Source organism: Sinohyriopsis cumingii, chromosome 19 (genome assembly GCF_028554795.1).
Source record: "Sinohyriopsis cumingii isolate HCF-2022 chromosome 19, ASM2855479v2, whole genome shotgun sequence".
In the NCBI taxonomy this organism is placed as follows: Eukaryota; Metazoa; Mollusca; class Bivalvia; order Unionida; family Unionidae; genus Sinohyriopsis; species Sinohyriopsis cumingii.
The window spans coordinates 46,970,209-47,042,297 of NC_142979.1; the positions used below are offsets into that span (position 1 = coordinate 46,970,209).

The 72,089-nt window shown below is 35.4% G+C and overlaps 1 protein-coding gene across 1 annotated transcript; it reads left to right on the top strand.

Annotated features, from left to right (window-relative positions):
• The first annotated feature begins 11,921 nt into the window (after positions 1 to 11,921).
• On the top strand, positions 11,922 to 47,761 carry LOC149775645 (uncharacterized). The gene is made up of 18 exons (XM_089943114.1): positions 11,922 to 11,950; positions 15,439 to 15,485; positions 17,898 to 17,918; positions 23,762 to 23,779; positions 26,143 to 26,166; positions 27,862 to 27,882; positions 30,091 to 30,108; positions 30,543 to 30,563; positions 30,912 to 30,941; positions 31,265 to 31,285; positions 33,018 to 33,035; positions 33,365 to 33,385; positions 35,016 to 35,042; positions 35,688 to 35,711; positions 37,135 to 37,447; positions 39,136 to 39,315; positions 39,853 to 40,134; positions 40,900 to 47,761. The coding sequence occupies exons 2-18, from the start codon at positions 15,442 to 15,444 to the stop codon at positions 41,377 to 41,379; spliced, it is 1,563 nt and encodes a 520-aa protein (XP_089799240.1). The 5' UTR covers positions 11,922 to 11,950; positions 15,439 to 15,441; the 3' UTR covers positions 41,380 to 47,761.
• The last annotated feature ends 24,328 nt before the right edge of the window (positions 47,762 to 72,089 follow it).

The following is a 72,089-nucleotide window of genomic DNA, read 5'->3' on the forward strand; positions in this document are numbered from 1 at the left end:
CTGTCTTTGGTTTTGGTGTTGATGGTTCGTTAAACAACTCCGTTAACACGTCCTTCTCTTCCCTTTCTTTTTCTTTTACTTTTTCCATAAATTTAAAATATTCGTCATCACGTTTGTAAGGTGGTTTTTTACTAGCAAAATATATCCAGTCGATATATTTGCTTTTTTCAAGAGATTTTCCACGAACACTGGGGTTAAAATATTTATCCCTATCATCATAATCCGCGGCGATATCTACTAAATTTTCCCCCCTTGCGATTTGTTCATGCACATCACGGGTAAAAACAATTCCGATAGCTTTATGAAGATTTTCATAGTCGGACTTCGCAGTTTCTTTCTCTTGTTGAGTTGATTTTTGCGATATCCCCGAAAATTTTTTTTCCTCCTTCCTTGCATTTGCGTGGTCCAGAAAATCACTGTAAAAAAAGCTTGTTTTCTTCGCCTCAGGTAAATTATATTTGGCTCGAAATAAATTATTATACCAAACATCCCGCGATTTAATTTTTTTCAATCCGTCTTCCGTTAAAAACATCTTTCTATTGTCAAAGGAATCTTCGGCAAATATAGCAAATATTTTAATATCTTTGCCAAAAAGGTCAAATTGTTCTTGCAATGTTTTCCAACCATTCTCGGTAAATTTTTTTTTTATTATATCTCGAGGTTGAATATCTTTATCTTCCTCTTTTTTTTCTTCTTCTTCTTCCTCTTGCTCTTGTTCTTCTTCTTGCGCTTGTTCTCGCCGTAATTTTTGATCTTCATCTAATTCTTCAGGAATTTGCCCCGTCCTCAATTCTGCTTGTGCTCGTGCTTGTGCTTGTGCTTGTTCTTGTTGTGCTTGTGCTTGTGCTCGTGCTCGTGCTTGTGCTTGTGCTTGTGCTCGTGTTTGTGTTTGTACTATTCGCTCCGGCAATAATCGAGTGTGTTGCTCGATATTCTGTGTCATAGGAATAAGCCCGCGCTTCCTAAGTTCCTTATCTTCCTTTTTGTCACCGTATGCGACTTGTTCGATTGCTCCAGTGACCGGACTCAACAACTTTGACGATATCTCAGTAATTCCATATTGAGAATCTTCGTAATCACGAACTTTTTTCTTAAATAATTGCTTTGCCGGAATAAGCTTCCTTACTGCCGCTAATTCTTCTCGCGCTAATCTGGCAGAGTGAGGCTCTCCAACTCTACTAGCTTTCCGACTCATATTATTTTCAACTATATTGTTTTAATGCGAGGTAAAATTAGGATCAGCAGCCAAACTTTGCAAACTTCGTCGACACCAGAATAAATTCCCCCCCCCTTTTTTTACTTGTCTAGAATCATCGATTTTGTACACAAAAAATTGCAGTCGGGAGTGAATTTACGCAAATTAATTTTCGTGGGAAGGCTTATTTTTGAAATCTGAGGCTTCTACGGAGAAAGTTCTCGTAGGAGGCTTTATTTGGTCTGGAACGTCTGGTCTGTAGACCTTCCCTGCTGCTTTTGACAGTCAGGCGAGGTCGTTGCACGGAGATAGGGCCGACGGGTAATGAGGTATGTTGACTGTAGAACCATGTTCGGTAGGTGTCGACAATGCAAACAACCATTCTTAGGAAGAAACCGTTTTTATCAGAACCAATTATTATTTGAAAAACAACCCACTTATTATTATTGCCAAATTCTTCATTTTGTTTTGTTTATGTGTGTTTATATATACGAGTGTGTCTCTATGTTTGTTAAAAATCTTCCCTCCTTGTTCACGTCCTGTTCCTGATCTTTGGATGTTTGAAATTGTTATGTTTCTAACAGACATCGATGACCGTGACATAAATTGAATTTCATTCATCCGTTTTGTTTGCAAGGGTGGATGTTAGATGGCAAGAGTGTGTATTGGATTAAATAGGTAGGTGTTGGATTTCATTATAAGGGTGAGTGACCGTGTCATAAATGACCTTTCACGTACTCGTTTGTTTGTGGGTGTTGAATTGCGAAGCAAGGCTTGACTGGTAAGGACATGAGTGTTGGATTGTAAATGTAGTCTTAGTTTGTAACCAAGTGTATTTCTGTCCGTCTCTCCATTCTATCTGTCTAGCTCTTTCAAAACACAAGGACCCCTTCTTAACTTCCAAACAGTTGGACCACGGCGTGCTAATAGTTATAATTTTAGACTCCATTAATTGATAGAATACATACCCCTTGGAATAACCGGATTTCCCATAGGAATAGTCACGTGCCCCCCAGGGGGTTCACGGCATTGTCCAATTGTTGGGAATCATACATACTGTACTGGTCCTAATGTTAAATTCCCAACGATTGAAAACAACAATGATCTTTATGCTTGGAGTTTAAAACTAATCACCACCTTAATCCCAATATATAGCTTGAAAGTTTATCACAAAGCGTACCAATAATTAGTGTCACGTTCCACAGTAGAATATCAGTGATTGAAGCAAACATACTCTTTGCTATTGCTGTTTACAGGTACACGACACCTTGCGCTGAATTTGGAATGTGAGAGCATGAATACAGAAGTTTCCTTCTTCTACGTCCTTGGTTAATTAATTTCCAATCATTGTCTTTAGTACTGATTAAATACCAACATTACTGATTCATTCATGTGCTTGTTTTCTTTTTCTTGGTGGGCGGGTGGGGTGCGGGATCCACATACCTTAGTGTTATTGCAACATGCCACTGTATGGATCTGTATCGTAATTTTATCTCAATATTGTAATATTTAAGGAGAAAACATACCGCTCTTAAAGTCACCGTGCTTTGTTTCTTTTCTTTTCATTTTATCTTAAACAGTAATATTTTTGCAGCACTATATAGCTTTCCTTTTAACTTTCTTTTCTCATAGAAACTTCTTAAAAGCGGAATTAGAGATGTTAACCTGTAAATAAACTCGCAAAAATAAGGTTATGTCTATAAAACAAACAAAAAATTAAATAGCTGTAGTGAGATCTTTGCGATCTGAAGAAAAAAGCTGCTGTTAGGGGCTTGTGATAATTTGGCGGCAATTTAGTCCCATGTAAGATGTCGACCATGGTATGTATCAAATATCATGCATGGTACTTAATAAGTGAAAAGTTTTAAATTGTCAACTTATGAAACTGTCACTTAAATGTTCAAGGACAGACTTTTTGCTGACAATATATTTAAATAGGCTAAAATAGGCAATCTGTTATTGATTTTACGCCAATAAATCACGGCTCTGAGATAGCATTGATGTATTGCATTGTCATTATCTTGTTTCATAAAAACTAAGCAAAATGGAACGAGAGTTACATTTTTTCATGTGCAATCATATACAGTGGGTCTTGCTGACAATGCACTTGGCAAACACCACGATACCACGTAATGAGGACTACCATTCTGGTCTTCTTACAGTCAGCCCCGTCCATTGACTTACAGTCAAGTTACCAAGATACCTTCCAGGCTGGTTCTGTGAGGCAGAGACCTGAAATCACAGTTAATCAGAACGATTACAGCTCATATTCAATCATACCTATCCCCCATATGACAACCATATGAGTACCTCTGCCATACAGACAACACTTTCAACGTTTCTATGTATTGAATTATATCCAGGCAATATTTTATTTGCTTTTGCCAAAGGAGTTTAAAAATGCTTCAATCAAATTCATACGTATAGACCCATACACTAAAGTATATAATTTTGACGGAAGGTACTCTTTCATATTTAATGACATATCAATTTAAAGAACTAGCCCAATCAGTCATCAAATGTGCCATTGCAGAAGATAGAAAATATGATGTCTCCTCGGGCAATTTTGAATTCTATTCATTTATGAAGCGAAGACTTTTGATGAAAATAGGTCCAACAAAATGCAAGTATTAATTTCATATAACAACATATTCCTATGCAAAAAACATTTATGAATTTTTTTAAAGACTTTCTTCATGGATGTAACTTGTAAGAACAGAACAAATGTTGCGTAATTTCTACGAAAACCACATCTGTGTAACAAGATAACCGGGTGGGATATTTCGGATTAACAACAGAACACGTTTTGACGACACAGATATATGGTTTAATATGGCGATTTATATGAGTAGTGGATTATGAAGATGTGTGCGTATTTATAATCCAAATATTGGATCTATTTAACATAAAAAACGCACAGTTTCAAAGATGGAAAAAATATACAAATAAATTAGTTTAGAAACCCTAAAACACAGGATAAATGATTTCACAAATGATTCAATAATGGAAAGATGAATATAGTTCACTCAAATAGTAAACGATGTAAGTCTTTACACATAGTAAAAAATGTATTCGCTCAGGTAGCGAAATTATGTCACTAAACAAGAACGGATATACAATCTATCCTTCCAGTCCTGAATAATACACTGGGTCTTACTAACCCAAAATTAGCATACAGCTAAAAATACATGTGTGGAGATGCACTCCGTCACCCGTGCACCATATCCGCTCCACAGCTCCTCCGAATCAATTTCACAACCAATATAGACTCCGGACCCTCGGAATACTATGATCACTTGAAATATTAGACCCTCCGGACACTTGAAATATTAGACCCTCCGGACCCCCTGGTCCTTTGACGGCTCTACAGCTGGGTCACCTTAGTCACTCTTGACATTCCGGACGCTAGACATTAGACGCTCCGGCACCTTAAACGCTCCGGACACACGGACGTTTCTACACTCTGACAACACCGGACACCCCGGATATTCCTACTCTCAGACAACACCGGACACCCCGGATATTCCTACCATCAAAAACAGCTGAAAATATACCCGATACAGTGTACTACACTTGATACAGACATAACGTAAGGACGTTATACATGGTAAGTTATAAAGATTATATTATTATGGCAATTACAAAACAGAGGTTCAATAGTAAACCTAACCCTGCTCGATAAGACAATAGTAAATAATTCTTTTTTAAAAAAAATGTAGCTTTACATTACCAATATAAATCCTGCACTACGTCGCAACAAGAATAAAAAATGCACACATTATGGTATGTAAAGAAAACTATAACAAACATGCAAAGGTAAATATGGTAATACACTAGTTATCACTTAAAACCCAAAAATTACCTACCCCTACAGCTGGAGTTGTGCGAATCCTTTTAGCAGGCCGCTTGCTGACAAAACCATTAGTATTGTAAAGGTCCTTTACATGTAGTAACGTATTTATACCTTTAGAATTTTCGTTATTCCTTATCGAAGGCACCTTGCACGTGTGGCATAGGACGAATCGTACTCACGATTTCGAAATACAATAGACCCTGATATAATCACCCTCGGGTATCGTTGTACAGAGAAAAGAAACGAAACCCGAGTACATGTATTTAATTAACAACATTTACACCATTCCGTGACAATCTGCATTAGGGTAAATATGTTATAGGAGTACGTAAACTTCAATTTATCCAAAGTCGATATATAAACATCTGGAGTGTCCTTGCAGCGCGGTAAAATATCTGGGATCAAATACGATATATTTATTCAAAATGTTTGGTCTTGTTAATGGAGTCAACAGGTCCAGGTTTAGCAGTTAGTGTTCCATTGTTGAATAGCAAAGACTGTAAATGGATCAATATTATGACCAGTTCGAGTATGCATTGTTTGAAAATTATTTACGTGACATAAATTAAAGTGCAATGTGACTGATGACTGGAAGTACAAGAGATATGAGCTAAGAAGAAATTAAATGTTTTTTTTTTACTTTGTGAAGACTATATGTATGTGCAAATACTAGACAGTGATGCAAACAGTGACTAAAAATATTGAAACTAAAGTTAATTTCCATCTACACCATACTCAGTAAAAGACTTGGCTGTAACTAGTTTGGCTTAACGAAAAATATCTTAGCAGATTTAGACTCGTCCAAAATATGTTCTCACCACGCACATCTGACTTATCGGTTAACTGAGATATCTCTAAGTTTTTTATTTCAGATATTCGGGATTTGTTAATGTTACATTATAAATTAGAAAATAGGTATTACTTTGGAAAATTGGATATAGAGCTCACTTTCAGTATCATTCCGATTCAGAACAATGCATTCGATCTGTTTAGATTGTGTTTCTTGGTGGCTTGGGGGTGGGGGGCAATATAATTTTGTTTACTTTACCTATTTACGGTTGGTCCAGCTATCAGAACTTCCGGGAACCTGTACAAGTTTTGGAGTGGATTGCTGTCAATAAATTCCACTGTAATGAAATTCTACAATTTTTGATAAGTTACTCAAGGGATCTTGCACTGACTACTGTAATTCGTTGCAAGCATGCTTTTGGGTTCATGTACTCATAATCTTCGCTACATCTACTGAAGAGGCACATTCTGAACAACGTGTCATGAATTTTGCTGACATTGTTCTAGACAGTAATTTGCTAGAGCATTTATGCCTAAAGAAAATGTGCAGAAATGTTCTCAATTGTTGATGGAGTTAGAGACCTGGAATTCTTGCAAAGTTCATACGATACAGTCATTGATTAATTATGTACACTTTTATTGCTGTCTATAAATGTATGGGCAGGCATAATTGAGACAGTTACACAACCTGGCTATTGGAGTTTGGAAACCGTAACAGTAATTTATATTGGGGCTTGATGCCTGAACTGGACACTTCACCTGCCAGACAGTACTTCATCCTTTCTAAATAAAAGCGAAACATGAGTGCTCATCGCTCACGTCCAACCGTTGACCTTTTTTAAATCAACATTCCAATCCAGAACAAACTTTTACATCCACTGCAACTCATAAATTCAAAACTTCAGACCACTAGATATACTGCTTATATCAAACTATTTACCTTTTGCTTTTCATATTTGCGCCGGTAACATTGAGTTCACTTCTTCCAGGCACAAAGCCCAGCCTGGACATTTGCCTCTCTGATATATGTTACCTATTCTGGTAAGTTTTCTTTCTCTGCTACTGTGATAGTTCCTAAATTGCAACAAAACACCACTCACTTGTCAGCCACATTCCCTAAGACTTACGAGGCCCAAATGGAAATATATGAAACTGAGACGATAGCCGAATGCCTGCAAGTTAGTGAAAATAATTCAAGGTGCTTTATTCACTTTGGTGGCAGCTAAGCAGATTTCCAGTCTATGTTTGACATTCAATTTCATCGCCGTCTTTAATTTCGGACAGATAACATTGTAAAGTCGTAATTTCCGCACAGATACTGCTACCCTCACGATTTTCTCTAGTACTCAGATTAGAGCTCTGTGAAGCTAACGTCCAAATACCTTTGCAACGTACAACTGGATTCCTAAATTCTTTGTCTTTTAGACATGTGCACCATGTCCGATAAATCCTCCTCCGCATTCCGACTAATCTCTTCTGGCTAATTTGCATATATCTCGACCAACTTGGCGAATAAAGATTATTATGTCTGATTAATCGTAACTACTTGCATTGCTAGGCAACTGGTACAGGCAGCTATGTAACATGATTCCAAATCCATGCTAAAGGATATATGTGATATATGTGATAATACGCAGACTTGTTAACATCATTCTAAACGTAAACAATATCTTCAAGGTTATTTATTGCATAACTGTACGAAGACTCGCTTTATCATCCTTGCCCACTTACGTTACTCACAAGTGAAAAGTATATATCATTTGAATGACATTTGCCTTTATTGAAGACTATATATCAGTAGTGTAGATATTTAGAGATCAATGGTTTGAATTTTCTTGCGCTGTATATTTAATAATTACCCACGCTCCGTTGGCAACCAATATAGTTATGGTAACGTCAATACAAAAATTAAAGTTTTATCACCTTTACCTGTTTGCTATGAATTTGTACACTGAAAGTACCCTTATCGTGTATATATAATGTGTTATGTTAATCTAGTGGTGTAATTTGGATTTCAAAGTCCACTGGTTATTGTATATATAAAGCATAATACCTGAGAAAATGTTATCATTTTATTCTTGGAGATTTAGGGTCACTTCCTCTCATAATATTTTTCATGCAAGTATTCGAACTATTGTCAGTTCAATGACATGCTTACTTTTAAAAAAACTTCTATAACGGGTCATTTCAGTATATGCAACATTATGTAAACTTTGGGCAGATACAAGAGGGATTTTTACGATCATTAGTTTGTCTTTATTTTCATAACATGAAGATAACAAACCTATATTGCTATTTCAATTTGATATCAGTACATTAATGCACTCCCATAATATTTAATATAATAGTCTATATTGAGTACGTTTCTGTAGTATCAAAGATGATGATCCGAAAGCGCTTGAACGAATAAAGTATGAATATAACTATTACCATGTATGTGTGTGCGTGTATTGTGTGTTTTAGATTTGTAATGTAGCTTTAACAATTGTTCAGTCATGTTGCTATGATGTCTGCAGTGTGACAGTTTATAGTATTGTCTAGTACTAAGGCATCATCCCGCATACATGTAGCATGATGTTCCACCCAGCCACATTCTCCTGACACCAGGACGACCAGTCCTAGCACTAACATCTTAATGCTGAGCGCCAAGTGAGCCAGCTGCTAGTACCATTTGAATAAGTCTTTGATTGGTCTCGGCCGGGGTTCGAACCCGCGACCTCCCGCAGCCGGGGTGGACGGTCTAACCATTATGCCACCGGTGCGGTCACTATCATATTTAATATATATATATATATATATATATATATATATATATATATATATATATATATATATATATATATATATATATATATATATATATATATATTAGCAAAAAGGAAACTATACTGATGGATATGTATCCCTTCCACGTGTTTCGGCTACAAAATATAGTTCTGCAGCTATTGTACCTATTCAAAATCATTTGGAATTGTTCCATTTGCTACTTTTTTAGCTGCTGTGGAACTTCATTTATCATTCATATTCATTAAAAATCTGACGGAGGCACTTGAGATTCAAACGTGAAAGTTGATTAATCAAGAAAGTAGAGCACTAGCAACATTGCATGGCTAGCGTCCGAACAATGCTGCTGACCATAAGGTGTGAAAGTTATGAAAGACTGTCAATCAATCATTCAGATTTGCCACCTGTGTTTAAGAGGCATCGTCGCATTCGACAAGATAAAATCCACTATGCTCCTTTTTACGGACTTTCCCTCGCGGTTTTCGACCGTGGGGAGACAGAAAGAGAACTGGATCAGCAAGGGTTTAACGGACACGAAAGGGGACCCAACAACAGAAAGAAAGAGGTGAGGAAGGAGAGGCTATGAGACCAACACGTTTATTTTTCGTTTTTGTACAAAAGCCCAATATAAATAGGTATCATTGCTAATTTTCCATTTATGTTTTCAAACTAATTCACATTTGATCGCTGTTAAAGAGCCAGAATGATGTAGAATTTGTGTGTTGTTAACGTTTAAGACTAAAATCAAAGGCACAGATCTTAGTATCTAAGTTACTTCTCAGACCAGGAAGTTTACCAGTCGCCAAAACATCAAAGCCTAGGCGATACTCATTGTAGAATGTATGAATCTATTCTGCACAAATTGTCAGTTAAGGACCTGAATGCAATATCTCTATTGTTGGGCTGATACACATGTATACGTGTTTGAAATGAAGAAGTAGTAAAGAAATTTCCCAAATCATGCATTGCCTACATTTATATACTTTATAGTATGAACGTTTGAACATTACATCGGTACAGAACACTGCCCATGCAAGCTTCTTCCCTTTAAATTCCGCACAACACAAAGCCCTTGTACAATACCACCCACCCACCCACATCTGCCCTCACCCCCACCTTAAGGCCCAATATATTTGTGATATCAAGCCTGTCGCGTCATTTGCGTTTCAGGAGGTAAAGTCAGCATCATTTCGAGGGAAGCATAAGCGCCAACCGTAAACGTATTGACTGCTGTTAGTAGTGGCAGGCGTTGTAGTCTCAAATCGCTCTCTTCCCAACCATACCACTCCGAACAGAATTCCATGCCAGGCTGCAGTTCCATCATGAGGAATAGTAGTCAATGCCAATTTTTCATCCTCCTGACCAGCTTATCTCTTACTCTTATTAATGGATAATAATAAAAATTTACAAATATTTGGGATTTCATTACTATTATATATATATATATATATATATATATATATATATATATATATATATATATATATATATATATATATATATATATATTATACCGTCACGTGACCGTTCATTCGGAACATCTTCTAAGTGTGGATAGGGGTGATAGTTGTTCAAATTTAAAAAAACTTGTAATATTTTAATATGCGCCAGCAAAGTCAAAATGAAGCAAAAGTCCTTAATGTTCCGTAAGACCCTTGTTTAATAAACTTTTCAAATATAAGCACATATCTTGCTATTTAATGGAATACCTCTACGTAAAACTGCGTATATATATATATATATATATATATATATATATATATATATATATATATATATATATATATATATATATATAGTTTATAGAAGTTAAAATTTCAAAAAAGTTTGTGTATATGATTGTATGATTCTCAGTTGCTGCACATTGTTTGCACATTTGTTGTGACCTTGGCCCTTTCTTCTCACTTGAAAAAGAAGGATACCAAATAATTCTAAGAAAAGGTTATTTAATTCAACACTAGCTGAATGTCTGTTGTTATAGAGCTGAGTACATAATAAAATTCCTTCGTAAACTGTCTAGAAGTTATTCACAATAATACCGTATTAGCAAAATATGTATATGTAGAGAGTCTTTTCCCAGTGCCATAAAATGAGTGGGACAGCATTACCTTGAGACCATGCGAGATATCGAGAGGTTATTTTTTAATAAATGCATTTTATCTCAGCAGGGGAACAGCGTACCTTCTTTTCGAGAGGCTTATAAATTAAGATTTTTTTTGTCTTATCAGAAAGATATCAATAAAAAATATTTTCTTCCGGGACTGCTGAACTTCGATCCAATTTGGTGAGGCATTTTATAATTTAAACCTCTAGCAAATAAACTCTTGATTGCCGATGTGAAATTTAGTAAGCGAGTCTTGTAGTGGTTTTTGTTTAATACGTACCTACTACATATGTCTAAAACGTGAGAGAAAAAAATTGCATGAGACAAAAGCTATTGTATCTTTTCTATTATTAAATATCTCAACATTTAGAAAATTAAACTGTCCAATATAATTTTAATGACAATAATATGAAAAATTTCCAAGTAAATGCATGAGGTGTATTCGCTTTTAGACTTTTGGGAAATGTTTCGAATTGGGAGAAAATGTTATTACACATTGCTTTGAAATGCATTGTTTAAAACCATTTCCCTGAACACGCATTTTAATAAACTCGACTAACTTTCAAATAGTTAAATGTTTTTCTTTTCACCAGACTTCTCTTCTTTGAAAACAAATTGGCAAAATCCGTTATATGGACATTAAAATAAGAACAGTATAAATAAATATTTTTCAAAACAAAATTTATCTTTACCATCCTGCTGCATTTCCTATAAATATTTATCTCTCGAGTGACCGAACCGAAAGCAGTATGTATACGAAATAGGGACTAAGGCTTAAGGTCGTAAGTTTCTCAGCAAGAGTTTTGTATTCCGATTACAAAATTTTTATGTCATGAATCTTATATCACATAAAATAACAGGCATGCTTTCTTGGAGTGGGAATTTTAAAACATCGCAATATATTTGTTTGTTGCAATGATTTGGAGGGGACTAGTTTTGGTGTAATCTCCTCTAATGAATGAAATAGTTTAATTTATGCACCATGTCAAATATTTCAGCAAGGTATATACTTCGAAAAAGAAAATATCTGATTCATATTCAAATAAAGCATTGATGCATTAAACTCATCATTTGTTACTTTATCTGGTAAACAGGTCATAATTCGTGGCATGCAAAGGGCTTATACGGTATAAATACCTGCCCGACTGGTATGTGGCCAGTTACAATTGTGCTTTTGACCAAAAACGACACAGAAACCGGATTGGATATCAACTTTAAGGTTGAGGTAAATATTTCTCACAACACATTGTCATTTCGGCTATTTGTAGACTTTTAAGAACATGCTAGAAGCGAATATGGAAGCCAGCTGATAGACTTTTACATGGTAAGATCATTTTAATGACGTTTTTAGTGGATTTTAGTGTTGTGTTTATTCTTATCAAAGTTTACCTATGAAGACTATTGTAATGAAATTAGACACATGGGGAGTGTGCTATTGTAATGATAGGGGCAGTTGTGTTGTCCCTATAGCACTGGTTGAAACAATTACAGCTGTCAATTATAACGGGACTGCCTGGATGAGGGCAGTGATCCTAGGGAGTGAGAGGACCCTTATCTGCTTTTGTGTGTCAAGTATCAGGTTTCAACTAGACTGAATTATGGACTCACGTGCGTGAGAGGAGGAGACGTTTTGTAGCTTTCAGTGTGAAAGGATTAATCTCTCTCTCTCTCTCTCTCTCTCTCTTCTAAGGGATAGTTAGATTGTAATCCTACAGTAAGTAGGGGTTTTCTTGTGTAACAAAACGCAAGGGTAAAGGCATGTATATAATGTAAATTGTAAATAAACATGTAAATAGGAGAATTAAATTATGGATTTATTTCTGAACCAATCAAGTTACACTATAATTCTATTTGAAGGCTCTAGCCATAGAGCAGAAGAGCTTACAGAATGTCTTTCGTCCTTACTCCACCGTCTGTTCGCAGATGTTTATTACCTCTAATCTTTCCAGTCTTGTGGGATGACTGCAGTATAACTTTACAAACACGTTCATCCCATGAAAACCATGAAAATTACGTCCCTTGGACATCAAAAATGGCTCCCACAAAAACTACGTTGAAAATAATGTTATTGCTACTACTCCTAAACATATGATGATATTGGCATGGATTGTTCACTAAAATACATCTTGTCAGGTCACTTTGGTTCCAAATGACAAAGAAGCCAATAGCTCAACCAATATGGTAGCATACGACCATCTTAATAATCTTCTCATCACTACTCCTCATGAAGGAATGGTCGAATCAAAACGAGTGTTACTAAGCAATCTCTTGTTGATCTCTAGATGGTCCTAATGAAAATAGAGCTCGCCGGATATCAAATATATCTGCCACGGAGCTGCAATTCTTGTTACTGCAGCTTCTCTTCAATGGATGGTTGTATTGACATGTGGTTTTCACAGAAAAGCTTCTTCTGATGTCTTGTTAATCCTAAATGAAAATGGTGCCCCTCAGGTTTTCAAAATGACTGCCACACGGGACATCTTGAAAGTCAGTTTATCGCCAATCCATCCTGAACGTATGGTCGCGTCGTTGGATTTCCATCAGAAGACTTAAATAAAAATGGTGCTAGTCATATCCAAAGGTGTTCGACGTGAGTTTGATGTTGAGAAAAAAAGAAACAATAATCTGAGGAAAAAATCATGAAGTGACAAAAATATCTTAGATTACCCCCATGACCCGTTTTGACATAGGACCCTGTCTACCATGTTATATAAGAGAGAAGGTACGGAATTTCCAAATACGTCATTCCACCCATGACCCTCTATTTCCTTCTGCTATTTCCGTCTTTTAAGGCACACGACTCTACTCTATGGCTTGTTTTACTCCTGAGATATTTTTCTAGTCATCAAGCCATCATCGACTTTTCTGCATTGTACCAAACTGAAGTTGCGGGCTCCGAAACGTGCGATTTTCGCGAATCATGCCTGCCGAGACAACATTGCGCTCACGTGACAGCTGATGAAAAGCGCTACATATGCCATGTTTGCGACTATACGATACATCCCTTCCTTAATTACAGAACAGTGGTAGATGCAAAAGTAAGTTTTTACTTACCATTAACTCGATTCAACTTTAGGAATCCTGTTACATGGAAGAATTAGACCTTGTCTTCTTCACTACGAATACATCGTAATACAAGAGACTCACATTTTCAAAACATGTACACTATGCAGCACACACGTCAACGGCGAAATGTGATTGGCTCAAAAGGTTATACTTAAATATCATCCATGCACCGTCACCGTATCTGCAATACTTTAATCTATACCCTCATTCATTTAACACATTCAAATGATTTATAACATGATGCGATCATGTTAATACCTATTTTTGCCGGGGTACAAATAATCTGCATCGTGAAACGGTAACGGTGCATGGATGTTCTTTACATATAACCAAATTTAAGGTCACTGCCAGCCTCTTTGTACTTAATGGGGCTTATGAAGACACTGACTTGTACATGTGCAAATAAATTTTGGCCAGAATTTCTATTTAGATGTATTTCAAGGAAGAAATTGATGGTCGGCACTCTGTCATAGATTTTTAGGTGGACGTTCTTGATTTAGGTTTAAAGTTGTAGTGGTTTGTGAGGATGATCTTTACTACTCTGTGGTCTTAAACTTAGTAGGATAAAGAAGCAAAACCATCAGGTTTAGTAAAATCAGAATACATCAGTGAGAATCATTTGTACATAATGTAATACTATCAAGTTATCCTTTCTTCCATCCATTCATCCGTCTGTACTTTGCCACATCTCAAAATCTGGTCGGTGTAAATTCACGAAATTTGATAGATATCTTACCACTTTGGTACCAATTTGCAAAAGATATGTTATTCTTGGTTCCCCATTCTGAGCTTCGTATGAAGGTTCAAAAAAATATCAGATATACAAACATTTCAGTCCGTTATAATGACATTTTCAAATGTTTTCTGACTCTACTTAATAATTTACAGCTGAAAGTCTCGTCATACATGTGATGTTTCACGTTTTGATTCCAGGTCACTGTTTAGTGGTGGGAAGAAATGATGGGGCGTCAATATGAGATAAGTTGGTTGCCCCTGTTTTAATATAAGTGATGTTGTGTTAAAGCAATGTTGGGAATAACGACACTAAATTAGTAGGTTTTGATCAAGCCTGATTTTCTTGTTCGAATGTTTTGAAACGCTCCAACCAAGATGAGAATGTGTTTACAACTTTAATTTACAAGTTAACGTAACACAAGCCATGGTTTTATTTAGTTTATAGGATGTTTGGTGCAAGTAATAACGCGATTTCGTAATCTTGCGAAGATTAACAGATCATTGGATAGTTTATTTAAACAAAATAATAGATTCATTTCAGCCTGAAAAAAGGATAATTGGAGGGTGTCCCCAATTATTTGGCACGACATTTTGTGATTCAAGTGTAACAAATCGGAATATTTACGTTAAAGTGTTTTAGTTCGTCTTTATTAAAGAGGTCCAAGCTTAGTGTTCAATAAATACTAGAAGCTACATTCATCACAAGTTGAAAAAGAATTGTTTTCTTAGTTTTTAATTTTAGTCCGCCATATAATATAAAATAATTAATTTTGGGATCTAACTTCAATGTATAATATCCGAAAAAGAGAAATAACCTAGAGCGGTGACATGTTATACCCTCCTAGCTACCTAAAATTAATGTGCCTACCTTTCAAAGGTGGTATTTGTTTAATAGGCATAAATTTCTTCCAGAACATGGCAGAAAGCTGGCATAGAAGCAAAGAAGATCCGGCAGAAAAGTAAGTATTTCGGTATAAGGAATCCAAATTGTTCAGATATAAATGATCTGGAGTTTCCAAACGTTTGACTATTATACGATTTAAGGAACTCTTGCAGGTACGCATCTTGAATTCTTCAGGCCGCGATTATATGAATCTGAAAACTTATATCTACGTCAGTTGCTGAATGTTACAGGTTTCAAACCCGTAACCGATAATACATGGATATAAGATATAAGGACTCTCGACGTGAAATAATATGCTAATAAAGAAATATGTGGTGGCAGGGCAAGAATTAAATATTAACAATTTTGTTAAAAACGTTTCAAGTGCATTATTTGAATCCTTTGTTTTCAGATTTTTGCTGTGCTTTAACAAACCAAATTAGAAGTAATTTTGACGAAATTAAAAAGAAAGCAGAAAGTACAGCTTATATGCTAAAAGATAGCAGACGGTATAAAATTTCAAATCATCTGTCTCGTATTAAACAAATCCTTGCAAAGAAAGCTATGCACTATAGAATTAAAATAATCAGAATATATACTAGATTATGATAAATAATGTCGTCAAGAATGTACATGTTCAAAATACCGCATTTAAAGAATGTTGCAATTAGTTTTAAGGACGTAAACTCAGCGGACACATTGACGACCGAGAAAACCCAGAAATGGTGCAAGATGCAGATGTTGTCTATAAGTCTTATGAAATGAATCAATAACAGCTGAAGAAATAATGAAAACTAGTTGTTAACAATCTAAAAATAAAGCATGTTCTATTGATAATATAAAAAACCACAACTGATGAACTGTTAAATGTTTTGTAGAACGTTTCAACATAATCTTGAATGGTGGTTTCGTACCCGATGGTTGGACTAAAGGTAATTTTGTGCCAATTTAGAAAACTAAATATAACAAAACCGATATGTAGAATTAAGACCAATTACTTCAGTTACTTGTTTTGATATGTTTTTAAAGCTATATTAAATTTAAGATTCTCTAAATTCTTTTACGATAATAAATTGCTATCTGAGACTCAAGCTGGATAAAGGAATGACTAGTCCACAATAGACAATATCTTTCGCTTTTATATCCATTTTGACTTTATTAGACATTGCAAAAAGACTCTCTGTGTACTTTGTTGATTTAAAAGTGCCTTGATAATGTGTAGAAAGCTGGATTGTGAAATACACTGTATTTGTAAGGCATTAAAGGGAAGTGTTTTAATGTTGTACTGAGTATTTATGTTGATGTCAAACCATATGTCTGTGTAAATAATGAATTCTCCAGTTTTTTTCAATTGAGAAAGGTGTAAGACAAGGGGAAAATTTATCTCCACTAGAGTTCTCCTTAACTATAAACTACCTAAAATACTATTAAAATTATATCTCATTTTTATATTTTAAGGACTAGCGTTTATAAATATAGTTATTGAATAAGTACATGAAATATACAAATCTTGATTGTATTTTCCGAATTTTGTAATCCCCTTGAATATCACATGCTATATTCATGTTATTTTTTTTAAAATGCCTCACATGTTGTAGAAGTTACAACCTGAGTAATAAAGTCTTGTCTACTCTCAGTTTGACCTATAATTAATTTATTGTAGATCTATAACATTCAGTTGTGGGCAAATGAAACACCCAATCCGATAAAAATCGGTATCTACATATAATAAGTAGGTCAGGTGGATACCGATACGAGGTCGTGCTATGTTCAGTTTGTGCTTCACCAATTAGATCAAAACTTTCGCATTTTGAAAGCAAAAACATCATTCAGATAATAAGATTCCTAACGATATATCTTAAACATGAAATTAAACATTTTATATGATAGGTTATTAAACGTACTAGGACCTGGTATTCCAAAGTCAGAAAAATAAACCGTTATCAGTGTCTGTTAGGTCTCGTTATGTTGAATATTTCTATTTAACCTGTTCAATTGTGAACAGAAATTACTGTGAGGCAAAAATTGCATTTATGCAAGTGTCTAATTCTTTCAGTTGTTGAAAGTGTTTAATGTCAACTGTTTCCTGGACAAAAAGAAAGAAAAAAACATTTTATGTTTTTCATTTTATCTGTTATTAAACTTATGGAATAACAACTTTACATTTCCAATGTCTTAAATGTGCCACGACTAGTATTTCTTTTACTATTTATGATGCAGCTTCTGCTGCCACTACTACTACCATTATTTATTTATTTATTTATTTATTTATTTATTTATTTATTTATTTATTTATTTACTTATTATTATTATTATTATTATTATTATTATCTAATTACATTTCATGCAACATTTTATATCTACTACAGACATATCAGTTAGAAAAGTGAATCAGACATTAAATGTACATTCATCATCTCCAAAAATGTGACCACCGCAGAGTCATCATTAAATAAATTCTAACATTATCTATTCTTTATTTTTCCAGGCTTAGAAGAGATGAAATCAGGTATACATTTAAGTAACCTTATTTATTTTTAAGCAGAACACCTATTAAAAGGCAAAACACTTTTTTTTAAAGGCAGAACACTATTTTGAGGCAATGGTACTTACTTTTACTCTTAATTATAAGTATTAGCAAGAGTTATAGTTTCGTTTATAACATATTACCATACAATTATTCCATTTAATTTAACATGAAATGTAGAACGGTATTCGCCATAATAGTAGGTTCAGCTGCAAGATCTAGATTGTATTCAATAATATTATCTATTGGTTAAACATCTTACCGAATGATAAGCTAATACATGCCAGATATGTATAAAAATACACACAAGATTTCATGCATGCATACAAATATACATTCCCTTTTTTTCATATCAATCAAACATGTTAAGGTGACGTTAAAAATCAAACAAACCAAGAAACCATCCCATCATTCCAAAATAAGAGCAGACTTTTAAACATTCTAATTTGTTATAAAATGAATATTCATATTTGTTCATTATGATCACTAAAAATCACAGTTATTAGTAATGGTTAAATGACCTCCATGCCTTGAACGGATGAAAATGCACCATGAATGTTCTCGTCTATTCATCGATTATACCGACTAAGTAAACATAGCAGACGATAAACTTTTTTTGCTGTATTGAGTACATTAATCTACAAAATTTAGCTACTGATTCAAATTACAGCTATAAGAAGCAGACGACAGAAAATAGGCATATGCAATCTAAAATCCTTTAAAAAAAAGAAGTAAAATATTCAATCATTACCTAAACAATATGAATCTAAAAAATGTGTGATATTATGAGTGAAAACAAATGTAGAAGTATCCGCCTGGCATAGTAGCAGACAGCGCGACTCAAAAGACTCAAAGGTAGCTAACGATAACTCGCACAGGTCGAATAAGGTATTTTCAGTTTGGTAACGCACCTCTTGAACTTGATAATTTAAATGAAGGTGACATGGGGGAATTTAATACACTATAGACTGACTCTTTGTTTCTCTTACAAAACGGTAATGTCAAAACATTCCGAAAAACAATTTCAAATTTAACAGCACGGTTCCTCTTCTCATGCACTAAGCAAAATATATGCCTGACATGCCTCCTTAAACTACTTTTAATCAAAGCATATTATACGGGACAGGAAACGGTCAAAGTGTTAAATATATGGTTATAGTGTCGAAACAAAAACTTGTATGCGTTCTGTAATTTCATGATATTATACGGAACATGGAACGGAAAAGGTGTTAGCTGTAGCACCAATACAACTAGATGCGATAATTTGTATGCACTACAGACTTGTATGATATCTTACAAAATATGAAACTGTAACTGTTAGTTCTTTAGATATTGTGCCATACATTAATTTGTATACACTACAGACTTGTATGATATTTTACGGAGTATGGAACTGTAAAACGTTTCGTCCTATAGATGATGTTTTAAGGAACCTGAAACAGTAAAAGTGCTATTTGCAAGGAAGCAAGTTTCTAACTAATAGATACAATAACTTGTATGCGTTAAAGGACTATACGATGATTACACATTTTTCTTTAAGATTTACAGTTGAGTCATAAATTGCTTGTCTTTAAATAAAGAATCTTCAACCTTACAGCAAATGCACGTACAACTTCATATTTCTTTTCTCTAAACCTCATAGTCACTCAAAGCGTAAGGATATAATACATAAAAAAGTTTATTTTACGCCAGATATTTTAAAGCAATTAACATAAGCTCTGAGAAGCCATTCTTCTCATAAACAATCAGCTGCAAGGCAAATGCAAACATACGAACAACAGTATTTTAGACACTACAAGACATACATCATACATACGATAGAGAAATAAAAACAAACATAATTATTTCAAACCAAATTGTCAGATAGTAAAATATATTATATTAAGATCCATATAAAATTAAAAGTACATACATTTCCAGCGCCCTAAAAGGAAACAACATCCTTTGCTGCTCGGCCTAGAAATTAATTTCTTTACAATTATTATTATGATTATTATTATTATTATTTTGGGGGTGTTTGTTTTTATTGTTGTTGTCAACTTTGCACTAAAGTTAAGGAAATGTTGTTTTTGACAATAATTGCATCATTTAACATCTTGAATATAACCCATCATTTTACAGACTCTAAGAATAGCACTTTTCGCTCTGTTTGGTGTATGTTTGTAACTCTTTAATTACCTTTATATACTTAAACATATGTCGTAGAAATCCTGTGTGTTTGTGTACTTAGACGATAATTAATTGCAGGGTAGACGTGCTAGTATGTCCGCTATGCATGAATGCATCAGCAGCGACTGTTTCCATTCTTTTTTATCAATCAGTTTTCCCTTCAGAATCTCAGTGGAATCAGTTGGTCATGACTATACTGGATAAAGAAGGCACTGTGTGAAGGGGCAAATTTCTGGCGATCTATGAAGAACAAATTAGTTGAGACTAGAGAACAATTAATTAGATTTATGGGGACAGGCGCGTATCTAATCGCCATACTGCCATGATCGGTAATGTCTTTTCGAGGGGAGAATTTTATTCTTAATTAAGCATTCGTTTATTTAGCCAACAGAAGATTGGTGGAGACAAAAGCTAACTTCGATTCCATAGTGTAAAAGTCGGAACTGAAAGATCGCAGAACACTGTTACTCAAACAACAAGGTCAAGTTGACCACGACTTTGGCGCCTCTGGAGAAAGGAGGCAGATAAACTTGATTCTGATTGGTTATGCTAAATAAGGGGCGTGTTTCCCACACTAAATTTGCTAGTTTTAATATCGCCACATCGACAATTTTAATCAGTCTAAGCTTTTCTGCAAGAGAAAACAAGCGTAAAAAGACTCGGAGAGTAACTTGGGAGAAGTGCTTTCGTAAAACTCTTGTCCAAGAGGATTGGTGTCGAAGAAAACTGACGAACAAATTTGGCGATAGAAGCGAGAAACGCTGAAAGCTCAAAGGTATTTGTGACAATTCCATGTAATTTGTTGATGCCATACATAATGCTTTGCTGAATTTATTTACTTATATTTGCATGAGTCTATTTGCTACATTCGTATATCAATTTGCTTTATAAAGTATAACTGTGCTGAGTTTATGCATAGGAAGTCGTACATTAATCTTTAGATAAGTTTGACGAATTGTTTGAATTGTCGTCATGTTTGCATAAGAATTAGGTTCTAAGAATTTCATGCATTACATTAGTTAATATGAGTTATGAGAATCCGCGTGAAAGCACCGAATTTAGAACATTTCACGCATGATTAAGGTTGAGTGTGTATTGACTGAAATGACGTAGTAAGGCATATAATGTATCTCATTCATTCACTTGTGCAAATTTAGGCTGGCTCGGAACCGTTATTCCTCGTGTGGTGTTAATGTGTGGTGTTAATGCGTGATGAATTAGCCATTAGACTAAGTAGGGTCGTTATAGGACATGTGGGGCCAACTGATAGCCTTGACATCTGTTTAGCACCGATAGTAAGATCTGAGAACGAGAGGGGATAATGCAAACCCCTGTTTCATAAACAACAGAAAACTTGTCTCTATCTTTTTTTAAAGGGAGAAAATAGCTCCTGTGACATATCAACTCTGAGACGTATCATGTGACGTATTATCTCTGAGATGTGTCCTGTGACGTATTATCTCTGAGACGTATCCTGTGACGTATTAATTCTGATCTACATGCTACACACAGAGATGAGGACTGAAAGAGACAAGACAGGGGAGACGAAGGAACAGTTACAGTGGAAGTGGAGTGAACCGGAGAAGCAATTGTACGAGACATTGACTTCAATTGTTCACTTGATCCTATAATGAACTAATTCTATCAGTAAAATCAGCTACTTTGTTTAGAAATATATGTGTTTTTGGTAATTCGGTGAAAGTTCGATTTCTACAAGCAGAGTATATTCCTGATGTAATGAATTCTCACAGTTGTTTTATGTAATTGATTAAATTGTTGTTTGCATGTACCGGAGCTCGTGTTGGTCTTTTCTATATCACTGCTTAGATCTCTATCTATTCCACGATAAGTTTCACCACTTATATTATATTTACTCGAACAGGGCAATAACATAGAGGGTGGTCAACCTCTAGATAACGAGAACCAAATTAAGCAGACACCTTGAACGAAGGTACAATCCGCCAACCCACAACCTCTTGCAAGAAAAGGGAATTTTGTGTAAGGTTTCTACAAAGTGGACCGTGGCTCGCTTATACACTGCTTGACGCGATATAATCAATATATATCATGATATGTTAACACTTTCAAACACAAATTCACCCTTTCCACTCCGTACTGCACCTGGGAAGAATAATTATGAACGCAAATTGACAAGTTTATAGTATCCATGTGAGTATTAAATTCAGACCACGATGTTAATCGCTGATAAAAATGTAGTCAGCAATATTTCCTTAAGCATGAGAACACATCAACAAGAAATATTGCCAAAGACTTTTCCTTCTACGTGTTTGTTAAGTTTGGACTTGAACTACACATAGAACGTCATAAAAACTAACGACGTGTAGCAATTAATAAAATTCGAAAGAACTGACCATTAAAGTAGACTGGACAAAAGACAACTTCCCCATTTCAGATCTGTTAATTCTAGTTTCTCGTCCTTACATAACGAGTACACTTCGTAACATGAAGTCCAAACATTTGACAAAAGCGAAACTTCCCAAAATATGCTCGTTTCAAAATTGTATACGGAAAAGACCTATTTTAAAAGCAGAGTCGTTATTATTAATTGATTTGTACTGTAAAAATAAAGTTTTCTTGAGATCTGTGTTTAATGATTGTGTGCATTTTCTATGCTTGAATGTATTTCTTAATTATTATTATTATTATTCCATTTGTTCCTTTCTCAACTATAAGTTTAGGTATAAAGAAAAGAATTATAGACAAAAACAGAGGTAACTCGATGGTGTTGTCAATAAAAGGATATTAAACACATGATCTTAAGCGACCGCCAAGAAGGCTCCGGTCCCATGTATGACGTGCATACAAATAAATGTGAAGCTAGCATGGCCGAATTTGTTAATTTTTTTTGTATGACTAAAATTGATTTATGTCAGTTGCAATGCACCTTACCTACGCATATAAGTCAAAACATGTGGAAACCACAGGACAGATTTAAAATCTTAACATGTTTTGCATACTTTCAAAATATATGAAAAAATACGGTACAAATTTTAAAAATGTCACGTTTTGTGTCTTACCTGTATAAACAATTCAAAACATATAAAAAAAAAATTCTGGACAAATTAAAACAATTCACCTTATTCTCCTTTACAATTCAAACTATGTGAAAAGCACATGATGCATGTAAAAATCAAGTTTTTGAGAGTTGAAATATATATACCCAGGGATGTACATGTCATAATATTTTTGTATTGTAAGTCATATTACTATTATCATTTTGATATGCATCTGATACAACTGATTTTCCATACAAAATGAATGGCAAATAACAGTAACTAGTTGCATGTTATACGTAAATTGGTGGAATGTGTAGTGACATCACTACAGTCCTATGCATGCCATGACATCACCTGGTTTTGCAATCAGTCTCGCCTAAGTTGAATTATAGGTTAACATTTTATCAACAGCATACTAAAAACGTAAACAGAAGTATGTGCGATTATAACTTAAAGTAGAGCGGGGCCATAATGGTTCAGAAACTCATACATTGGAGAATAAAATAAACTTGCATGGTCAATAAAGGGACCGAAAAGAGACTTTAGTAATATTCTGCTTTGCTCCTTTCTATATCCTTTCTTTTTCAGGAATATATGATACATGAAATATTACGAGACAATTTGTTTTATATTTTACAGGCTTTTAGTAAACTTGAAGTAAGTACAGAGTAATTACATTCTACGATTCCCTTTTAAACGAAAAATAGTGATAATAGCGCATCGTTAGAGATACATTTTGAGACATCTGTAAGAGTCATTAGAGACTCAGCCTGAGACAACTATGAGACTCATTAAAGACACAGCTTGCGACAACCGTGAGACTAATTAGAGCCAGCCTGATACAACTGTGAGACTCATCAGAAACACAGCTTGAGACAACTGTGAGACTAATTAGAGCCAGCCTGATACAACTGTGAGACTCATCAGAAACACAGCTTGAGACAACTGTGAGACTAATTAGAGATAGAGCTTGACACAACTATTTGTCTTATCATTCTATTCGGTACAATCTGCAGCTTCTCTAACAACTTCACTCCAAATCGACCATTGACATATACAACTAGGTAAAACAGCATCTACCGAGCTGGTATCTTATTATCGGGCACATCCCTTTTGGGCGCGCGCGACGTAAATCCAAGTAATCAATCAAAAGCTGAAAAAAACTTATTCAATCAGATCGCTCGTTACACAGCACTGCAAGAAAATGCTGAATAAGCATATAGTCCTTCCGCAGACAACGACACTTGTCGTATGTAGGTTTCTCCAACTTAACCCATTCACACTGGTTTTCTTTGTTCAGAATTCCAAAGTGCTTGTTCTTAAAGTTCCATTTCCTAATTCGAGATGTCAGATTGTATCTGTTGAATTAAACGGTAATGTTGAAAGTTATATTTCTATGTCTAGGTTTTAGATTGTGTCGTTTGAATTACACGGCGGAGGTTGAAATTTCAGTGTCATCCGTCGAGAATTCCTAATTTACGTATTGGTTCAAAGAGTTTATGTTGACAGTTCTATTTCATCTATTGAGTATTTAGATTTCATCTGTTGAATTACACAGCGCTGGTTGAAAATTCGATGTCCAATATCGAAGTTTTAGATTGTATCTTTTTAATTACACGGCGGTTGATGAAATTTTAATGTCATATGTCCAGAGTTTCAATTTAACATGTTGAATTACATTGATTGTGCTAAAAGTTCCATTTCGTATATTGAGTTTTCATACTGTATCTGTTGAATTACACAGCGGTGATTGGACATTTTATTGTGCTTGTCAAAATTGTTAGTTTTATATAATAAAATGATGTGTTGGTGTTAAAAGTAACATTGCACAATGTCCACTTTAACAATTCAAAATAATATCGAGTATTAAGATATATCATTCCTGTATTCAATTATGAGGCGCCATTACATTTCGTGCATTTACAGTTTGAAAGTTACCATTCACAGGTCGAGAATTACTATGAATTTCTTAGCTAGAGGTCGCTCTTGTGAACGGACCGCATTATTTTTAAACAAGGAGGCTGCTTTTCGTTGCTGTGAAATTTAACAGATGAAATCTAAATACTCGCCATATGAAATGGAATTTCATCACAAACAGTTACATACAACGTTTGAATTAAGGATTCTCGACATATGATATTGAAATTTCAACCACCACTGTGTAATTCAAAATGTACACAGTAAAACGCCGACAAGGGAAATATAACTATAAACCACAACTGTATAAATCAACATACAAAATCTTAAATCTCGATCTAGAAAATGGAACCTTAAGGACATGCAGTTTGATCCAACACGTGATATTGGATTTCTCGACATACAACATCGAAATTTCAACCTCAACTTTCTCATTGGACCAGCTTTCGTCCGCTACGGCGCCTCATAGTTTTTTGGTCAATGTAATTAGGCACCACAGTAGTCGCGAAACTGAAGGCCGAAGAGTTTATGTGGCGAGCTATGACGTCGATTAGTTGATGTCGTTAGCTATTGGTAATAACTCTTTCAAACGCAAGTAGGCGCTTATGGAAAGAAGAAAAACAACTCTCTTTCGGCTAGCTACAGAAGTAAGAGACTACGTTGAAAGAAGTCGATCGATTTTCCTTGGTTGCCGAAATGTTTATCCTGTAAACTAATATGCAGCCATATTGCTGATGCGGAGACTGGTTCTTTTTCTTATAATCAACCTATTTAAGCTGGAAGACTGGCAAAATATATGATACTGTTCATGGTTATCGGACAATGCATTTTGTCTGGCACGAATACGGGAACACATCATTTACGAGAGGGTAAATACCACCGTATAAAATTTAATTCACGTATGAAATTAATACATCTTTTTTAGCACATATTAACAACCATAACTATGATAAGATAGACCAGGTTATAGGAATATCGATTGATAAAATTGTTAAATAGCTAACCAACACCAGTCTGATTGATTGATTGATTGATTGATTGATTGATTGACGCTATTTGCCTTCAAAGCTCTGATTTTCATTGTAACTCTTTTTGTTCTACAGGGAAATGGTTAACAAGGACAAGGAGTAAGTACCTTTTGTGTATTAAGATCATTTTTCTTCGACACTTAATGAACTCTTGATTGTCTCAATTCGTCAATAATCCTTGTTGGTCTACGGGAACACATCATTTACGAGAGGGTAAATATTACTGTATAAGCAATTCATTGATTGATTAAGCAATTCATTGATTGACGCTATTTGCCTTCAAAGCCTTCAAGGCCCGATACCTCTCTCTATGCAAGGGAGTTGATTACCCCTTTTATTCGTTCAGAATTTGGATGTATATGGGAAGACTTGTTTCTTATCGTGATCTGATTACCACCTAAGGGACCACTTATCAGTGTGAAATGGCTACTGAAAGAAAAATCAGTCACCTAATGTTAACTACACAATGAGACTGACCAGTAGGTGTTTTATTATTACATCTCGTTTGATACGCTTATGTAATTAAGTTCCACCTTCTTCCTACCCCTTACTCGCAAATTGGTGGGTGAATTGCTTTTTATTCACTGACTGCCTTGTAAGTGATGTACCTTTACATGCCCGAATTTGAAGGAGTTATTGCCCTTGTTTTATCAGTTGGAAATCTCCACTTAGTAGATCATTGTAAACAGCATAGCTCAGGAGCCATTAAATATTTTCTGATGCAATTGGGTATCGACATAGTCTCGTAGTCCAATTCAGCTTGAGGTGTAATGATAGAACTTGACAAGGAACGTTATATCTTCACTCAGAATGTTGCTTTTGACCAGAATACTGCACGAACCATTCAGTATATTCTGATACAGTCTAGTACGAACAATATTCTTATCGACCTATATGTGCCTTTATGGCTCATCAATCGTCAACACCACTTTGCACAGATTTATGGCCCATGACAATTGAACCCGTATGTTCACATGGAATGTTGTTTTATAACCGGCACATATCGCAATCTATTCAGCATATGCTGATGCAATCTGATATAACATATTTTATTAGACCTAGAAGTTCCTTTCATCTGTTTTGTTTCGATAAGTCCGTTTTGGGTAGAGTTATGCCCCTTGTCATTAAATTTAATATCTTCTCATGGATGTTGCACGCAACGTGCATAGCTCATGAACCAGCCAACAGAATCTATTGCAATTTGGTATGATATATTTTTTTATAAACCTAGATGTATATCGTTTATGTTTAGACACTTCAACCTATTTTCTTAACAGAGTTAAGACCCTTGACGAGTAGCTTAATATATTCACACAGATGCTGCTTGTAATGAGCATATCTTACGGACCATTAAATACATTCTGCTGCGATCTGGGACCAATAACGTCTTCTTGACCTATATTTGTCTTTTGTGGATTATGTCTCGTCAAGCTACTTAGCATAAAGTTATGGCCCTTGAAAATTATATTTCTCATTTTCCACTGTATGTTGTTTGTAACCGGCACAGCTCTAGAAGCAGTCAACATATTCTGATGTCATTTGGGAGGAGGCTTGTTTTATAGCTCTAGCTAACCAATTCACAAAATCAAAAACTCCCACAACAACATATCCTGAATCCGCCACTGTATTTCAAATTACACTATTATTCACCACATTGATTTTTAGAGGTGGTGTATATTCAAATACATATATAAACCTAAGTTCAATTTATTAGTGTTTAATTAATGTTATACTCCAAAGGATGAACCAGTCATTAATGAGATCTTAAATGTCACACGTTTTTTTATCTTTCAGATTGAACGAAGATAAATTTGTGTAAGTCAGGACGGTGATATCGTTTTCGCAATCTCTTAATCTTTCATATAGTTGGACGTCAGAAGACAACACATATACTTTTATACCCTCCAAAACGTTTATCATTCTGTAAATTCCATCTTTCAGAAAAAGTAAGTACTGCTTTTTAACTTTGTTAACCAGGGAAAACAAAAAACTAAGGAAAATTAGATGCAACTGATTCAGTAATATAAACAATATATCTTGCAAAAATAGTTTATTTTCAACCAAACTGGATACGTTACTTTGCTTTCATCAGCCGTCGAACGAATTTAATTTTCCTTGATGTCGTCACTGAAATTGGTTAAAATCCCTGTTCACAAAATCATCCTAACTATGGCTTACCCACCGAGCTGTACTAAATTTGCTGAATTTGAACCAAATTTAATATGCAGCTTTATATCTATCACACGTTGACTAAGTTAAAATTTCAGTATTCAGTGTCGTCATAAACAGACTTTGAGGCTCTTGATATATTGTTCTCCAGACTTTATTTTCACAGCGTTAAGTAAACAACGTTTTCACGGATTTCAGCTAAAATTTGCATGCAGTGCTATACTGATAAGGTCTTGAACAACATTGAATTTTCAACGTTCCATGGCATCATTTTTTTATAGCAGTGATAGACCCTAACTACACATACTACAACACAAATATAAGATCTGTTTTTATATTGATGTGACCTTGAATAAGCTTGACATCCAGTTATTCTATTGTAACATTTATAAGCTGTGGCCCCTTCTTGCCCATTAGAGGTGTGCGGTATTACCGGTATACCGGTTTACCGCGCTATTTTATTTTCTGGTGGTACGTACAAGTGTACTGTTTCACTCTACCAGTACTTCGGTTGTTTCCGTCTGCTAGGAATATACGGAATTTCCCGAGTAATCTTGTTACGAATTAAGTGATATTAAAAACTTATTTTCATTTTACATCACAGAATAGTTTTAAAATATTATTCTTTAATTAAACAGTGTGTATTTTGTCACAACTTAATTTTAAATAGTGCATCATAAGTATATTAACCACGTGTTTGACCCGTGTCACTCACGCCGACTTGGTGGACAAATGGGATCTTGTGGAAGATATATTCGGACCAAATCTAGATTTTTGGAAACATTTTTGGAAAATGACACTTTTTAATTATTTACTAACATTACTTAAAGTATCTAGCGCACGCATTCCTTTGTAAGACTGCCAATCCTTAGAGCATTTTCCGGAGAGCCATTCTTTTCTGTTTGAATTTACGTACTTTCGCAAGTCCACTGAATATTTTCTCATTTCTCGAGTCAGTGTGTTCTATGTTTACTGACCCTCTCTGACAAATGTCTTGCCCGGGTATTAGCATCCCACTCAAAGTTTCCCTGCCTATTATATCAATAATGTATCTAGTAAATTGTAGGCTTCATTTTCAACGCTTCCTATTTTATCAACAAGCTATGTAATGTCAGCACAGTGTCTTTTACAAGGCGTACGCTAGAGTGTAATATTGATCATCCCATTTTAATTAAAGTTTCCTTTTTATTGATGACAACGTATACAACAATTTACATTGACACAGCAAATTCATCGACTATAAGATACTGACCATTTGATTTTTTGGGGGGGAGGGGACACATTTTTATTTTGAGCTGTTTTATTTTCGTTTCTTTTATCACATGGTAATGAATTTATTTCAAATAATATAATCGGTATAATATGGTGTTATTTTGCTAAAATTAGAGCCAGATCTTTTTTCAATATATTGACCGACGATAAGAGATTACATTGCTGGTCCTATGAGATTACATCTAAGCTTACAATATCAATAAGAAGTAGAGAGAAGGTCCAATATCATTAATTAGGAGAGCGATGACCTGTTGTTTCAAATTTTGGGTCTTGCATTCTAAAACTATTGGTGGAATTCATATGCGGCTTTAAATAGTTGAACTCTTGTTTTATTTTGATTTCAAGCATTTAGTTTCTTCATAGTGGATAGTTGTTGTGGATTATTTTCTTATACTCGGCTTAAGACTCTGGTGTGGAAACTAAAGCAAGAGAACCTATTATAGTTTTTTTACAACAACATTGCCGATCCAATTGTATCGAAACTTTGCACTATAATTTCCAATTAAATTATATCGAGAAAGTTCTTAAAATCGTATTCAACGTTTTCTCTACTTTATTAGTTCTATATAATATAAATTTCAGACAATTACAGGTAGAAAGGTAAATTTCTCTCTCTCTCTCTCTCTCTCTCTCTCTCTCTCTCTCTCATACGCACACAACAATATTTTTTGGCGTTTACAACCGCTCATTAATTTATTCTCCGCAAAAAAAAAATACAAAAAAAATATTCATAATCAGAGTGTGTGTATTACGTAAGTCAGTTGAATACCTCAATCATGTCATTCCTGATTTCCAAACTAAAATATATTACATCGTAAATTACCTTTATAAATTGAACTGCATAACTCTCAATTTTAGTTTTATAAACGTAGAAAGACTTACTTCCATGTAAAATAACGTACGTATATTTTCATACATGCATAAGCGGTGCAAAACTGGGCGTAAATAGTGAATATGTTAGCCTTTTCTTTAGTGATTTATTTAAGTGTTCTTAAATAAATGGTACATCTTAAATTTAAATTTTCATTCTGCAGGGAAAAACAAGAAAACAAACGGTAAGAAATACTTTCCTTTTATCTTACATTTATATTTATCAAGCCTTATATTTCTCTTTCATAAACGTTACTTTTTTCTTTGTTTAAAAATGTAGTCGTAATCTCATTGTTCGAAGGGAGGTAACTTTTAAAAGTCAATAGAGTTTGTAATACAATAACTGACAGAACATTAAATGGATATTATTCAATATTATCAGAAATTTTAATGCACGAATCGTGTACTTTGAATTCAAATTTTCGTTGTTGAAGATCTGAGTGCTTTATCATAGTGCCATGTATTCTCGTCTTGACATGGGCATTAGTTGTCTGCAAATATCAGCTTGATATTTTAGGCTTGATTCATTCCAGATTTAGCAAATGGTTCAGAGAGAAATACGAGTGAGTATGATCTCTTTCTCTCTCTCTCTCTCTCTCTCTCTCTCTCTCTGACACACACACACACACATACACACACACACAATAAGATAGAAACATTTTTACTCCCTTAATAACTTTATTATGTGACATCGCGATTATATCAATGAATATATTTGAGTCAACGGCTCAATCCTAGTAGCCATCGCCTTTTTCAATATGGTTATTTATTTAATTTTTGTCTGTTTATATGTCTGCCCAGTACGAGTATCCATGTTGAATTGCATGTTGTTAACATAATACAATCTCTGCTAACTTAATTCTCTTTAACTTTTTTGCGTTTTCAGAACCACGGACCAGGACAACATGTAAGTATATTTTTTATTGCAGTAGTCAAAATCTCCTTATTAATTTTCCATTTTAATGTGATCGACTGGAAGTTTTGTTTTTGTTGTATATAATTTACTGTAACGCACCGAGGTACATGCTTTGTGTAGTTCCATCTCCGTTTTATAAATGGAAAGATAATGATAATTTTCCGTTGAGTCCCTCTGGAGCAGTTGTTATTTGTGAACCATGATAAGAACGTAGACAGCTATTTCTGGGAAAAACCGAAAAACGAATTGTTGTGTCATATAGTTTGTTGGACCCCTTGAGCATACTGCATACAGCGTGCATAATTATTAACATTTAATACCGTGTAGTGTCTTTAGTCAAAACTTTGCTTTTAACTGGACTTGATTCTTGAGGCGTAACACATACAGATTTGACTTGACCTGTCACGACACCCTGTAATCATGAAATAATACAAAATAGTTGTTCACTTATACATAGTTTGGATACGGTGACAAAAGCTTGTAATGGACAATCAATAGCCACATAACGGTCGTTTTGGACTGATATCTTTGATACAAATGGTTCAATATGTATGTGAAACAAAGTAAAAAGCTTTACTGAATGTCCTTAATGAGCAAGTTTCATGTATATAGAGATTCCAGCTAAGTTTAATTATTGTTAATTAGGACCTGACCTATCAATAAACACAAAATGTATTCTCTTGCATCTTATCTATTTGAAGAACATTGTTAAACGTAGACAATTGTCTTGAGGAGATCTTTATAAATGTATAGTTCCAGAATGAATCATATTTGAGTTCGAGTGTGCACACACCTGTAGCTGTGCCATAAAGACAGGATCAGGTCCCACTTTCACAAAACATCTCCAAATCTCTTCCTCAAGGTTTTTGGAGATGATTCAAATTGCTTATTTGGCAGAAATTAAGACTTTCAGACAGAATTCAACAGACACCATTAATTAAAATACAGTCTTAAAACATGAACACTTTGAAGAGATTTGTGCATTATCTTCAACCCTTGTTATCAAAACTGAATTGAGATGCATGTGTTAAACGTTAAATAAAAGATGTGATTTTCTACCCTTTCCGCTATTTCTTCCTGTGGCAAAACACAAATAGTATTATTGCCTGAAGTATCATAAGCATAATGACGCAAACGACGACGAGTCTTGAGAATGTTATTAAAACTAGAATGTACTTTCAAAGTTCCATGAGTCCTCGAACTTCAAGTCCGAATATATTCTCAGTGTAAAGGTGAAGTTAGGAAATGTTGTGGCTTTCACAAGTTAGAATGTGTTTCTGTTGTAAATATGAAATTAAACATAGAGATTATATCTATACTGTAAAGAACATATGATCCCAGTTATATTAGTAACATAATGTATTAGTTGAATTATACGGCAGTCTAGAGTCAATATACTTGTTATTTCCATATATTGGTCACACGTTTGTATTCTAGCTATAATAATGATTGCAATGTATCCAGTACTTATAAAATAGTTACACAGTCACTTGTAAGTTCGTCCACCGATTCGATTATGTAAAGTCTTTGTATAGCCATGTTGATAGTTTGCGCTAGTCAGTTTGAGGTATATTGATGCATAAACAATCTGCTGTTTTCGTTTCGTTATATATAAAAAAAAAACATGATATTCAATAAACAAATAAAAAGCATGTGTAATATATCAGTACATTTTGAATATGATTTGTTAATGAAATGCTATTATAATTGTATTTTTAAATAGACTGTTCGAAGAAATAAGGTATTCTCTCTCTCTCTCTCCCTCTCTCTCTCTCTCTCTCTCTCTCTCTCTCACACACACACACACACACACACACACACAGAATGCACAATAATATGTTGATGGTTTCATGACGCAACTCATTTTATACGAAATGCATTATGAAGATTCTTCAAAAATAATCCGTATTACAGTCCACCTAAAATCACTTGCAAGTTCACTTTCACTTCTATTCTATAATAAATAAGCAGCCATTCTGTATACAAGGGATTCATTGAGTTAAGTGTGTAACATTTTATATCATAGTTTTACAATTATTATTATTATTATTATTATTATTATTATTGCAGAAATTGGTTCACAACAGCTAGGTAAGGCTATATTTTCAACTGGAATGAAATCACATCTGTAACATATGTGTATATTAATTATGTTTTTTTACATTTCTTTCGAATATATTTTGAAAAACGAGCTTTAGATACGTGGAATTCATCCAGGTAAATCTTAATTATTATATTTCTGTTTACATAAACTTGTACCAATCTCTCTCTCTCTCTCTCTCTCTCTCTCTCTATATATATATATATATATATATATATATATATATATATATATATATATATATATATATATATATATATATATATATATGAAGAGAGAAACAAAAAATGATAAAATCATAATTAAAATAAGAACGGAAGACACATTTTCTCTTTATATGTCTTACTCTTTCGAACATTTCGTATCGTCTTTACAATACCCGTTGCCAAGAAAGTATTAGAAAGTACAGTCATTCAGCTTATGAGACGACTTGTACGATACTATCAAATATAGGTTTCAGTAATATATTTTTAGGATGATGGAAAGAAATGTTGTGTTTAAGGGACAGAAATGCAAATCCATATCTCTTCCAGAAGTTTTTTTTTCGACAGCCAAATGGTATTTCCGGTATGAATAACCTCGGTGATAACTTCCAGTAAAACAAAGCTATTGAAAACACTTGATAAGCTTTTAAAATCGCAGTTCTGGACATTCGGTCTCTAAACTATCTACAAGTCCTTGTGAGAAAAAGAGACCAGCAGTTGATTATAAAACTATTACCATCTAGACAAAACCAGGAAAGTACTATTTGAATAAAATAATTTTCTGTTTGCTACTTTTGGCACTAACTTTTATTTATATGTCAAGGGCAATGCACTGAATGTATTTGGGTCTAGGGATCCTGAAACTATTTGGATCTAGTAATCCTGAATCTATTTGGGTCTAGTAATCCTGGATCTATTTGGGTAGGGATCCTGAATTTATTTGGATCGAGGGATTCTGAATCTATTTGGTTGTACGGATCCTGAATCTATTTTGTTCTATGGATCCTGAATCTAGTTGGGTCTAGTGACTATGAATCTATCTGGCTGTAGGGATCCTGAATTTATTTGTTGTAGGGATCCTGAATCTATATGGATCTAGGAATCCTGAATCTACTTTGCTCAAGCGATCCTGAATTCATTTGTTTGTATTGATCCTGAATTTATTTGGATCTAGGGATCCTGAATCTATTTTTGTTGTAGATTCTGAATTAATTTGGTTGTGGTGATCCTGAATCTATTTGATTGTAGGGATCCTGAATATATTTGGGTCTAAGTCGAATATATTTTGTTGTAGGGACTCTGAACTTATTTGAGTGTATTGATCCAGAATCTATTTGGGCCAACGAATCCTAAATCTATTTTGGTGTAGGGATCTTTGGGTAGTTTCGCATTTTCTGTAAGGTTTAACACTAAATAAGCTTTATGTTTCAAATTATGATTGTGCGCCTAAATGTTAAAATATAGCTTTACACATATTCAATATCTGTAAGTGTTTCTGTAATAAAAATAAAAAAAACGATGAAATAACTTCTATCTAGCGATTTAGCATACAGATCCGCTCAAATGCTATGACACAGAATGTTTCTTTTCCACTATGTTGCAGAAACGTTATATTACTATGCATGTGAATTTTCAGATCCATTCTTGATGCAAGATTTATCAGGTATGTTAATGTGTAATGAATTTATCTGTGTTTGCCTGCGTGCGTGTGTGTGTGTGTGTGTGTGAGTGTGTGTGTGTGAGAGAGAGAGAGAGATGGTAGCAAAAATTCTCCTTTTTGAGATGAAAAATACTTTATTAAATAATAAGCAATGTCAAATTACCGCTTTTTTTCTAAATAATGTTGTATTTAGTGAAACAATTACTTCATAACAAGCCCCGAGTGGCCGAGTGGTCTAAAGCGCTCTCCATTACAGATCACTGCCATCTCACCTCTGTCTGCGTGGGTTCGAGTCTAGGATTCGGCCAATGTGGGTATGTGAGAAAGCTTGCCAGTAGCTTCTCGTGGGTCGGTGGTTCTTCCCGGGGTTTTCCCGGGTTCTTCCTCCACCATTAATACTGGCCGCCATACATAGCCTATCATGTGCTGAAAAATGGCGTTAAACCCCACAACAACAACAACAACAACAACTTCATAACAAACAGTTTGGTGTCAATAAAATAGCAACTCTGTCAAATTAACATTTATTTCTCTTTATACGAATACAGCAGTATTGGTGAAGGTAGTGGAGGTACCCGTTTTCGTTACACTAACTCATCAATGAATTTTACCTAATATTATTATTGACTGTGTTTCTTTATCTTTTAGGGCTCAAAGTAAAGATGTCATATGGTGAGTGGTATTTTGGGAAAACGTGAAGATAGGTATCGTCGCAGTAGGAACGATCGCCCGACTCCGCCTTCATCGTAACAATGCAGTTTATGTTAAATTCAAAGTCATTATTATGGCAAAGGCTTCCGTCGAAAATGCAGTGCATTTCTAGTATACACTGAAAATGGATGAGGACTTTGAAAGTTTAAAAATTTGAATATGTATGATTCATATTGTGGAAGCCATGGCTATGCCGGAGTAATCGGTGTTTTCTCTGACATTTTGTACTCCGTTTTAGAAATTTCAACAGTTATTTTCGTTTGGAAGGTTCGAACGTATTTTCTGTCGCAAACATATAAACCAGTCAATATTAACACAAGGTATTCGCTTTAAACAGGGGATATCAAACTTAAGCAACATTGTCGAACTCTACCTAACTTATATCCATATATATAATTGGGGTTTTTTTCTTTAGTAAATAAGGAAAATAGGAAATTAACTCCAACCTTCAATCCCAACATAAATTTCCAAATAGGATAAATGGGGTGGGAGAGGTCAGAAGAAATTTGGTCTTGTGTCGAAGATGCTCCAACAAAAGAAAAGAGATACCAGTGAGTTCTCACATCTAGAGATGATGCTAGTGCTACAGATAACTGAGTTTTCTCCTCTTCCCCTCCCCTATCTGTTTTTAAACCATTTTATAAATTTTAACATGCAGTGCAGAATAATGTTCGTCCATTGTATCCTATATTATTCCATTTGCTTAAACATTTATAATGTTTGACTATTTTTCGCTGACTATTTTGATATTATTGTGAACCAAATACTGTTTAAGTGCTCAGTATGTAATTCTACTATGGGTACAACGTGCTGGATAAGCTTTTTCCTCCCTATACACGATATTGCTTCAAGTCTTATCTGAATACTAGTGTAATACCGCATTCATCGGTTCAATATCCCGTATAAAACGTTGTGGAATATTGATTTGGTGTATGCCATACATACTGGATGGTCCTGGTTTTCTATTGTACGATAGAAATTTGGTGGTATTGTGTATTGTATCGGTTATGTTATTCCTATTTCGTTATCGATACTTTACAATAGCTTTTCGAATACACTTCATTTCAAAATTTAGGTTATTTCTAAACATTCTCCAAAACATATTTAGTATTTATGATAACACATGTTACGTGTTATATATATATATATATATATATATATATATATATATATATATATATATATATATATATGCAGGGGTTCAATAATATTTACATATATATCGACTGTAGGTTAAAATCATGATCTCATGATCTGCAATAAGCTGAAGTCTTCGTTGACTCGCATTTATAACATACATGGATAAAATGGGAGTTGGATTAACAAGACTAGAGTTTACACCATGTCTGGCACAATGTATATTACCGAAATGTACAATTTTCAGTGAAATTGTCCTGTATGATGAACCTAGAATCACAGCACGAGTTCAGAGTTCAATGGAAAAGAAACTAGACTGCATCAAAGCGGAACCGTTGTCCAACCGGGATCGGACCGAATTGCTATCGGGCAGGACGCCGTCATCATTATCTGGAATGCAATACCTTAGCGACATCTACCAGATTAATGGTGGTTTCAACTTCAGCGTTCCTTGCTGTGTGAGCATTCAACTGAAAATGAAATATAATCAGAAAATCAGCGATTTGAAGGCAGTTGTAAGGGACAATGACAAATGGACTGAAATTCCTGCGAATCTGGAGGTAATTATTCATGCTATTGGCCTAACCATGGAAGATCTTTATATATTCTTTGTTCATTAGAATATTCATTTTTATACTTTTAGAATGGTTTCAAATAATACTAAATAATGAAATTAGCAATGACTTTAGGTATAACTTCTAAACTGGAAGAAAGAAATTCAGTCCTTATTTTTTAAGATTACAAATATCAAAGCTACTCTATAATTAAACTGAACTGCGGTGTGCGCAATTAATTATGTCTTTTCAGAAATCACTGCTGACCTGTGATTTGTAAGTTCTTAAGTGTGGCAAGATAAGAAGTTGGAATGGCAGTAGGGTCAATTAAGGGTAAACTAGAGTTCCTTTGCCTCGTTGCGAGATGTGTGGTGCTAAGGTTCTATAGAAGATTGTAGCTGAGTATATACTCGAAATTATTATAGTAGGGCCAGATCAATTAAGGTCATTTGGAAATCTTAGGTAAGTTATTTTAATTTTGACAATTAGTATAATATTCCTTTTGCAATAATAAGCATTGGCTGTTTTGATGCTGTACGTTTACGGATGCATTATTCATTGTATTTTCTCCAACCTACCTGTATCATGTATTTTGGTCTTATTTCAGGACTGGATTTCATTGTCAGAATCTAAGGCATGACGTAACTTAAGTCTTATCAAAAGCTATCATACTGGATTAAATTTACACTTCAATTAAGATCAGCTAATCAAATGGCTTGATAGTAAATGTAAATAATGTTTTAAAAAACATTCTGATGAAATAAGGACCAGGTCCGCTAACAAATTTAGTAACACGTAAATGTCTTGCCACCATGCAAATCGGAACTAAAGATAATGTCACCCTTGTTGTAGACAGTATAGTATGTATAGTGTCTACCACAAATTCAGCACAGTCCTGGTTATATAATGCAGAACATTAAAAAAATTAGCTGGTTCAAGCACTTTGACTAAATCTCCATTAGGAAACATCTCCATAAGAAGGAAATAAAATATCCGACAAAGAGATAAAACATGAAGATGTTGCACCATTTCCCATCAAAGGAACGCAGAACATAAATAAAGGATAAAAAGGTGCAATATACAAGGTTCAAATATTTGTGTATCAATCACAATCTTTAAATAAAAAGTACAACACGTTCTTAGCTGGGACACCATCGCATGATGTATCCAACATCAAACAGGTTTTCTCCACTGGATACCTCTTAGTGACGTGCAATAGGATTCATATGATCTATTCTTTATCCACGTACCCGGGGGTGGTGGTAAGAAACGAGATTTTTGCATTCATATAAATATTGAGATTCCGAAAAGAAATGGAAATATATCAATATTTGGCTTTTCATTTTTTTCTCCTTTACTTTCTATGTTTCCTACTTCTATCCGTCTGCTAGGGTTTTTGTTCTCTAAGACATAATAAATATAAAGAAAGAAGGAAGGATGGAAAGAAGGAAGGAATAATAATAATTCCGCAAGCTTCCAATATGGTGAGCACATCTTTTAAAGGACGATGCTTTTTAATAACTATGTTGACGTTTAAACATTGCAACCGTTAGTAAAAATCACAAAATCATATTCTGGCCACATGTAAAGACTGGTGACAAATGAACTCAGACAGCATGTAAGAACTCCACACCCTACCAGCTAAGAACCTCATCAAGCAATACCTTACTCATGCAAAAACGTTTTACTGACAGAATGAATACGCCGTTTTTGGACTCCGAAGCATGGACTGCGTATATGTTGTCACCGTTCCCAAAGCAACGGAGGCTGAAGTAACAGAAGATGGTTACGAGTATTCGTCTGATGCAGACGAGAGAATATGTCTCAGGGTCCCAGCAAAAGCCGTGGATCAACGCACTTCCATATCAATCAAGGTTAGAATTTCTCTCTCTCTCTCTCTCTCTCTCTCTCTCTCTCTCTCTCTCTCAGCCTGTTTTTGGTCTCGTAAGTTGGCAGTAAAGTACATGTTTTACAACTGGATGGTCCACAATTTGGGTCCAAAAATCTTCATAAAAAAATGTAAAATCTTTTCGTTATCACCTTGAAGTCGCTACCTGCCAACATGTGTACCTGTATATACTATATGTATAAAATAATCATGATGATGCAAATTTATAAAAGACTGACACTTGTGCCATGGGAACGATTAATTTTATTGCGTGTTTAGATAACTACTTTAAATTTGTTTCGTTCTCTTTGATTTAATATTGACCTACTAAACGAAATGATTACATCGACTGAATCACTAATGTCGTGTATTTACACACACACACACACACACACACACACACACACACACACATATATATATATATATATATATATATATATATATATATATATATATATATATATATATATATATATATATATATATATATATAACGTACTATGTGTTATGTTTTTATAAGGTTCTGCTCCCCGATGACGAGGTAGTTAAAAAGGTCCAAAAATTCAGGGACAAATATAATATAATGTCCATTTCCCCTTGCTTGTGCGTGGAATACAAGGATTCGGGGAAGCTAAAGAAACCGGTCACGGTGAGTCTTCCCCTTAACCAGCCACCCAACAGTCAGGATTACGAGACGATTCTCTTAACACTGTACGACGACTCTGTGTGCAAAGTGAGAACCACAGTACGAGTCGGCGAAAATAGCGTCGTATCGTCGGATGTTCCGTCACCGAAGAAGCAAGTTCGACATTTCTAGACTTTTTTTTAAAATTGTTTTTTTTTATTTACATTTATCGTAAATACAATTATGTCAAACCTACACAATGTGCGTTCCTAGACCAAGACTCGTGTGGTCATCTTTGGCATAGTGTAACCGGAGACAATAAAGAATGTCACCTACTTAAAAGGTGTGCCTAGTTGAAGTTGTACTTGCCAGAGAAGCGGATATAAGACAGCTAATGAGGCGCAACACAAGCGCTTACTGAATGTCAATACCACTCGTTCATATTTTCATAATTATTTATTGCTTGTTTACGGATACGACTATCATTTTATCATTTGTCTTTATGTGAATAGGAAAAGGCAAACTATCGATGGGCAATATTTTTGGATTTCCCCCTCCTGCAAACCCAGTAAGCTTCTCTGAGTAATTAGTTTACATTTTGTTTGTAAGAAATTCGTGACATATTTCTTACTGAATGTCATCCTAGTTTCCTTTAACAAGGCCGTACTAGTCACATGCCTAACAAACTCCATAAAATTGATAGCTTTCTGCGTACAGATTTATGTAAATAACAAACCAACATTTTAATAGATGCTAGTAGTTGAACAAAATTTAAGAAAAATAGTCCAAAAGGCTCTGACAAAGAAAGGTACAGCTGCTATTACGCAATTATTCGCTCCTTGTTTTCAGTGTAAATCATTCAGTGTTCCACAGGAATAGATTCAGTTTTCCACAAGTCAATTACATATCATGGAAACGTTTCTTTTGTTACATTCCAGTCAGCTGTTTGCCCTTGTTAAGAAGACAGCTGATGTGAAGCTTCTTCACGACGAAACCTTACTGATCCTTGGTAGCGCCAGGTATTACAAGGTACTCTCTTTCCGCGACTCAAAAAATGTCAGAGCCCTCCTCATAGAGTGTACACCTATGGCGAAGGTACAGCAAGTCATCGACGAGCGTAAGAAGGAGGGATATGTTCTGGAACGCAACGGAGGTGAATCTAATCCGCTTCTTTTACGTCAGGAACAGAGACTTCGAATGGACATCACCGGAAACATAGAAAAGGATATCTCTGTCGGACAAGTCTCCTATTTCATCACCGTGTTATTCAGCTCGCAGGACCAGAAGACCTTCTTTCCTTACAAGGTCAAGGGAACAATTGAAGGGACACCTTCCGGAAACCTGACTATATCATCGGATAACTTTAAAAGGGGAGATTTATGTTCTGTGTATTTTGATCCTAAATTTGTGATAGATAATTAGTAGAGAAACACAGGACAGTAATATATTATGTGCATCTTCGTATCCATATTATTTGTCTTGGACTCATATGCCCTGTAGGGGTTCCATGAGGTTGCAAATAAGTTCGAGAACAGTACTAGTTGTTAGCAGAAGTAGTATATTTTATTAACTTGCCATTATTGCACACTTTTACGTGAAGATCACCTAAAATCTACATATTTATGTATAATATATTCTCTTTGAGTATAAATCACTGCAAAAATTCTCAAAACAGACAGGTCTGGATTTGTTGTTCAAACAAGTTAATGATGTATGTAACTTGATGTAACTTGTTAATATATTTCAAGCGGCTATAATGACCTTTGGACCGGATACTTTGAATATATTTCGTGTTTCTGCTGTATTAATGAGAAAGTTGTACAGCTTTGTATAAAGCATATGTAATTATTCTAAATGCTTACTTAATTAATATATAGAATTCTTATGCAAGTTCTATCCGGTATGGATGCTTTGCAGTGGTCACCACTTCATTATATACTGTCCACATCAAAATTGACCAAACATTTGCAGTTACTTGCAAGTGCTTTAATTTGGAGTAACATGATATACAAATGATAAGCATTTATATAACTATGTGAATTCATGGTGTGTATAGCTCTTTGTCAAGAAAAAAAGATTGTGATACATTGATGATAAAGGTGCGAATGAGCCTCAATGCCAACTTCAGTGGAATTCGTTTCAACCAACACAGATGATAAACAGTTTCTGCGATGATAGTTCATCTACATTCTGACAATTCTTTTATTATTATTTTTCTTTAAAAATATGTTTTACAGTATTAGTGAACGTTAATGGAAAAATGCAAAAACATTACATTATGTTTTGACGTTACTATTAAAACACCTTAATCCTAAAATAGGTAAATTATATTTTGGAGAATTTGTGGAATTCATATGGAATTGATGTGCAATGGTAAAGCGTTCTAGAAAATGCTGATCAATTTAAAACATTGAATTAGTATGAAAACCTGTGCACAATCGCACAGAGTCACTTTAGGAACATCACTAGGTAGGTACACTTACCAAAATAGCATGGTGCCACTTTAGGAATAGCACTCAGTAGACACATATGCCAAAATTGCATGGTGCTTCGTTAGGAACATCACTGATATATATATATATATATATATATATATATATATATATATATATATATATATATATATATATATATATATATATATATACCATGGTATCACTTTAGGAACATCACTCAGTAGATAAATATATCAAATTTGCATGGCGTCACTTCAGGAACATCATACTGTACAGACACATTACCAAAATCGCATGGTGTTTCACTTTTTGGAACATTATTCTGTAGATGCATACGAACTTCTACATTTTGTGACCAAAGAATGAAGCAAATGAAGTTAAATTATTGACAAAAGCAAGAACATTCTTTCTGACCTGAAATTAATGTTTATATCCATTCTAAGTTTTATGACGTATACTGTGGTTTTTCAATAGAAAGTCTCTTGACATAATGTGTCCCTTCTTATAGCGTTGGTTTTATCATGCAGTAAATTCAATTAGCTAAATAATGTTCAGTGATATCTCAGCTATCTCTAAACTGAATTGGTCCCATCTCCATAAATTATATAGCTTACATGGACATGGTCGTGAAGCCCATTAAATTGGTTAAATAGTTTCAGTGATGTCTCAGATATGTCTAAAAATTATTTTGCAAATTCCATCTTTCTGACTTTTATTGCCCACATGGACTGGTCATATAGCCCATTAAATGACCTAAATAATGTTCAGTGATGTCTCCGATATCACTGAATATAAAAACCCGTATGCTTATGGTCATGCAGCAAACTGATTTCAGTGTGTAATATTCAGTGATATTGCAGAATGGGTTCAGTCTACCTAACTTCTAAAGCCCAAGTAAGTATGGTCGTGTAGACCATCACGTTGCCTAAATAAAGTTGTTCATAATCTACTTACTTCCTTTTAGTTTGGCTCTTCTGTAATAAGGAAATTCGTTAATACGATGGTTTCACATACGCTATATTCATTTGTTTCGGTGGTTTTACTTACATCCATATTTCATTATGACACGGCCCTGCTTATAGCATATCTCATTAAAATATGACATTCCTTTTAATGCAGTATACTTTCAATGGCTCCCATGAACACTGTTTATGTCTAACCTGCTTATTTCATTATTCTATCCTTTTCGATCCTACCCATTCCTTAGTTTTGCAACGCGTCATTTAATATTTATTTCCTTATATATTTAAAATTATTTATAGGTACATTGGTCCGGATACCTATTATAAAGTTCTTGTCATTAGTGTTTTAAACAGAATTTGTAAAGCAACGAGAAACCCATGTATCGTCATAATAAATGTTCACTTCCTTATTGACTTACATACTAATACGTGTAAATCGTATGTCACTACAATAAATGCTTACTTACGTATACCTTGCATAATAATACGTGGAAATCATGGGTCATTGTAATAAATGATTACTTATTGACTTATATATTAACACTTGGAAATCATGTCACCATAATAAATGTTTACTTATTGACATGCATAATAATAGATGTAGAAGGGTGAGTTAACCTAATAGTAGCTGTTGTTGTTTAACATAACTTTAACAATTTTAGCAATATCGCTTTCTGCAGTCTGTTAGTTTATAGATATGTCAAGTACTGGGGTATTATGCCGCAGACACGTAGCATGATGTCCCACCCAGTCACATTATCCTGGCACCAGGCCGAAAAGTCCTAACACTAACCACTTAATACCAAGTGCCAAACGAGGCAGCTGCTAGTACTATTTTTATAAATATTTTTTATGACTCGTACTAAAGCTATGAATTATAAATCGTTATAATTGTACAAATAATGTACTTGTTAAAAAATGCGTTTAGAAACATGTAATTTGATTCATCCTGGAGAGTTCAAACTATTATGGGTGATAGAAAGTCAAAAATGATCTTGACTCTTGAACTGTTATAGTTGTTTCAACACAAACATACATATTATCAAAAAAGTGACTTTGATTTGTACAAAATGGTGCAATCTAGCACAAATCGATTAGAAATCTGAGACTTTATTTGACATCAAATTTATAAATGTGATTTGTGCAGTGCTCGTTGAAGGGTGATTTGAAGCACGTTTGATATGCACGCACATCGCATCTAGAACTAAAGATATGGTTTATTACAAAGAGAAACCGTGTATGCTGTCGCATTCCTCACTAGTTTATAGAATTCATCATTCATTTTGCGTAAAGGTAATTGATTGCAAGAATACGTAAATTACAATTTGTAGGAAGTCGAGAGTGACAAATCTGGGATTACCATCTTTCATAATCAATTTTCAAGGAATATATGAAATAGTATGACTCATTTTTCTTCAGATTTAAGTTGTTAATTGAGTCTTTGTCATGAGTTATTATCTATTCTGCTCATGAGCTTCTGACGTGTCTGTCAATACATGTAAAAATAAACAATGTTCTTCTCTCCCGATGGTGTTTGTTACAGAGTGAAACATATAAATAATTATGTTTCGCTTTCATTCGAATTCATTCCGATCAACATGAACTGCTATGTTTCTCTTGTAAGGGAGGCTTTTACTATGATGGGTGTTTGCATATGCAGCATTGGGTGTCAGACTTTCGAGAACAAAGTTAGACTTGGAATGGATTGCTGACAGCGAAGTTCATTGCAAGGCGATTTTATACATTTTCGTGACTGCTTCTTTCTCAAGAGATTTTACAATGACTGCTGCAATTCTTTGAAAGCCTTTGGGGACTTATGTGCTCAGATAGGATCATTCTCCATAAGCTGATATTGATCTTAATGGTACTAATCTAGACAGTGCTTTGCAGAAGTCATGTCACTTTTTGATGGAGATTGTAGAATGTCTTGAAAACTTTTTGGGTTGCAGTCATTCGTTCTGTGCTGTTATATGATAGCTATGTGCGGGCATTCTTGAGTTGGTTGCACAATCTGACGATTGGGTTCGAAAACAGTGCAACTATCATGGAGTGGGGCTTATGGCTGAAAGTACGTCCATATATGTTTGTCTTTAATGATCAGGTTAAAAACATATCTATATTACGATCGGATCACTTTATCTAGCTCGACCCTGACTTTGGATGCAGATGCTGCATCCATTTTCAGACTGATTGCATTCACAATGATATGGCCAGTTCATTTTCTCGCTTGCAGGTAAATGGTCGAGGAATCCGAACATCACTCCAGTTCCATCACAGCTTCGACCCCACGCCTTTCTGAAAACTGTGAGTGCTTGCTAGCAGCCTTCTTAGCTCCAGTCACGGAATAAACATACAGAAGAGCATGGACAACTTGCAACGAGATTTTCATGGTCCACTCTGTCGATATCGTGTGCGTTTTTGGTCTATGGATCACTTGATTCATTACAAACGTACCCATGGAACTCTGCATGCTTTCTTCCACGGCATATGTACACAATGTACTTCACCAGTCAAACCCAACGTCATTTTTTCTAACCAAATAACAAACCAGGGGTGCATGTTGTTTATTACTTATCTGGTCAGTGTCCTTTCTCCGTCATTTCATAAATTTAACTGCAATATCGCCCACTGACCAGTCAGACACACTCTAGTCCAGAGGGGCTAACGGAAGTGAAATGCATGTAGTTAAGAAGCATATACGAATTCCTGTCATATTGTTGACATTTCGATTCGCTGTCTTTAATTACGTTACTTGGACCAGTCGTGTTATAAAGGTCATGGTCAGTGTCCTTTCTCCGTCATTTCATAAATTTAACTGCAATATCGTTCACTGACCAGTCAGACACCCTCTAGTCTAGAGGGGCTAACGGAAGTGAAATGCCTGTAGTTAAGAAGCATATACAACTTCCTGTCATATTGTTCATAATTACGTTACTTGGACCGATCGTGTTATAAAGGTCATGGTTTCTGCCTAGCTGCTAGTGTTCTTTCAAACTGGTGCATTTATTAGAGTTCTATGCAGATTAGGTTATATATCTTTAAAAAGAATATTTGAGTTCATAATCCATAGCCTCTTAGAACTGTGCACCTTGCTAAATGATCCCTCCACCCACACCTTTCGACGAGTCTCTTCTGTTTAGACTAGATACTGCTATCTACTTGATGAATAATGAATATATTTCTTTCTTTGTCTTACTACTAACATCCGGTTCCAGACTGTGCCTCCAACATAATTACCATTGGACTCTAAAAACACAAATCCGGATCTGGTTCCGAACCTTGATTGGATGCACAAAATCATTACCACTTCGGTACGTAATATGAACAAATTTTGAGAACTATTAACTTATTTTTCTGTGCAAGATTAGTTTTGAATTGGGATTATCTGAGTTTGAGATTATGTGAATTAGGACAACTTGAACATTTATGCTGATTTTCACATGTAATTTACCACTGATACTGTTGTTGTGATTTCACCATGCTTTATCGAACATCTGTTTGACATATATGCAGATATTATATTCCACCACTTTACAATATAATGTTCAATATTTCTGCAGTGGTAGTTATCTTGAAAATCTTGTGTTATGTATAACTATAAATTTGATAAATTTTATTCATGACTGTAAATTGTGGTGATTATCTATAGCTGAAATTTAGTACGTGCCTAGATTCTTTTTTAAGATATTAAGAACGTGAAATTGCATAGGATCTATAAATAGTTGCTTATGCAAGGGTTGACAGTTAATAATAGTAATATCAGCGGTAAACATGATGACAAGTTTGAAGCTTTTTCCAATTGTACCGGTTCAGGTCAGATAGGTTCTTATAGGAATTAATTTATTTTCCATTGCAAGATGTGGGTCACATGCATAGTTATTTTGAAATATTATATTGAGTAGCAAGATCTATCACGTGGGGTATATTGCGACATATAGTCGTAAAAGACTCCCGAATGCGTATGTAATGAGATATCTATTAATCAGATTCATTTCATCTTTAGGATTCATTCCTTTCTTTGATTCTTATTTCATGCGTTCAAATCAGTCTGCAGATGTGGTTAAATGTTGTATTTAGATAATTTCAGAGGCAGCATTGCTAAGGATTATTCAGTGGAAATAGAAAGTGCTCATTGGACTATAATATTATTCTGGAAATATTGTAAATTATTCAAGCAAGTTCTGGACAGCACCATTCTGACAACGTGATGATTCTTGGCGAATCAGTACATTTTTTTCGGATCTGAAACTTATACGGAACATTGCGATTTTCAGGGCTTTAACCGAACTATTTTTAATGATTATTTGGATTTAATTCATAATACTGTTAAGTTTCTCTTGAATTTTCATTTTATAATGTTGATAATTAAATTGTTAAGTTTTGCAATGCGTGTTGGTTTTGCTTCTTTCTTGTACTTAGTTTATGATCACAGAACTGTAACATTTATCATCGCTTCTTCTCACTCTTCGTGAAACTCATATTCGTATTGATGTAATTTTACAGAAATATGTTTTGTTACTACGGGTAAAGGTGATTGTTGACATCCAATATGGCCACCGTGAAGGTCATCTTGACTATCTTGTTATCGCAACTCCTTATGAGTGGTTAGTCATATCGACATGGAGTTTTCACAAAAATATTTCCTTTGATGTCATGTTAGTGTTAAATGAAACGGTATTGATATAACATCAAATATGGCCGCCATGGTAGATGTCTTGAAACTCTTGTTATCGCCACGCATCCTGAACGGATGATCATATCGGGTTTGCACCAAAGATTTCTCGTCAAGTCTTACTGATAAAATATACAAATAGTGCTCCTCAGGAATCTGTTATGGCCGCCACAGTGGCCATTTTGAACATTTTGTTATCGCTTCATCTCCATGACAGATGCTGACATTAACACAGGGTTTCACTGATAGACTTCTTCAGATGCCTAGTTGGTATCAGAGGAAGATGTTACTGATCTCACATCTAATATGGCTGCATTGATAATCATCATGATGTCACGTCGTGACTAAATGAAGATAGTGCAGACCTGAGATCCAATGTGACCAATGTGGTGGTTGTCTTCAATATTTTTAGCTACGTACCATGAGTATATGCAAATATAGCGAAATGGGGTTTTCACGCGAAACCAGTTCCTAATATTTATCTAGTCCAATCTTTCACCGTCATTGGAATTGTGCTATAGCTGTTTCTTCTGGACACATGATCTTACATGCATGGGACATTTATAAACAAAAAAAAAGACTTCTTACGATATCCAGTTGGTCCTAAATAAAATGGCGATGATAATACATCAAAAAAGAGAAGGAAAAAATGTAATTGGGTAATTCAGAGCCACCATCACGTAATACATCATTGTAAAAGATCCTGCTGTATAAGGGCACCTGGTAAATGGTTAAAGCTGGGTGAGCTGTCATGAATAGCAAAGCTTATAATATGTTCATGAAGAGAAATTTACGACAGAGATCGGTTCAAAGTCCAGTTATCCCTATATACCTAATATATTAATACCGCCCTGTTCCCAAGGGTATGAGTTATTCTAAAGAATGATATGTACTAATATTACAATACGACACGAGTAGTATAGGGGGCCACTATAGCCTCAATGGGAATTAGCATTACAGAACCCCCCTGGGCCACTATAGCCTCAATGGAAATTTAACATGGAGAAAAACCCTGGGCCACTATAGCCTCAAGGGAAATTGAACATGGAGAAAAACTCATGGGCCACTCTAGCCTCAAGGGAAATTGAACATGGAGGAAAAACCCTGGGCCACTCTAGCCTCAAGGGAAATTGAACATGGAGAAAAAACCCTGGGCCACTCTAGCGACAAGGGGAATTGAACATGGGAATAGAGTGTGGGTCTGTCTAGGGACTAGGGGAATTTAACATATGGAAATTGAACATGGTGGGTCTGTATAGCGTCAAGGGGAATTGAACATGGTGGGATTGTCTAGGGACAATGATGGCAGAGGGTCAAACACAACAGAGACAGAGACATACATGCACTAGTACAAGCGTGAGCTTTATATATAAAGCATTACCAAGACCTGAAATCTTGCTGGGGTGTTCAAAAATTTGCATAATTGTAATGATGCTATAAATAGTTATAATCAAGGAAATGCTCAACGACAAAATGGATGTGACTAAAAGTAACGCTAAAATGAGGAAATTGTACCAGAATTTAAAGGAAAATAAACATATCCCCGAAAATTAGGTTACAATGGTTTAGAATAAAATGGATAAAACTACTTACAATATCAACTTGTGTGACGATCAAGGATAAACACCAATGTATCTATTTATAGCTATAATCAGCTAAAATTCCTATGAAATCTCACTATCTATTTATACTACAACTTGTGGGTTATTCCTTTGGAAAATCCCACTATCTTTTTATAGCCTCAGCTTGAGTGACGTTCCTGTTTATGAACTCTAGTATATATGTATAGCTACAACCTGTGGAAATCCCCAAGTCCATATTTATAGTCTCGAAATTTTCAGCGTCAGTGACGTCACTGTACTGAACATTAGGGGATAAATGTCAACAGTGTTGCAAGTGGCTGACCTGAATACACGCTACTGCAGGTAGGTAGGTAGAGTGTATTTGATAGGGATAAAGGGAGTTTTATACGGACAAACAGAGACGAATAGACACACACACACACACACAAACACACAAACACACACACACACAACGTACGCGCGCAGACATACACACACACACACACACAAACAGACAAACACACACACACACAACGTACGCGCGCAGACATACTCACACACACACACACACACAAACACACAACGTACGCGCGCAGACATACTCACACACACACACACACACACAAACAAACAAACAACGTACGCGCGCAGACATACTCACACACACAAACACACACACACACTATAAAATAGATAAAATTAGTAACTACTTACAAAATCAACTTGTGTGACGATCGTCGATAAACACCCATGTATCTATTTATAGCTATAATCAGCTAAAATTCATATAAAATCAGACTATCTATTTATAATACAACTTGTGGGTTATTCCTTTGTAAAATCCCACTATCTTTGTATAGCCTCAACTTGAGTGACGTTCCTGTTTATGAACTCTAGTACATATGTATAGCTACAACCTATGGAAATCCCCAAGTCCATATTTATAGTCTCGAAATTTCCAGCGTCAGTGACGTCACTGTACTGAACACTAGGGGATAAATGTCAACAGTGTTGCAAGTGGCTGACCTGAATACACACTACTGCAGGTAGGTAGGTAGAGTGTATCTGATAGGGATAAAGTGAGTTTTATAGGGACAAACAGAGACCAATACACCCACACCCACACACAACACACACACAACGAACGCGCGCAGTCATACGCACACACACACACACACACACACACACACACACAGAGGGAAGAGGAAAAAACAAACCCCAAATATACTATCACCACAAAAGGGAGATAATACAAACCCCAAATAAACTATCCACACAAACGTACGCCAACGCATACAAACCTCAAATATACTATCAACACAGAAGGAGATAATACAAACCCCAAAAAATCTATCCACACAAACGTACGTGAACGCATACAAACCCCAAATATGCTATCCACACAACGTCGCTAACGCATACAAACCCCAAATATGCTATCCACACTCGGGAGGAAGAAGAAAAAAACAACCAAATATACGATCTACACAACGTACGCGAACACACACACATACACACACACACACACACAGACACACACACAGAGGGAAGAGGAAAAAACAAACCCCAAATATACTATCAACACAGAAGGGAGATAATACAAACCCCAAATAAACTATCCACACAAACGTACGCAAACGCATACAAACCCCAAATATACTATCAACACAGAAGGGAGATAATACAAACCCCAAATAAACTATCCACACAAACGTACGCGAACGCATACAAACCCCAAATATACTATCAACACAGAAGGGAGATAATACAAACCCCAAATAAACTATCCACACAAACGTACGCGAACGCGTACCAACCCCAAATATACTATCAACACAGAAGGGAGATAATACAAACCCCAAATAAACTATCCACACAAACGTACGCGACCGCATACAAACTCCAAATATGGTATCCACACTCGGGAGGAAGAAGAAAAAAACAACCAAATATACGATCTACACAACGTACGCGAACACACACACACACACACACACACACACAGAGGGAACAGGAAAAACCAAACCCCAAATATACTATACTGCCAAACACCTACACCACACCCATACCCACTCCCAACACTACAAAACCCATTTAACCCGTTATTTTATGGCATCAGTGTGTGATTTAGGAAACATCAAGACACAAAATGATGGACGAATAGACTGACTATTGTTTACGGACTTGCATGCCTAAAGAGCGTGCGTGAAGGAAAACATCCTTCCATTTCAATTCTAACTAAAACATGATCCAGAGGGATAGAGAGAGGTGAAAGAGAACAATTTCATAAAGTGTGAGTAAAAACAAAACACGCTATCCTTATTATACAATGTCAAGACCAAGAGACACTTACGTTTTCTTTCTGGTCTATTCTCTTTTAGAAGGTAGTATGAAATTTCACATCAGGGCCAACTCATCGGCTCACATTGTCAATTTTTCCATTTCCATGTTTTTACTGGCACAAGTTCTTCATCATCTTCAATTTCTTCTTCTTCTGAATCCCTCTTCTCTGTTTCGTCTTGTTTCTGTTTCTTCTCTTTTCTCGTAGGGCACTCTGAATTCCAGTGTCCTTTCTCCTGACAACGATATTAGGTATCTTGACTTTTGTCTCTCTTTCTTAGACGAAGCAGGTATTCTGGAGACAAATACCCATTTACCTTTGCAGATATAGCAAACTTCATTAGCACTTACACACTTTCGTATGACTCTCATCAAATCAACGACCAAAAGAGTAAGTTTTGTTGCCACTTTCGCATGTGAATTATGCTTTCGTATGACTTTTAGCAAATATTTGACCAGCAGGTCGATCTGTGCTGACTCTTCCATCTTCTTGATCGTTTGAGAGCGGAATGAATACTCTGACGCTAAGACACTCTCCTTATATGCATGGACCTGCTGCGTACGAAACCTAGTCAAATGTAATTTTGCAATAAGATGAAACGATTTCATTGAGGAAGTAAAAAGCAATGATGTACCGTATCGCCTCACACAAAACCTGAAGTTTTAGTTCAAATCCGTGTCAGCGATTTCGAAGACGACATAACTGAGCTTTAATCAATGCTCTCCAATTATGCCACAAAACCACGAGTCCTGATTCACGCCAAAAGAAATTTCGTTCGGTCCATAAAAGATAGTATCACATCTGAGAAACGCAAAAACGAACTTTCAGAAAACTGAGAACGACGGCTTACACCTACAACGTAAATGTGTGAGTTCAAGTAGTGTGTAAAACTTAGTCAAATTAAATTTTTATAGTCAAGACGAAACGATCTCTTTTCGAACAAGAAAGCAGATGCCAAGCGACAATGGCGATCCGTGTCACACAACACTTTTCAAAATGTATATTATCAGAGGTTTGTTCTAGCGATCTGCACGGTTAAATTAAATGTTGATGCATTTTGCAATAAGACGAACACAATTTCCATGGGATCGCCCATGGTACGATTGTTCGTGCATTAGTTTAATTTTTAAAAATATTTTTTTTATATAAATCGCCTATAGGATAGACCCAGTAAAGCATTTGAATTCAAAAATGTTGTGTTGTTTTGTGTCTCCAGTCTGTCCATCCATTGTCGACTCATCTTCCTACGAAGATGTGCTCAAGATAAGCCAAGTTGAACGAAGCCTATGCGAATTTGCATAGGGTCATGACAAGTCTGATACCGAGACCTGAAGAGATAGACAATATCATAATGTTGAAAGTCACTGAAGACCTGAAAGAAGAGCTCTTCAAGGAGGAATTCAAGAAGGAGAAAGAAGAATGGACGGAGAAGTACAGACTTCATAAACAGCAGAGAGAGCAGCAACAGCAGCAGCAGCATGAACCTGACAGAGGCTTTGTATTCAGTGGTATCAACACCAAAGAGTTCTTCTTCTCTTTCCGAAGAAGGAGACCTTATCCTGTGAGAAAGCCTGTCGTCAGAGGAGGCCGTCATCTTATAACCTAAGCGATCGCCATAGCTTCAACTTCCCAAAAAAAAAATTTCAGGGCTACCCCATACTCTCGAAAAGAAATAACATTCCATTGCCTATGATACGTTAGTCAGTTAGAAGAAAAAATACAGAAGTGAGTCTATCAGCACATGATTTCTTTAACTTGGTTAGAAAGTGTGACTCTAAGTTGTTCGTTTCCGTCGCATATCAAAATTTTAAAAATAGTAATGTTCTGTAAAAAGTGAGTGAGTGTTTCTTTTAGGTCTGTGCGTTTTGTTTTCTTTTGTTGGTGATAATATGGATAATGTAAGTTCGGGTACAACGAAATTTAAAGAATTAGGTCCAGAACTCGGTGTGGAGGGAAGAAATATACGCAACAGCAGCGGGAGCAAGAAATGCAGACCTAGCCAGTTAGCACTCCACCCACCTCGAGAACACAAATAACAGCTAGTCAACAGCCGACTATACCTAACAAACAATCCGTCCCGGAAAGAGTGGTGGCAAAACAAAGGTCCAATTATGTTACACAAACGGTATGGCAAACTCAAATGTAATTATCGTAGGCACTACGTTCTTATCTCACTACGATACTACAGGCAATCTCAGCTGAAAGAACAACTACAACAACAATAACAGTGACAGATACCATAGCAGCGGATTTGAAACTATCTACCTCAACTGAAGAATTAGTATCAGAACCAGAAGAGGAAATTGAGGCGGTTGAGGAGGAGGGGGACGCTGACCCTCGTTGAGAAGTACACCGAAATGGGGCTAGATCAAGCATTGTATGACGTCAACATAGCAGGGCAGTTTATTACAGCCATACAATACGTTGCCTACAAATCTCTAGACACCTTTAAACCAAGACCTTCTCAATGGAGATTAGGGGTCAGAGTTCTTCCCCAATTCTACAGACAAGCCTACACTGGATACCCCCTCAGTCAACTGGTAGAAACCGCTGCTTACATTACCGCCCATCATGGCTACGCATTTCCTGATATCAAGAATCATGAGACTAGGAGTGCGGGAAAGAACGTGAAAGCAAAAGAGAGACGTGTTACCTTCTAACAGAAAAAACAGACTTTTTTTTAGGGCTCCAAAAGATTGCTTTTTATTAAATAGGGAACCATATTTGGCTTGGTATCCCTCCTTGACTAAACTATTTTCGAAACAAACTTGACCCATTGGGACACCACAACAAACTTAACTTTTTAAACCTAACAGTGACCAAACTGGTATATGTCGCTTAGACATAATAATTTAAAATAAGATCAGTATGGCTATTTTTATGTACACTAAGTACTAATATTAGACAGATATGTTAGGAAGTAGAAAATTTAACAGACTCGTTAGATTTGAACTAATTGCACAGGTGGTTAACACATTATTGGTACTTTTTATTGTCCATTAGCAAAAACGGGACTTGATTTGAAATAAGTACGGGCTAGCGTTTTGGTGAGTACTTAACATCCATGGCTGTCTTGCTGAGCACCTTTTTCCTCCTTTACCAAGCTCGGACAGAAAAATGAGTGTGTGGTGAGACAATTCCCACTCATGTTTAAAGCCTTTCAGTCAGGTTGTTAAGGACTAGTTAGTCCTACACCTGAGTGGCTAAATTTAAAAATAGTCTGTGAGTACATAAAAACCTGGGGGATGAGGCTCTCTTTCCTTCCCCAGGAGTAATTAAAAATCACGCGGTGCGTTATTAAACCAGTGATACATGCTCCATTAGAGCGAAAATCACTTTAATTCAAGTAAGCAGGCAAGCAAGTTCGGGTACCGTCTCTAGCACTCTTGATGACACCAACTGTCTGGGTTATTTTCTTTCTTGCAAGCCCCTATGTTCCACTTCTGTTTGTGATAATAACTTGTGATACTTCACATTTTCTAAAGTAGAAATCTTTACAAGCCGTACAAAATACAAAACTTATATGACTTTGGCTTTTGACACTTGCACAGACTCTTCACTTTATAAGTGTCACGAGAAAATTGTATATCCAATTTTTACCATTTTCAAAAACACGCACACACTTGCAGCTTGACCAGAAATATGTACATCTTGTTTTGTGGATAAGTCACAGACAAGTCCAAGCATATATAGGTGGTTATGAACGTTATGTCGTCTTCGAAATCGCTGACACGGATTTGAACTAAAACTTCAGGTTTTGTGTGAGGCGATACGGTACATCATTGCTTTTTACTTCCTCAATGAAATCGTTTCATCTTATTGCAAAATTACATTTGACTAGGTTTCGTACGCAGCAGGTCCATGTATATAAGGAGAGTGTCTTAGCGTCAGAGTATTCATTCCGCTCTCAAACGATCAAGAAGATGGAAGAGTCAGCACAGATCGACCTGCTGGTCAAATATTTGCTAAAAGTCATACGAAAGCATAATTCACATGCGAAAGTGGCAACAAAACTTACTCTTTTGGTCGTTGATTTGATGAGAGTCATACGAAAGTGTGTAAGTGCTAATGAAGTTTGCTATATCTGCAAAGGTAAATGGGTATTTGTCTCCAGAATACCTTTTTCGTCTAAGAAAGAGAGACAAAAGTCAAGATACCTAATATCGTTGTCAGGAGAAAGGACACTGGAATTCAGAGTGCCCTACGAGAAAAGAGAAGAAACAGAAACAAGACGAAACAGAGAAGAGGGATTCAGAAGAAGAAGAAATTGAAGATGATGAAGAACTTGTGCCAGTAAAAACATGGAAATGGAAAAATTGACAATGTGAGCCGATGAGTTGGCCCTGATGTGAAATTTCATACTACCTTCTAAAAGAGAATAGACCAGAAAGAAAACGTAAGTGTCTCTTGGTCTTGACATTGTATAATAAGGATAGCGTGTTTTGTTTTTACTCACACTTTATGAAATTGTGCTCTTTCACCTCTCTCTATCCCTCTGGATCATGTTTTAGTTAGAATTGAAATGGAAGGATGTTTTCCTTCACGCACGCTCTTTAGGCATGCAAGTCCGTAAACAATAGTCAGTTTATTCGTCCATCATTTTGTGTCTTGATGTTTCCTAAATCACACACTGATGCCATAAAATAACGGGTTAAATGGGTTTTGTAGTGTTGGGAGTGGGGGTGAGTGGGGTGTAGGTGTTTGGCAGAGTTGGTCATTGCAGGTGCGGGCTTAGGTGCTTTCAAAAAGCGTTTTCTTCTTCACTCTGTGTTGATGGAATACAATGGGTTATTTTCTTCACTCTCTGTTGATAGTATATATATATAAAGGGTTATTTCTTCACTGCGTGTGAATAGTGTATAATGGTTTTCTTCTTCTTCCCTCTGTGGTGTGTGTGTCTGTGTGTGTGTGTGTGTGTGTGTGTGTGTGTTCGCGTACGTTGTGTAGATCGCATATTTGGTTGTTTTTTTCTACTTCCTCCCGAGTGTGGATAGTACATTTGCGGTTTGTATGCGTTAGCGACGTTGTGTGGATAGTATATTTGGGGTTTGTATGCGTTCGCGTACGTTTGTGTGGATAGTTTATTTGGGGTTTGTATTATCTCCCTTCTGTGTTGATAGTGTATTTGGGGTTTGTATGCGTTCGCGTACGTTTGTGTGGATAGTTCATTTGGGGTTTGTATTATCTCTCTTCTGTGTTGATAGTATATTTGGGGTTTGTTTTTTCCTCTTCCCTCTGTGTGTGTGTGTGTGTGTTCGCGTACGTTGTGTAGATCGTATATTTGGTTGTTTTTTTCTTCTTCCTCCCGAGTGTGGATAGCATATTTGGAGTTTGTAAGCGTTCGCGTACGTTTGTGTGGATAGTTTATTTGGGGTTTGTATTATCTCCTTCTGTGTTGATAGTATATTTGGGGTTTGTATGCGTTCGCGTACGTTTGTGTGGATAGTTTATTTGGGGTTTGTATTATCTCCCTTCTGTGTTGATAGTATATTTGGGGTTTGTATGCGTTCGCGTACGTTTGTGTGGATAGTTTATTTGGGGTTTGTATTATCTCCCTTCTGTGTTGATAGTATATTTGGGGTTTGTTTTTTCCTCTTCCCTCTGTGTGTGTGTGTGTGTGTGTGTGTGTGTGTGTGTGTGTTCGCGTACGTTGTGTAGATCGTATATTTGGTTGTATTTTTCTTCTTCCTCCCTAGTGTGGATAGCATATTTGGGGTTTGTATGCGTTAGCGACGTTGTGTAGATAGTATATTTGGGGTTTGTATGCGTTCGCGTACGTTTGTGTGGATAGTTTATTTGGGGTTTGTATTATCTCCTTCTGTGTTGATAGTATATTTGGGGTTTGTATGCGTTCGCGTACGTTTGTGTGGATAGTTTATTTGGGGTTTGTATTATCTCCCTTCTGTGTTGATAGTATATTTGGGGTTTGTATGCGTTCGCGTACGTTTGTGTGGATAGTTTATTTGGGGTTTGTATTATCTCCCTTCTGTGTTGATAGTATATTTGGGGTTTGTATGCATAGGCGTACGTTTGTGTGGATAGTTTATTTGGGGTTTGTATTATCTCCCTTCTGTGTTGATAGTATATTTGGGGTTTGTTTTTTCCTCTTCCCTCTGTGTGTGTGTCTGTGTGTGTGTGTGTGTGTGTGTGTATGTGTGTGTGTGTTCGCGTACGTTGTGTAGATCGTATATTTGGTTTTTTTTTCTTCTTCCTCCCGAGTGTGGATAGCATATTTGGGGTTTGTATGCGTTAGCGACGTTGTGTGGATAGCATATTTGGGGTTTGTATGCGTTCGCGTACGTTTTTGTGGATAGTTTATTTGGGGTTTGTATTATCTCCTTCTGTGTTGATAGTATATTTGGGGTTTGTATGCGTTCACGTACGTTTGTGTGGATAGTTTATTTGGGGTTTGTATTATCTCCCTTTTGTGATGATAGTATATTTGGGGTTTGTTTTTTCCTCTTCCCTCTGTGTGTATGTGTGTGTGTGTGTGTGTGTGTGCGTATGTCTGCGCGCGTTCGTTGTGTGTGTGTGTGTGTGGGTGTGGGTGTATTGGTCTCTGTTTGTCCCTATAAAACTCACTTTATCCCTATCAGATACACTCTACCTACCTACCTGCAGTAGTGTGTATTCAGGTCAGCCACTTGCAACACTGTTGACATTTATCCCCTAGTGTTCAGTACAGTGACGTCACTGACGCTGGAAATTTCGAGACTATAAATATGGACTTGGGGATTTCCATAGGTTGTAGCTATACATATGTACTAGAGTTCATAAACAGGAACGTCACTCAAGCTGAGGCTATACAAAGATAGTGGGATTTTCCAAAGGAATAACCCACAAGTTGTAGTATAAATAGATAGTCTGATTTCATATGAATTTTAGCTGATTATAGCTATAAATAGATACATGGGTGTTTATCGACGATCGTCACACAAGTTGATTTTGTAAGTAGTTACTAATTTTATCTATTTTATAGTGTGTGTGTGTGTTTGTGTGTGTGAGTATGTCTGCGCGCGTACGTTGTTTGTTTGTTTGTGTGTGTGTGTGTGTGTGAGTATGTCTGCGCGCGTACGTTGTGTGTTTGTGTGTGTGTGTGTGTGTGTGTGAGTATGTCTGCGCGCGTACGTTGTGTGTGTGTGTGTTTGTCTGTTTTTGTGTGTGTGTGTGTGTGTATGTCTGCGCGCGTACGTTGTGTGTGTGTGTGTGTTTGTGTGTTTGTGTGTGTGTGTCTATTGGTCTCTGTTTGTCCGTATAAAACTTCCTTTATCCCTGTCAAATACACTCTACCTACCTACCTGCAGTAGCGTGTATTCAGGTCAGCCACTTGCAACACTGTTGACATTTATCCCCTAATGTTCAGTACAGTGACGTCACTGACGCTGGAACTTTCGAGACTATAAATATGGACTTGGGGATTTCCACAGGTTGTAGCTATACATATATACTAGAGTTCATAAACAGGAACGTCACTCAAGCTGAGGCTATAAAAAGATAGTGGGATTTTCCAAAGGAATAACCCACAAGTTGTAGTATAAATAGATAGTGAGATTTCATAGGAATTTTAGCTGATTATAGCTATAAATAGATACATTGGTGTTTATCCTTGATCGTCACACAAGTTGATATTGTAAGTAGTTTTATCCATTTTATTCTAAACCATTGTAACCTAATTTTCGGGGATATGTTTATTTTCCTTTAAATTCTGGTACAATTTCCTCATTTTAGCGTTACTTTTAGTCACATCCATTTTGTCGTTGAGCATTTCCTTGATTATAACTATTTATAGAAACTTTACAATTATGCAAATTTTTGAACACCCCAGCAAGATTTCAGGTCTTGGTAATGCTTTATATATAAAGCTCACGCTTGTACTAGTGCATGTATGTCTCTGTCTCTGTTGTGTTTGACCCTCTACCATCATTGTCCCTAGACAATCCCACCATGTTCAATTCCCCTTGACGCTATACAGACCCACCATGTTCAATTTCCATATGTTAAATTCCCCTAGTCCCTAGACAGACCCACACTCTATTCCCATGTTCAATTCCCCTTGTCGCTAGAGTGGCCCAGGGTTTTTTCTCCATGTTAAATTTCCATTGAGGCTATAGTGGCCCAGGGGGGTTCTGTAATGCTAATTCCCATTGAGGCTATAGTGGCCCCCTATACTACTGACACGCAATATGCTGGTAAATAGTTTCTTAACTTTAAATACAATGTACACACAATAATTACATGATATTAGTCTTCAATCAAATTGTTCTTACATAAACGGCATAATCGTTGATGAAGTGCAATCTTGTTTGTGTTTCCTCCTTTCCTTCATCAAATCATGAGCCGAACAACCTAAAAAGTGCTTGTCTGTAATTTTCGGACAATCCCCAAAAGGCAAAATTCCACGTTTATATGAAATTGATAAGTTTGTTAACACAAAGGTTAGCTAGAGTTAGCTACCTGGCTCAAGCATTCTCGAAATTATCTTCTAATTTTTGCCGAAATAAAAACAAGAAAAAATCACTATTTGCAAACTCTGCTCACAATTCATATGCCAGCTTAACCTTAGACACCCACTTTGACCATCTTGCATCATTTTACATTTTTAATACGACTTAATATTTTGTGCTGGATTTCGAGCCTATCCATTCGTATGAATATATTACTTTACACAGCCTAGGAAATAAACCACACACAAACAGTGTTGCGTCTACATTCTCCTCCGATCAGAAATGGAGTAGTATTTTGCTGAAGTTTATGACCTTGAATACAAAATAGATTTTTTTAGAATGAATGCACAAAATCGATGAAGTTTAAGAATTAGAGTACAAACTCGATTTTGCACTCTTTTATATATCGTCAGCATACTAAAATCCTCAGATTTCAGCACCGCATAAAAACATTGGTTCAATCAATGTATTAAATAATGTAATAACTGTTCATCAAAAAATTTATAACTTCTCCTTTCACCCTATTAATAAAACAAAAACAGCATAATATGCCTTTGTTGCTTCATATTCTTTCAAATCTGGCCGTTTTGTGTGATGTGTCATTTTACAAGTTCTGTGTAGTGTTTATCTTAGCGAGAAACGCTGGGAGGTTTTATTCAAATTCTCACATGGCTGGTTGAAGAGGTATATCTAGACTGAATGTTACCATGCTGCTACTCTGTGTATCATCTGACTCTATAGTACCAGTCACATGGGTCATGTCTGCGCATTTACTCATTTTAAATTTAATTTAAATTGTTACTTTAAAATTTAACGCTAATTTTCTTTAACCAAAGTCTATTCAATCCTGATTATTGAATGTTCCGTACGTCAACTGTCGCCAAGAATCTTCCAGACGAAAATTATAAATCGCTATGGAATGTTTCAATGGTGGCCATGTACTAAACTTGGGTCAAAATAAGATTGCATCGAGTGGAATCGTTACAATCGAGGGTAGTAAGAATTGTTTATCAATATGCGTAGCTTTCATTGTGACATCACAGCGCGCGACATTCCATCCGGATTGTGCTGCATCACACCTTTAGGTTCATTTCGTCCAGAAATGACTAAGTACATTGATTTTGCCGTAAGCAACTCTCAGGGCGTCTAAATAATGACCTTTCAAAGGAATATAGACGAATACGAATCCCAAAAGAGTGAATATTTGAAACTTAAAGGTATTTAGAACCAAATTCTAAAACATGACACCCATTACTGAAATAGTCGGTATTGAATGCTTACATGACCCGTGTGACTTATACTAAAGTCATACCATGCTGCAACTTTGTGTATCATCGGATCAGCTAACTCGAGTCGTACCAGGCTGGAACTTTGTGTATAATCGAATCAGCTGACTCTAGTCATATCATGCTGCAATTTTGTGTATCATTGGATCAGCTGACTCGAGTCGTACCAGGCTGGAACTTTGTGTATAATCGAATCAGCTGACTCTAGTCATATCATGCTGCAATTTTGTGTATCATTGGATCAGCTGACTCGAGTTGTACCAGGCTGCAACTTTATGTATCATCGAATCAACTGACTCGAGTCATACCACACTGTTTTAGAAGAGTGTGTCCATTCTGAGATGGTCCCTCGTAGTTCGAACTGCTCTTAATCGTTTTCCAGCGTATTCTGTATAAGGGTAAATTTGTGATCATATCACCTACTGTCGTATGTATTTAGTTTATTTGAAGCATGGTGTTGTATGTGTATTCAGTCGCGATGCCATATTCCAACAGCATGGACGTTTTAGACTGGCCGGTCGATTTCAATGCCCACTAATCCATGCTTTCTTTACCATACGTGCCACCCTTGTATATTATCATCTGTCTGCCTGAATGCCTTGTATATAAACAGAGTCGGCGTTCAAAATTTCGGACGTGTAAAGACTGAACTCGTAAAGGTTAGAGTGCGAGACAGACCAGTGAAAGAAAAAAAAAATAGATCAAAATAGCTCAAAGGGAAAGTTGAATTTCGAGAGTATGATGTACCAAACTTCGTAGTCTATAAAGTTCGGAACCAAGAATTTGAACTACAGATGTCTCATTACATAAGCAGACGAAATTTTTACCTGCTAAATTCGGTTTAGAAATTTAGACTTTACAATAAAATCACTTATTTCAAAGGTTAAAATCTGCCCACATTATACTGTTTGCAAACAGGCTGATTCGTTATTTGAAAGAGTAATTGAGGTAGCTAACTTTTTTAATTGTTGTTTTAAAAATAATTAAGGGAAATGTGTTTAAAATTAAAACGGAAATGAAGATCTGGTTTCCGGACATTCAATCCCTGTGTATTGATTAATATCGAAGACAGTCTATATGTATGATATAACTGAAGGTTTAGGCTGGTCTTCTCTGTCTGTCTGTATGTATGTCTCTCTCTCTCTCTCTCTCTCTCTCTCTCTCTCTCTCAAAGCTAAACTGAGATAAACGCAAGTGTATATTATGCATTATTTATTGTCCAGACTGTCAGCTGGTTGGAATTAATAACAGGGCATAGTTTATAATGTGCGCATATGAAGTCACATACCAAAAGACAAAGTGTCTATATAAATCAATAGAGCAGTCCTTTGTTGCTTATTTGAAAAGAAATGAAAGGTCGATTTGCTTTCATAAAGAACAGAACCTTTACTTTTTCTTCTACTTATGAAACTCGAAACTGTTGTAATTTTTGTCCCAAATAACACGCGACAAAACAATACCTCAGTTCAGGCACGATATGTTGGTTCTGAATAAATAATATCACTTATGAACTCTATAGTGAAACAGGCGATCTACACATAAGAGGTAGGTTAAACAAAATCAGCGACCTGCTCAACATACAATGTTGTATTGTCATTTTCTTTTCTTTTCTTTTTTTTTTTTTTTGGTTTTGTATGGTGCTGGTGGTGGTTGCAAGACACAAAATGCAATTATTTTCTGCCTCATTTTGCCTATTCACCACCTAAACGTATGCATTTAAACATCAATGTACAGGTTTTTTCATTTTGACTGTTTTTGAGTAACTTATTTTATTGAAATCTTATTTAACTTTTAATTCGCTTTGTTGCATATATCAAAGATTCGTGTTTCAAGCAAAATTGAAAATAAAAGATCTGGGGAAAATGGAACTTTTAGGTACATTTCCCATAGGATCGTTCTATGCTATTAAGACATCCATGAATGTATTTTGTTGTGTGAGTATATATATATATATATATATATATATATATATATATATCGGTCGTTTCAATATACCCTTGAAATCTTTTGAACTTCGTCATTCATTGTTTTTGCTTGTATAGTGGTCGTGAGGGTAATTCCTTTTATAAAGAAAAGATCATTGACGACGATAAATATAACACCAATTTAAACATTATATACTTGCTATGAATTTAATGATCTCGGTTATGAATTGAATCAAAATGGGTGATCAATAGAAAGCAAATAAGCTTAACAAAAGCTCCAACCTCAGTTGTGTATTTGCTTGTTTTTAAATTTCTCAACCTGCGGTGACGTATTGATATTATTTAATAGCGATAAGACATCGAATGTACATTCTTTCTTAACGTTTTTGCTAATTCATCAGATAATTATATGCATTTAACATTAATGCCGAAGAGGTTTTTCTTTAAGAATGATTCTTATAAAGAAGAATATACATCTCCAGTTATTTTCCTGCTATAACTGGCAGTTATACAGCTGTACAGAGATCTTTTTTGTTGTGTGTGTGTGTGTGCGTGTGTGCGTGTGTGTGTGTCTGTCTAATTTTCTTTGCTTTGTTCCATACATTCGTCAGAGACTAATTGCTTTAAAAAATTGAAAAAAATCAAGATTAGGTTTCCGGACAATCAAAACCTGTGTATTGGTTATTAATATCGATAAGGACTGGATCTTTAAGATGCAATATAATTTTGAGGTAAATTTTTTTTCTCTCTCTCTCTCTCTCTCTCTCTCTCTCTCTCTCTCTCTCCACACACACACACACACACACACACACACAGCTATATGTCTCTGAAGCTATGCATATACGTATCATTGCATGGGGTAAATTAATATAATAGGTATCATTTTCATGGGATAATTCAATATAGGAGGTATGATGTCCATGGGGTCAATATATATACCAGGTATCATTTCCATGGGTTAAATAAGGTAAGTAATATATCAGGTAACATTTCAATAGGATAAGAATGAATTATACAATGAGGTTTGTTAAACGCATTTACTTACAATTAAACAGTTGTTTCGCATAATTTGTTTTGCGGATGATCTGACTTATGAGTTTTGCCTGCAGGACTTCACTGGCCACAATATAGATCACGTACACTCTCTCTCTCTCTCTCTCTCTCTCTCTCTCTCTCTCTCTCTATATATATATATATATATATATATATATATATATATATATATATATATATATATATATATATATGTCAATTTGCATGCAAATATAGAATCATATTTATATAATGCAACATTCTTGCATGGTTAGTATATGTATGCAATCCAATCCACCTAACTACTTACATGCATTTGAAAGAATCATTTCTCCTTTTCTGTATTTAAATACATATTTAGAATTATTTTAATTTAACTTCTTGACATTTTTTGGCAACAAAGCTATATTCCTGTCTTGAGTGCGATATCACATTTCCCCACAAATGATATTACTTTCGAAGTCTATAATTACTTCAAAACAATATAAAACGTTTACCTGAGTTAAATAAATTTAATAGACGTTAGTATAAAACTGCATCCATCATTAAATATCGATTTGAGGGCTTTTCTATTAAGCAAAAAGCAAGCAAAACATTATCTTGAAAATTTCTTTAAGTACCTAACAAATACAGCATAGTCATTTCAAAAAAATGTATTAAAACCTTATGAAATATGTATCAGTTTTAAAAGTTATTCATGCACTTATACGAAGACGAGTATAAACTTATATAATTATATAATTTTGATTTCGTCTCCAAACTCTAGACCAATGCAGCTTTTGAGACCATGATTCATAGCGACATAGCTAAATCAAGGGGCATCAACTAAACTCCTTATAGATCGACAGACTCTCCGTTACTATGATTACTGCGGTCTAATCCAGTCATGGAATGTGTGTGTGTGTGTGTGTGTGTGTGTGTGTGTGTGTGTGTGTGATCATGATTTTTAACGTAGCTTGAACAATTTTTCAGTCATATCGCTACGATGTCTGCAGTGTGACAGCTTATAGTGATGTCTAGGACTGGGGCATCATGCCGCAGACATGTAGCATGATGTCCCACCCAGTCACATTATGTTGACATAAGGCCGACCAGTCCTAAACACTAACCTTTTAATGCTGGGCGCCAAGCGAGGCAGCTGTTAGCACCATTTTTGTAAGTCTTTGGTATGAGTCAGCCGGGGATCGAACCCACGACCTCCCGCATTCGAGGCGGACACTCTACATGCAATGTGTATAATGGTGTTCATACAGCATGTATCCCGCATGTAAATGAGACAGTTCCCCCCAAGATGTATGTATTACTGCACAAATGTTTCGTGTTGACCAGGCCCTTATAAATAGTCTATTAAAAAGGTTAAGTCACCCGTCCATATACTCATCTGTCCACCTGTACGCACCTTTACATATGCCATTCTTTTTGACGCATAATTTTAATAAAAAAGCGAATTAGTTCATATATATATATATATATATATATATATATATATATATATATATATATATATATGTATATGTATGTATATATATATATATATATATATATATATATATGTATATGTATATGTATATATGTATATATATATATATATATATATATATATATATATATATATATATATATATATATATATATATATATATATATATATATATATATATATTTATATATATATATATATGTATATACTATTTTGGCATTGAATAAAATATTTAATATTTTCTATTTTGTTCCTAAAGTTATTTCAACTATAAAGCCAACGAAAACTTTACTCGAATCAAAATTACACCGTAACTGCTCGTGCATTAGGCGCATCTACATACGGATGCCGATTCTGATATGCAGTTGTATGAAGAGCCGGCAGATCAGGGCAACTTTGTTTATTCTAAAGATGATCTTAAAGGAACAACACAGACCCTAGCCTAACTTATAATCATGATAAACGATCAAGACAGGTATGGGGCTTCTCTGTTCGCAATAGGCTATGGGTTTATTGCTGGTTAAAAAAAAATATTGCCTTCTTCCTTCTTATCTTCTCTCAGCCCCCCAATCCAAGCCCCCATTTGTCGCGACTGGGTGTTGGATGGCCAAGATTAGACTGAAATGATTTTTTTTTATAAACAATGCACTTAATTAATGCATTTAGTTCTGTTGTGGTTAGAGCGTCCCCTTGGATGCGGGATGTCGCCGGTTCGATCCCCGACCGAGTCATAGCAAAGACTTATACAAGTGTTACTAGCAGCAGCCCCGCTAGGCACTCAGCATTAAGAAGTTAGTGTTAGGAAAGGTCGGCAAAGTGTTAGTATAATGTGATTAGTGGGATATGATGCTACGATGCTGCGGCATGACGCTCAAGTGCTAGAAATCACATTAAACTGCCACGTTAAAAATCCAAATCACAGACACTGACACGCACACACACAGAGTACTGTTGAAAACATCATATGCATGGCAATATACTGGTGAGGCGTCATTGAAAATTATAGACGCTGGTTTCCCCATTATGGAAATAAGTGCGTTTGAATAGGGCATCTGCATGTACGTATTTCTTGTTATATTGGTAGATTCATGATAATATTTTTGATGAAGTTTCTGTCATAACTACCCTTAAAGCTGTTTTTTTTTTTACATTATCGCTTTGCAGACTGACTATTTTAAATTCTAAGGATGGAAAAAGAAGAATATCCAAGGTAACAAAAATGTTATGTAAATTACCCTACGTGTGTATGACTATCTTTAGGAACTAGATTGATTTGTTGATTCAGCGTAAGAAAGAAAGAACAATACGTGCATACATCAATACGTAAGTGCGTGCGTGCGTACGTGCGTAAGTACATACATACATACACACACACACACACACACACACACATACATACATACATACATACATACATACATGCATCCATGCATGCATGCATGCAGACATACAGACAGACGGACAGACATGGGTATCGATCTATCTGCTTAAATTTAAAACTCAAATGATAAAGAAGGATAAAAAGATGAATGACTTATCCAATCCTTACGAAACACTGTTACAAAATTTAATAAATTTAATAATTTTATCACAATCCGGAGACTACTTTTGAAGCATCGCTTCCTAATTTAGCATCAGTCTTCAGCATTTGCTAACGCTAACATGAATTTAATTACTTAGTTGCTCTCGTTTTCAAAAAATATTCCCAGTTTTACTTTACGTTTTGTTTAAAATGGATATTCAAAGACTATACTTACTTTGACGGCTGAATAATGTCTTTGTCAGTGAAAGAAAAATGAGAAAAGAATATTACATGAAGCGAAATTTTTGGAAGGAAACTCTTTGTCTGCTATTATGGAACATTTAATACATGTATTATATGTATGTAGCATTCTTTTCACAATGAGTGTATGACTGCGTCATTAAGAGATCTCATTATTTTAGTGGCGAACAATAGACCCAATTGTTTATTATCACTGAAAGACTCATGAACTTGTGAAAACCTCTCTGTGCGTCTGTTGCAGAACATTAGCCATTTATAGCGATCTGTTTACCTCGTGAAAGACGGATAAGACCAGATAATTAAGCTAATCGTAGAAACGTGTCTCAGGTTTTGATAATGAACATGGTTCCACCCTATATTTTTGAATGGCATTAGTCATTATAATTTATTGCATTTTGCAACATAAATGCAACAGTAAAATTTATATATTATACATAAATTAAATTTTTAAACCGATCATGTGATCGTAAACATTTAAAAACATATACGAACTAAGTATTTCGTGTCTTTGCTTACAAAAACAAACCTCTTTTCTGGAAGTAGATACCCTAAGAAACTAATAGCTATAACTTGCATGTGAGAAATTCGATTTGATACACTAATACCGAGCAGACTTTATAAACAAAGTACTGATTTCTTTCAAATGAAACGCATGTTAATAGGCATCATCACAAGCGTCGGGCGACAATTCGCTAGGCTCCCTTATAACCTGTGACTGACTGTTTGAATTTGTGTAAACTTGTTTAAACAATCATTCCGATCGCGTATATAGTTTTCTTGCCGTTATGATCCAACATGACTTTCACGCTGTTTGAATGAGCAGATCAAATAATCTCTTTCAAGCACATTCACTTATCAATCGATAAAAATGATCACTATCAGTGATATGTAGAAGATTGTTACACCGTATTCTTGATGACGAAGTTTAGCTTAAGCTAGAAACATATAAAAATTGTGCGTGAGCGGAATGGCCTATACAGGAAGTGCACCTGTGGCAGACGACATGAACTTGGGAGATCGTTCCGCAAATTTGATTTGAAATGAGGGTAAAGTTACGTTGCTTGCATAAGTAGCTACGGTCAATCAGCCACTGTACTATTCTAAACCTTTGACAATAAACAGAATATATCTGGTTTTTAAGGGAGATTATGAAATACATCACGAGTGAAGGTGAAACATTGCATTCTCTCAAAAAGTGTAGTTTCTTTTCATAATATGTTCTAAGGAAAAACAATCCGTTCGCACGAGTTTGTTTTATTCTATTCTTCGCCAAAAGGATTAACAGTTAATTTACTACAGCCATAGAAAGAAGTCCTTCAATTTTACAAGAGTTTTATAACAGCGACTTCTTACAAATTTAACTGGATCGTAAATAAACTTAAAAAGTTATGAAGCTTCCCCATTCGATTAAATATATTTGTTAATCACTCTGAGCATTCAAATATCCTCTCTTTCGTTGGCAGTTTTACAAAGACTATTCATATTTGCATTGAATTTATTTTATTCATGTGTCAATTGCATTATAAATAAAGCAATAATACTGACGCTATAAGAGGTATTTCAACATTGTATTAAAACTGATATGAGTTCCTGAACCTACCTTTTAATATGATTGCAGTTAAAACATTATACTGTTTTGTGCAAAGTTGTTGTATTTGATATGCATATGACTTTGGCATCGAATCAGTATGTCTCACGTCAAAAATGATAAAATACAAGAATACGTTTTGGTGAGAATGATAAGAGACAAGTAACTTTATTCCCGCCATGGAGCAGCAGGGAGGGTGAACAGACCAGAATTTCAGACCGAAATAAAGCTTCCTACGGAGGGTTAAAAAAACACAAGCGTCAATAACGCTGAAGTAGGGAGGGTAAATATACCAAATTTATTTGCGCGACAAAGCCTTCCAACGGAGGATGAAAAAATACAAGCGTCACTAAGACCTTTAACCGGGTTATTTTCTTTTGTGTGTCAAATATATTTACCTTTGTCGTCACCGTGTGTGTGACCTGACAGAGTCAAGGGCGTAAAAACATGCGGTCAGGTGGAGTAATTAAATCATTATTATTGATATAATACACTAATCAGTTAATCTCGCACAGCTAAATTATCTCGACAGCGACTAGATGCAATTACAAAATATCTTCCCGTCCGTGATTTGTCAAGCAACAACTACAAAGGCGTCATGAGTCCCAGGTAGAATTTACAGAAGGTACAGAACAGTTATTCAAACCAATTGTCGAACCAACCAAAACAATTGTTACAGCATGTTACAGCACCTGAGGAAGCACAAAACTCTATTGAGACATTGACTATTAATATCGTTGGACGTCTTCAAGCAGCTCAACCATCACCCCAACAGCCTCCTCAACCACAACATGAACCTCCAAAAGTTAAAACTAACATTATGGATACATTTACGCCGGAAGGTATTACCGCTATCACTGACCTAGAGCAAGTAATTGATATTACTGCGTTTGGATATGCTGATAGAGATAGGTACGTAAAACCCGAAGACGTTTAAACTCTAAAATCTGCCGATTGGATTAGGGATATATATCGCATCCATACTAAGACTCCGCAGATCAAATCTAGGGAAAATATTGCACAGTTTAACCTTTTTAACCGGGTAGTAAGTGAGGATATTGAACAAGTGAAGCAAGAAATTGGACAAAGATACAAAGTGCTGAAGTTCTCATTGGCTAATCTTTGTCAGAATAATACCGCTGCTTCATGATTTCATCTTCAGGAGTTATCTCCGTATTTACATGTATTTACATATATAAATATAAATATATATATATATATATATATATATATATATATATATATATATATATATATATATATATATATATATATATATATATATATATATATATACATACATACATACATACATTTACATGTACATACACACAAATACAAACGGGGGTGTTCTCTACGTTCAACATATTTCTGCACACCCTCCCACAATCAACCCCGGGAGGTGCAAAAGAGCAGCCACCACGTGGTGATATGGTGGGAAGGTATACATTATCTGTTTATATATGCGTTTTAACCCGGACTCTTTTCTTATCTATATCTAATTTAATCATTTGTTAGTTTTACAAATTTTATATTCCATTACATACTGTTATAAGCCAACTTTGTGTGCTGGAGTTCACATCTTTTTTTTAATATAGAATTTCAGTTCAGTTCTGTTTGACCTGTTATAATATAGAAACACTATATCTAATTCTGACCTAGTTCCTGATCTTGATTCAGAACCACTAAGGGTTCTGGTAAAGAACTTTTTTTTTTTGTTATTATTCTTTCCCAGAGTAAGAACCATTCATTTCAGTGAAGGCCATAATGGGAGTACGTGGTGTTAGGCATGTAAAAAGCTTATATTTTCTTCTGGAAGGGTGACCATGTGACCCTCATACCGGAATCTGTTTTACGTCTTAAATTAGTGTATAACTGTTTCTTGGATAGAATTTGTGCATTCGGGCTCTAAACTGTTGACACTTAATGGTGTTTTTTTTTTGTGACCAGTTTGAGTTGAACTTTTATTTTATGGAATACAAGTGATTCTTTTCCTTGGAAATATATAAGTGCTCATACAGAATTCTTTGACAAAGACATTCACTGAAATTTATTCGGAATTAAAAACTGGATTATTTTTTTCTGTATGACACAACAGTACCTTGAAGGTTAGCACAGACGACATCGCCTTCCGTTTTGGATTTCATCGGGACTCGAACTAGGACTTTTTGATAAGAGGACTTCTACTTTTTAATTCTTGGATTAATTTTGGATTTTATTCGTAAAACCGTAAGTTCTTTTTGTCATTTTTGCTTTGTTTTTCTAGGAAAATAAATTATTTGTAAAAGAATTTAAAAGCTTGTCGTCTTTACACTTTTCTGTTACGTTTTGTAAGAGCCTAGCCACGAAACACCATGGCTACATTTTAAACATGGTTTCGGTCCTAGAATCCATCTGCGCACGCTTTGCAGGTAGTATCCACAGAATTCATTTACACATGCTTTGTTACAGGAAGTTGTAGACCAAATCATCAACCATCTGTAGTTATTCGTTGCTTGAATCATTATATATTATAAACTAAACTTCAATTTAAATATATATTTGCCTTAATTATAACAATGGAGGAATTAACGAGATTATCTGCGGTTAAGCCTTCTTAAG

Coding starts and splice junctions, on each gene's coding strand:
- LOC149775645 (XM_089943114.1), top strand. CDS start 15,442: ATGGCAGAAAGCTGGCATAGAAGCAAAGAAGATCCGGCAGAAAA. Junction 37,448..39,135: donor AAATTCCTGCGAATCTGGAG/GTAATTATTCAT, acceptor TTTTACTGACAG/AATGAATACGCCGTTTTTGG. Junction 40,135..40,899: donor TTCCGTCACCGAAGAAGCAA/GTTCGACATTTC, acceptor CATTCCAGTCAG/CTGTTTGCCCTTGTTAAGAA.